The sequence below is a fragment of the Mauremys mutica genome, chromosome 11 (assembly GCF_020497125.1).
Source record: "Mauremys mutica isolate MM-2020 ecotype Southern chromosome 11, ASM2049712v1, whole genome shotgun sequence".
NCBI lineage: Eukaryota > Metazoa > Chordata > Testudines > Geoemydidae > Mauremys > Mauremys mutica.
The window spans coordinates 22,647,523-22,718,552 of record NC_059082.1 but is presented as its reverse complement, the minus strand read 5'-3'; the positions used below and the strand labels follow the sequence as shown (position 1 = coordinate 22,718,552).

Here is a 71,030-nt window from a genome sequence, read left to right as displayed (position 1 = left end):
GCTCTTAGGGACTGCCCCATCTCTGTGGGCATGAATGGCCACACTCCCAGTGGCTTCAGTGGATACAATTTCAAGCACTTACATGCTTACTGTATGTGGTGACACAGTTACATTGTCTCCTGGAATTCTTTTTGCAGCCTGGCTCCTTTTAATTTCCAGGCTCCTGTCTACATCAATGAGTTGGTCTCTTCTCCCATTTCTCCTCCACCATTCCTTGCCTTAATTATCATTAAAAGTTTGAAGGAAAATATATGGAGAATTTACATTGGCAACCTGGCATCTGCAGTGGTTGGTAAGATACTATGCAGCCTTTCACACAGTCAGTTCTTTTGAACTTTAACATTTGGAAACTAAAATACTGGCAACTACAAGGAGCAGAGAGAGCAAAACCTGGTCTGTTTAAAAGGCACGGTCCTACTCTTACTTTGTTCATTAGTCTGAATCCCCATAGATGTCAGTGGGAGGTTTGTCCAGAGATTTGTGGGTAAAACCTCTAGCCCTTGGAATGTAAACCAGCATTAGCTGAACTAAGATCGTACAATAGGAAACTAGAAGCTGAGCTTTAATACCCCTCTAAGTAGATTATTTGTATTAAAGTTGCCCTTCTACACTTCCAGTTACACACAGCTTATTTACTCCTCTTCTGAAGTGTCCAGTGTTTGTCCTGTGAAGAGGTAGGTAATTTTCTATCTTCATTTGCAACATTTAGCATACAATATCTGCTCTGCAAGTACCACACTGGTAATGTGTATTTCACCAGGTCACCCTTTTTAAAGGGCTACCACAAATGTTTGATGACATCTGAAGAATCTCAGGCCATGGTGCAGCAGAATGTTTGAAGTTGGGATCTTTGCAGCCAGCTCTGTTTAAACGGTAGGGAAATAACTATTGCAAAGGGCACTGTATTTGCAAATTAGTTTATCAGAATGTCAACTATCAGATGAGGTCCTGATACCAATATCTGATACTAATTCTTAATTAACTGGGAATTTTATTAGCTTTTCTCATCCATGTGTACTGTATATTGTATAGTAATTATTGAAGTGACATTGACATTGGGCCTGATTCATCCTTGATGCATAACCCCCTTGAATTCATGAGTTTCACTAAGGATGAATGCTGCCCATTTTATGTTTAAAAGCTTTTGCTTCATTAAATTTTGTGTGTGTGTGTGTAATAAATATGTCTCTTTAACACCAGTGGTTTTATTTTGTTCAGCATTTTTTACTGTAGAGTGTTAAAATACTTTCATATTACACTACTCCTGAAGGGAAAGCTTTTCAATCAAAACCTGACATAACTAGTGCTTTCAAACCTGGGTGCCTACATTTAGGCAGCTAAATCCATGTTAGGGCAGCTACCCAAAGTGGCCCAGTTGTCATAGATACTTAGCAACAGCAGCTCCCATTGCCCTCATCGGGGACTGCTAATGCTCAGCACCCTTGAATAACAGGGCACCTTGATTTAAATGTCTAGCTTTAGGCACCCATGTTTGAATATTTTGGCCAGAGTCCTTTGGTCTCCAGTATAATGAGTAGTATAATCACCATGGGGTTGAGTCTGCCAGCCATTACTCACATGAGTAGTCCCACTAATGGCAATGGATACTTGCATGAGAGAAACTACTTGTGTGAGTGGCAGGCTGCAGCATCAACCCCACTGTTCATAAAATATTAAATTAAGAACCTCCCTTAATGCTACTTACGATGTTCATTTTCATTAAATGGGGGAAATAAGCCCATTTGAATTCATGTGTTTGGTTCAAAGTTTACCAAACTGCAAAATCATCATGTCATGCATTTTAGATAATGTATGGGCTGGTTTCTGCCCTTTTTACATGCTTTGGGTGAAATCCCATTGACTGCAGTGGGGCCAGGATTTCGCCCATTGGGTGTTAATATCTTACTCCTCTGGTAGATCCATTGAAATGAATGGAACTGCTTCAGGAGAAAAGTGCAACTCAATCTGAGCATGAGTGGCAGGATCAGGCCCTAAATACAAGAGAGGGGGAGTTTTAATGCAAAATGAAACAACTAGCAAAATGTGAGTTCGCTTTCTTAGTCATATTTCGCTTTGCCCTTGTCAAATATTGTAATCAACACTAATCTCGTGTCACGTCTGTGTAACATTTTTTTTATTATTTTTTCACAGAATATTGAATCAGGTCTTTTTTTACTTGCCTACAATTTTCAATGTCCCTTATTTTGCATGACAATCTTCTATGCATTTGTCTCATTTTTCCGCCTTTAAAGCAGTAATTTTTTACTCCCTGTTGAAGATGGGGAAAGTTCTTTAAACGTCTTCAGTCACAGCAATGACTCTGGCTCCATGAACAAAACATGGGTTCCAAACATTCCAGCATCCTGAAATGCCAATTTCTGTTCAAACCATCTCATTGTTATTCATATTTTGTACAGCTACTGAGATCATTCGGGACCTTTTCACTTTTGAAAATGGTCATGAATAGAACAGACTGTTTTTTCCACCATATATTTTAAGCAATCAGTTTTGGTAAACGCCAGGCCCTTCTGAAGTTTAATCCATTGTTACATGTAATTTGATTAACGTTCTGTTGCCATTACGTAAGCCAAAACCCAGAATAAGACCTTACAAATAGAAAAAATATTCCATGCACTGTAACAGGGGTCAGCAACCTTTCAGAAGTGATGTGCCAAGTCTTCATTTATTCACTCTAATTTAAGGTTTTGCATGCCAGTAATACATTTTAACCTCTTGAAAAGGTCTCTTTCTATAAGTCTATAATATATAACTAAACTATTGTTGTATGTAAAGTAAATAAGGTTTTTTTTTAAATGTTTACGAAGCTTCATTTAAAATAAAACACAGAGCCCCCCAGACCGGTGGCCAGGACCCAGGCAGTGTGAGTGCCACTGAAAATCGGCTCACGTGCTGCCTTTGGCATGCGTGCCATAGGTTGCCTACCCCTGCACTATAACAAAAGGGTGCTGCTGTTTGTTTCCTCATAAAAATACCATCCACAGGGCATGCGCTAGTGACAGTTTATCAAGCTTTAGAGATAAGCCGCTGAGAGATTATCCAGCCTACAGCTGTCTATATATTGTCTAAGATCCATTAGCTACTGGGAGAATACGGGGAAAGGTTTGTCATGTGACTGCAATGCACTCCTCCTTTCTCCTCTGTTTCTTTCAGGTCCGTCCCACAGCAAAGATGTGTGACCAGACCTTTTTGGCAATTGTGTTTGGTCCTTGTGACAAGTGCTCCAAAGAGAAACCCCTCAGGGCAATTTACATCAAATCAGAACAACTCAACTACTGTTCGCTATGTGTGGAAATGGTATGTTACAGCCTTTGCCAGAGAGAACACAAGAGTAAATAATGTGCAAATTTGGGGTCCGAGGTATTCTCAGATGTGTTCAGTTAGACATTAGTGGGCTATGACACCATGAGACCCAGTCCCCAGCTACAGTTGGGGAGCACCTGATGGAATTCTGAGGGGGTGGGGCAAAGACAACTTTTTGCTCCCTGTTGGAAAGCGGCTATCTGCTTTTTCACATATATGGTAAAAGATCACACACGCTAACTCTGCAAGTAAAACGTGCCAGACCAAATTCAGCCCTGGTGTAGCCATGCACAACTCCACCGAGGTCAGTGGAATTACATCAGACCTCAGTTTTGCCCATTAGCCTTAAAAAAATAACCACTGGATGAAACCCCATGAGGTTTTTGTAAGTAGCTGTTTCATAAGAGACCAGTAGATATGACTTTCTTAAACTACCACAGTGAACCTGAATGTGATCCACAACCTGCCTGAACTTCTACATGGTCTATTGCCATACTACCTTGTACAAGGATCATTTCATTTCTCACAGGCTAGAAAGGTGTGGGTGACTTCAGTACTTGGATGGAGGCCTGACAAGGAACACCGATGTCTTGGTGTTGGAGAATTTTTATAGGTGGCTTTTCCTTCCCTCTGAGTTAATTGTGAGTCAATGTCCCGGTATTGTAGCAAAGAGCCCTGTGCAGTCAGAAGGTCCTGTCTTCTGGATAAAGCACAAAAATGAGGCTATGAACACAACTGGCCAGTAAGGAGCCAGGTTACATCCCTATTCTTACCAAAAGGGTACTGTCACACTGGTGTGTCCTGGCCAAGTTCCATATTAGGTAATGATGTTCTGCCTGTCTGAATTCCCCATGTAGTATTCATTGGGGAAAGTATTCTTCTTTGCTTCCTACCCTGAACTTGTGTTGTGTTATTGAGCAATGTCACGTTGCTGCAGTTCAGCGGTGGGTACAAAGATCCTCATGAGAATGTTGTGAGGCTTAGTTCGCTGTGTTTATAAAGCACTGTCAGAGCTTTGGAGGAGAGTGAGAATGCTGAAATAGCAGCTGTGTATGATGCAGTGAACAAAGATTATCTACTGAAACCTTCCACATTCTAATACATTCAAACTGATGGGGAATATGTTTAGATATAATGGCTATAAAACAAAAGACCTCTGCTTCCTCTATCCATTTGCTTCTCTTGACTTTGAATATGCCACTTTATCTGGGTCCTACTTGGCCAACAGTGGGTAAATACCAGATTACTGGAATTGTTTTTCTAAGGAGTTGATAAACCCCTGCTGAAATTGCAGTAAGCGACTGTTTTCCATAGTAAGACTCTTGCAGCTTTCTCTCTGCTGCTCATACTGTAGAAGGCAGAATCTTACTGATTGGAATTAGGCCATAACAGAGTTTATTAAGTGGAAGCAAACTAATGCTTAAGGAAGAATTGCCTCAGTACACTCATTCCTCATAACACAGGGTACATTAGGCTCCCTATTAAAATTGGAGAATGATCACTGGCAACAGTACCACGGCTTGCTGCATCTTGCTTGTGCATATTTGTTTTGCAATAAAGGCTTTCATATCAATAACTGGCATTTATATAGCTCTTTGCATCTTCTAACTTCTGTACAAGCATTAACTAATGAGCTAGGGGGAAAATGTAGGTTCACGGACAGGGAAGCTTAGCTGCAAACTGATGATGGATCTAATTTTTAAAATTGCCTGCATGCTTTTGTACATGAAAATATGCACAAGAATTTAATTGTGCAATGCTACTTAGCAATGCATTTTTCATGACTGTACAGAAATCAGGAATTTGTGGGCATAACTGGCTAGTTAATTTTGTGTCTTTGGTCAATTCCATATGCAATTACCAGATTTCCAGATACAAACAGTTAATTACAGATATAAATATAGGACTCAATTGCTCACATGGAATTTTAAAAATCAAGTCCTATGTGATTCTTCCAAAGCTATGCCAGTCAGTGGCAGATGCGGGACTACAGAATTTCAGAATTCCTGGTTCCCAGTCATGTGTTCAGTCCATTAGGCGAACTGGCTTTTATGCTAGGTCACCCTTTATCTGTGAGGTCTTTCTTTACCAATCTAGTTTTGGGATTTATGGTGAACACAAGATGTCCAAAAGGGACCGTGCATCATGTTTTTGTTTTTTCACTCTTGTAGGATAATTTTATATCCAATCATTCTTATTGTTCATCATGACAACTATTCAGAGTGAAAAGCTGGCCAAACTGTTCCGTGATAGACGTACAAGTTACGGTTCCACTGTTGAGTGTTCCATGTAAAGCAGGGATTCCCCCATGCCTACATATGAAGAATATAGTGTATCCTTCCCCAAATTACAGCACTTGCCCCTTGAATATAGAATGAGTTTTCTGAGAATTTACAAGTAAATCAGTTAATTAGTTTGATTTAAAATGTGCCCTTCAAGATTTTTAGCATCTTGTCGGACCGTTTTCTCCTACTGTCCACCAAATGATTTTAATGCAGACTCATCAGCTTCCCATATAGTCCACACACATTGAGCATTTGCCACATTTGAAGACACATTTTTTTAGGCTTAATGATTTCCCCCCCATTATTCTTCGCAACAGAATGTTCTTTTTTCAGTAGAGTTGGATTAGCAGGGTTTTGCAGGGAATTCCACACAAAATACTGCCTCCTTTCACACCACCTGCCATCTCCCATTGTTCTCAGTAGGAATGGGGCCTAGCTTCCATTGCAGCAACTTGGCTTCACCCTCACTGGGAACAGCGGGTGGGGGTGGCCATTTTGTAGGTGGTATCTTTGTAGCCTCATTTCCACTGAGAACAATAGGAGATGGCAGCAGGATAATGAACTCAGAGATATGGAACTCTCTGTAAAGAACCTTATTTGTCAGTCCTGCTGAGGAAGTAGTTTTCTGGTTACGAAGTATAGCAGCAGCAAATACTATTAATCCAAAAATTATTTAAAAAAAACTCTCCATTTCACAAGATCTACCAACAGGGAAGGCAAGAGGAGAAACATGGTTGGTGCCTTGCCTGCAAAATTGGGGGAGAGGGAAACGGGTGTGTGTCTGAGCAGGGGCATGTGGGAGGCAGAAGTGGGGGGAATTGGGATGTGTCTGAGCAGTGACACGTAGAGGCCAGGAGCTGTGGAGAAATGGCCATTATGCTCCGCCTGGTCTGCATTGTTCCAATGAGGGGTAAAGCAGCCAAAGTGGCCTGGTGAATCTGACCCTAAAACTTAACATTAAAAATAGAAAAGATTTAAGGGTGTTGACACTATGTTCAAATCGTTAAAAATATTCTATGGCAATATTCTGTTTGCATGTCTTGTTTAGTGTTTATGTAGGGCAAGTTTAATAATAAAAAAAAAAAAGTATTGAGGAAATTCCCAGGTAAAAAATCTGCTCAAGTGGCATTAAGGTTGAGAGTAGCTATAATTAAAGGGTAAAAACATTGCAAAGATGTTACAATTATCCCCAAACTAAGCACTACAAACCCAGATAGATCAGAGTTAAGGTTAAAGAAAGCAAAAAATGGTTAAGTATGGAAGTGAGTAGTTAAGGCACCCAAACAACCTTAGTAGTGGCCCCATGAAGGGGAAAATAAATGAAAAAAATCTAATGTCTTTAAAATCAGCTTAATCTGATCTGTGGCTATAAACACTACTTAGCACTAACCATAACTGTATAATTATTGCATGGCATTACTACTGAGTGAAGCTGAGTTTGTTTGGATGCTTTTACTGTGCACTTCCAGACCTTAAGATGTTTGGGTTTTTTTTGCGTTTAACCTTAACTCTGAATTGCCTGGACTTGTAATGCTTGTTTGGGGAATACTTACCACATCCCTGTAATGTTTATACCCTGAAGTTACTGATATGTACGCAGCCTTAACTCCAGTGGTTTTCTTCTGACAATATAAAAACAATAGTACTTTGCACTTATATAGTCACTTAGATCCATACAGTACTTTGAGAACTTTGGATCAACCAGTCTCTGCATTTTACAGCTAAGTAACGCAGGCAGATAGAGGCTAAATGAGTTACCCAAAATCCCATGGAAAATCAGTGGAACAATCAGGAATACAACCCTAACTCCCAGTCTCCTTCTCTAACTACTAGGCCAGAATACTTTCTACACCAAATTTACCATACTGAATCAGGCAGTTGGCCCTTCAAGTCCAATATCCTTCCTTAATGCTTCTGAGGAAGGCAAATCAACCCCCTCCCCCTATAATGGACTTGGTCAACTGTGTAATATTGAACATAAGCTTAAAGACTGGCTTTGGTATTGTTGTCTATAAAACTGTCCAGGTCCCTTTTAACCTCCATTTGACTTTAGGAGCCCTTGTGGCAGATCCTCAGGTGCTTTGACTCAATCTGAAAGCATTTGGAATTTAGGGGCTGTGGCATTTTAATTGCTGCTTTCCCCATTTCGGATTAAAGACTCCTATAGCAAAATGAACTCTGCAAACATAGGCTAATGACTTGCTTAATATTCATTATTTTATTGAATAATTAATTACTAATGTATTATTTGTTAATGTTAGAAACACATTGCCTCTAGCAGACATGGGTTTTATGGGAAGGAAGAGACAAGCTGCCTTGAGTTAGACATTTACTAAATGAGAACATTCTTATGTGGCATTTTTTTGAAAACTGCGACTCAACTGTATGTTCTTCTCTATATTTGTCATCCAAATCTGGAGCTTTTATACCATGTCCAGACTAGATCTGCTCTAACCTGTTATTTTTGCAGGGTTAGTTAATGATAGCACAAGTATTAATAGGCCAGGGTTTGGCTAGGTGAGTTAATTTTTTCTTCTAGTTCCGATTCATGAAAGAAGTGTACCAGTGTACTTAGTAGCTTGAGCTGCAGTTGATGCATGTCCACTTCCCACCCCTGTGAAGCATAACTCTGAAACTCGCTTTTCCCACTGTATGGGGGTGTGCTGCATCAATTCTTTACAAGCTGCAGCATGTTCTCTCTACAGCTTGGGTCTAGAGAATTCTGCCCATCCCCATCCACTTGCTCATTTAGGGGAGCACCATGCATATACCCCCCTTTCTGCTATCCACATCAGGACCCAATATCCTCTGGGCCAAATCCTGCAACTTTTACTTACAGGAGTAGTCCAAGTGTAATCAATCTGATATCTGCTATATGCACTTTCGGACTGACCTTTAGCAGTGCTGAGCACCCCCGCTTCCAATGACTGATGCCTTCAGTGCTGACTTTTGGCTCCTACTAGGAGAGGCTCAGCTGCACAAAGAGATCTACTTATTCAGTGAGTAAGGCAGGCAGGATGGGGCACTGATTTGGCATTACTATCCCAAAATGCAAGCAATATCTCAGCAGCACTCAGTTGCAGTGCCGGCTTTAGGAAGTGCGGGGCCCAATTCGAACTGTTTCGACGGGGCCCCGGCAGGGATGACTAAAACAAAAACACACACACACGTAAAAAAACACGTGGGGCTTGTACTCACCGGGCGGTGCTCCGAGTCTTCGGGGGCACTTCGGCGGTGGGTCCTTCACTCGCTCCAGGTCTTCGGCAGCACTGAAGGACCCACCGCCGAAGTGCCGCCAAAGACCCAGAGCAAGCGAAGGACCCGCCGCCGAAGTGCCACCGAAGACCCAGAGCACTGCCAGGTGAGTAAAAATTAGAAAGGCGCCTCTAGCCAGGGAAGGGATTCTCACTGGGCGCGGGGCCCTCTTAGGCGTGGGGCCCGATTTGGGGGAATTGGTGGAATAGGCCTAAAGCCGGCCCTGCTCAGTTGCACTCCAGATTTAGCTCTGTTCCTGTAAAACTCAGTACCACAACTTCCATGGACTTCAGTGGGCCCACGATTTGATATTTACATACCTTAGCAATTCAAAACCTGGGCATCTGTCATAGAGCAAATTCCTTTGTTAAATGGAATTGATTCTCCCAACTCTCCCCCTATTGCCTCATCAGGTCAAAACAAATATTCAAATTCTTGAATTTCATATAAACAGCTTTAATTGTTCAGATACCAAATTAGCACAGGCTAGAACCTTCCTGTCACTGTCTTGCTTATTAGTAATGATGCTTTTGTTCTCTTTGTATCACTTTAAAAGTACTGGATTCTCCAATGAGTAGGTACAAGTTGGGAAGTGGGTGGGTGCTGGAAACTATTGCCAAAGTACCCTTTGCTCTGGGGAGAACTGAATGTTGCCTCTGCACTCAGCCTGTGTGCTAACTCTAGAGGGCATACACACCTATAAGAGAAACTGACTGAGACTGAACCCACTGGTGTACTGCTGTTAAACAGTGTGAAAAGGGCTTTATTTTCTCCGGGGCCTAATACTGCATCCAGGAGGTGCACACAGGCTACAAAGCAGCTGCACTTACTTTCTTATCTCACTTTTCAATCCTGGCCCTTGTCCAGGTTGAACAATAGTCACTTAGTTTGTCTATTTTCTGCCTGCTGGAGACAATGGGAGTCAATATTAACAAAGTTACTCCATGTAGATCAAGGACAATTAACAAAAGCAGAAGAGGCCATGGTCAGGAACCTCCCTTTGCAGAAAGACTGCAAAGCCCACCTGCAGCTCCTCTGTCTCCTGCAAATGTCAGTCAGTTACAGCCTCAATACATCAGAAGAACTAAATTATCTCGGGCACAGAACCCCCAAGTAAAGATGGAGCTGTGCAAAATGGTGTGTGTGTGTGTGTGGGGGGAAATAAATACATTTACTTTGTGGTATGTAATAACGTTTAACTTTTTTCAATCAAAGATGCATCCAAACACTTCAGAGAGAAAGGGTAGGTATTATTATCCCCATTCCACTGAGACACGGAGATTGGGATGGAAATTTTCACTGCTGCCTACGAGCTCTGGCTTCCTAGGTGGTCAAATCCCCTGTTCAGCTTTGAAAATCTCAGCCCCGGTCTCCAAAGGGCATGGCGGTGCAGGAGGCCTAGAGGTCGGTGGGAGGGACCCTCGACTGCCAGGCCTGGTAACTTGACTACGGGTCCTGGTTTTGAAGCAAAGCCTCTGCATTTTAAAATCTCGCTGCGATGAGGATCAACTTGTGCCTTGAATCGTGCAACTTTCACGAGTTTCTGCACAATCTGGGAAAGCCACTTTGCACAAGCAGCCGGTGCTGCGATGAAATCCGGGGGCTCAGATGCAGCCTGGAATGAAACGGCAACTATTTCCTGGTGCCCGTATCTGAGAGCCCGCAGTGCTGGTCTCACGCAGTTCTTGCCGAGGCGAGGAGCAGCCAGCCCGGAGCCCAGGTGTCAGCACCGGGCTGCTCGCGGCGCACGGTGCTGGGCCGGCAGGTGCTGGCTGCACACAGCGGCACGAGCCGCCCGCCTGGCCTTGAACGTCAGCGTGCGAGGGGGGCGGGGGGAGCCCAGTGCGGTTCCCAGGCTCAGTTGCTCAGGCGGCGGGAGCTGCGGCAGCATCCCTGGAAGCCGGGCCCTCAAACCCCTCCTCCCCGCCCCTCTCTCTCTCTCCCTGCTTCCTGCCGTGCAAAGATGGCAACCGAGGGGCTGCACGAGAACGAGACCCTGGCGTCCCTGAAGAGCGAGGCGGAGAGCCTGAAGGGCCGGCTGGAGGAGGAGCGGGCCAAGCTGCACGATGTGGAGCGTGAGTCTGGGGAGGGGCACGGCCCGGACTGCAGCGCAGCCCCCCTCTCCGGGGGGCACGGGCTGCAGGGGGGCGGCGCGGGCATCCCGGGGCGCGGTCGGGCCGAGCGGCGCCCCCAGCGCGGGGCAGGTGCTGGATCCCGGGTTCCAGCCGTCCGGGCCCGCGCGCGCACAATGGGCAAGCGGCGCGAGCGCCCTTTGCACCCCGTTACCCTGCTGAGCGCTGGGCCTGAGCCATTCCCCGAGCGCCTCTCGTGCGCTGTGCCGGGGGAGGGGAGCGGCGGCTGCTGCGGCGGCGGCTGCTGCTGCTCAGTGCGTGCTGTGATTCAGTAGCATCCCTGGGTCTGACGCTCACGTTGGTCACGGTTGGTGGCGGCAGCAGCCGGAGTGAAATCCTGGCCTTGGAGTCGTGGGGAGGTTTCCACTGAGCCGGCATTTCATCCCTGCGGCGTGGCTCCAAAGGGGGCCATTGCCGCGTTCAAAAACCCCAAACCTGCCCTAGCTCTGATCTAAAACTTCCCAGCAATTCAGGTGTCAAGTCATCGACATTAATCCGGTGCGTAAGCAAGCTCCCTAGTCACTGCAATACAAATACATGATCATGCATAATTTTACACCACCCTCGCCTTTTACTCTGGTTAATACAAAATAATTTAACCTTGTTAACCTGAAATCCCTGAGATGCAAGACACTATTATTAGTTATTATTAATAGTAATATTATTTATTATGTACTTTTCTTATTATAGGTATAAATTGCAACATTTTTCTTGTACTATAGGGGTGATTTTGCCAGTAACTTTTGTGGGCTTATTACAACTTTGTTCCTCCTGTCTTTGTTTTTGAAGTCTGTGTTGAAAGGGGATACAAACCAATATCTAGTGATTTATGCAATCACTGTTTGTTACTCCAGGGGAATGGCAGGAGTGAGTATATGTAAAATTCAGATTTAAAAAAAAATACACCTGCTACTTTTCTGTGGTAAATGAGTCATTTTCTTGCCTAAATTTGATTATCATAGGTTTTGTCAATGTCCTTTTAACAGGAATCCTTGAATGGAGATGGCCTCCTTACAGAAACATTACCATAAATCAATAGTCTTGCAGTATAATTTCTACAGTATGAGCAATGAGGCCTCAATTCAGCAAAACATGCTTATAATCATCTCTATTTAACAAAGCATATGCTTAACTTTAACTGTACATACTCTAATTGTAGGTCTCATGATGTTTGTGGAATACTCTCCACATGTTTTCATTTACTTCATAGATCTGTAAATAAATGTTTTCCCAAATTTTGTTTTATTAAGGCTGCATATTTGCCCAGGGTTTGACTTCCATGACAAAATGTGTGACTTTTAACATTTTTCCCCTTTAAAAGTAATTTTTTTTCACTCTAGTGTGCCCACTACTGAGCAAAACTCCTCCATTATTTTTATAGATTTAGTTCTGTGTTGAGGCTTTTGGTCTCTCTGTGCTTTAAAACTATTTCCAACAGCTATTTCTATTGGGGAAATAAATTAAATAACTTCCTTTTTTGAAATGTAAGATAATGACTGTCACTTCTTGCCATGACAAAATCATAATTTTTTCCCATTTTCCCCCAAGACAAACTGCCTGCCTTAATAGCGTTTCCCTTCTTTGTTCAATTATATTTTGAACTGTAGCTCTGTGGAAAAAATGTGACTAGACATCTGAAGTCCTACCCTTTGATTTGATTTGCTGTCTGGAGAACTCTCAGGGTTAATTACACCAATTAAAAGTTCAGATTGAAAATATAAACAATTATTTTGTCTATTTGATTCATAGATTTCAAGGCCAGCAGGGACTGTTATAATCATCTAATCTGACATGTCCCCTTTCCTCCCCCTACCCCTTCTCCCCTGCATAACAGGTCAAAGAACTTTACTCAATAATTTCTGCATCAAGTCCCAAAACTTCTGTTTAACTATAGCATACCTTATAGAAAGATATCCAGTCATATTTGGAATTTTATGGGCCCAATCCTTTACCTTTACTCACACAAGCTACCTCTTGGGAATAGTCCTGGTCAGTGCAGTGGAGCTCCTCGCTTGAGTAAGGGTTGCAAGGTCAGGTCCATAGTTTGCAATAGTGTTTTTACAAATATTATAAATATTTCAGAATTGTTATATTCCTATGAAGTCTGTAGGGATCAGAGTGCTAAGAGAGTTATTTATACTAAAATAGCCAGTGTTGCCGAATTTATGTTGCATTAACAGAAAGGAAACATGTAGGCTATTGGCAGTAAAAAGATTTGTTTTATTTGATAAGTTCTGGACACAAGAATTTCAGCCTAGTCTTCCAGTTGCCGTAACAATCTCCAGTATTTGTATTTTGATTGTATTATTTCAGGATCTCAGTAGATCATTTGATTGGCTTCTCTTGATGGGGGTAGAGGGGGAGGGGATGTAGTTTTTCAATGGGTTTAGCTGATACTTTTTGGAAAGGCTACATTGCTTCTAGCCCCTCCTGAAGATCGTTTTGTAATGGACGAATTGTCAGGAATAATGGGCAGCGATTTCGTTCCCTTGCTGTGTGAGGGTTAGTGTCTTATAGGGCAGTGTTTGTAGCTAAGAGCATTATTTCAGTTTCTGGCACAGTCTGCAAGGCTGATGTGTTTTGAAAGATGATTACTGAACAGCCAATCCATTAGAAATCAATTTCAGACTTAGAGAGGCAGAAATTGCTCAGCTGATTGTAAGCTAAAGAGCCATCTTTGTAGGGTACCGATGCCCATCCTTTCCTAGCTCGCATGCCTTCCCATCACTGCTTAACACAGGACAAAGATTTTAGCTGTGAGTTTTGTGATGTAGGGATCTGTTGACATTAATATAATTGCAATTTAGGGTCTGTTACCCACAACTTTCATCGATGGCGATTACAGCTACCCAGGGCAATCACTTATCACGATAGGGATTCAACTCAGAGCTCCAGCTCCAAATCACTTGAGCTAAAAGAGGAAAGGCCAGATACAAAATTGCACTGAAGTCAATGGGAGTCTTTCCACTGATTCCAGTGTGTTTGGATCAGGCGCTGTCTCTTCTAGCTGATCACAGTGGCTGATATGGGCAACCCACTGGCAACTGACACACACTGAGCACTGGATCACTTCAGCGTGTCTCTGGGTCAGGCCCTTTTTGGTCTCCAGGCCTCGGGCACAAGGCCGTTTTACAGCACACCACCTCCTAGGACTCCTACTCCAGCCTCTGGCTCAAGTAGCAGCCCCATTCCTCCATGCTCCTCCTTGTCAGGTGTTTTAAAGGTGGTAGAGCCACTAGATCAGGGGTGGGCAAACTACGGGCCACATCCTGCCCGCCCGCCGTTTTAATCCGGCCCTCAAGCTCCCACTGGGGGAGCAGGGTCTGGAGCTTGTCCCGTTCTGGCGCTCCAGTTGGGGGCCACTCCGCGTGGCTCCTGGAAGCAGCAGCATGTCCCGTCTCTGGGTCCTATGCATAGGGGCAGCCAGGGGGTTCTGCGCCGCACACTGCCCCACCCCAAATGTGGCCCCCGCGGCTCCCATTGGCCAATGGGAGCTTCACGGGCAGCGCCTGCGAATGGGGCAGTGCGCAGCAGAGCTGCCTAGCTGCGACTCAGCGTAGGAGCCATAGCAGAGACATGCTGCTGCTTCTGGGAGCCACTTCAGGTAAGCGTCATCCAGAGCCTGCACCTCTGAGCCCCAGCCCCCTGCACCCCAACCCCTTCCCCCAGTCCTGATCCTCTTCCTGCCCGCTGAACCCCTTGGTCCCAGCCCAGAGCACCCTCCAGCACCCCAACCCCTTCATCCTCAACACCACCCTAGATCCCGCACCCCCCAGCTGGAGCCCTCACCCCCTTCCGCACTCCAACCCCAATTTGGTGAGCATTCATGGCCAGCCAGACAATTTCCATACCCAGATGTGGCCCTCAGGTTGGGCCAAAAAGTTTGCCCACCCCTGCACTAGATCCACATAAATACAGATACAATGTCTCCTCCTGTTACTCTGGTTACGTGGGGCCAGCACAGAGTCCTGTTGCTCCTGTGTGAAAAGAGACAGCATGTTCCTGCTGAGCCCTTAGTAGAATGAACATCACTGGTCAGAAACAAATTAGTGTTCTCAGCTGATGCCTCTCCCCCTCCTCCCCCCCCCCCACAGCCTCAGCATGAGGCTTCAGGGGTGCAAGATAGCTTTGAACTGTGCCAGTTGCCGTGGGGTGGGTTTCACACTGAGGTACCTTTGCACGTTCATTTTTACAGCCATGTCTTGTTGGATATCTAAGATTATTTATAGAAACAGCAGATGGAAACTCTGCTGAGAAATAACTTAAAACATTGTGAGAACTCCAGCTGGAGGATTTTACTTAGGATTCTCCACAATGAATGGAAACTGTTTCACAGAATCATATGTTTTTAGAAATAAACACTTGCTATTATTCAAACACCAATCAAGTGAAGTGCAAAGGCTTTGTTATGCTGATGCGGGTTAATGTCGTAAGATACGATGCTGTCACAAAAACTGCTCAGCCACTCAGCATAATGCCTGCGGTTGGCACATAGACTTCCCAAGGCTTCCAGTGGAGATCAAACCTCTGAACTGACTGAAGTGCAGTACCTATAGCACCTTGAGGTCAGAGCTGCCACGTTAAAGTGCCCTCACGTTGCTGGTACTGAAATTATTTAAAAAACAAACAAACAAACAAAAATTTTTTATAACACTAAAAGCACTTTCTGAGCATTTTAGAACCACAACAATAATTTGAGACAAAATATTGCCCTAAAAAGTGAGATCTCCAAAATCTTATGACGTGTATAATTTTTCAAACTTTTTTAAAAATTCTGAACAAATGTAAAAAAGTCCTAAATAATGCAGATGAATTTTTGTAAAATAAACACCCACATACAACCCTCTCCCCCCAAACAAACAAAACCTGGTATGGCAGATGTTTTGATTCGATGGCATCCTCTAAGGTCTCGTCTATTTCTAATTGCTGTGCTTCAGTGAAGAATACTATACATGTGGTGGTTAGATGTGCTTCAAGTGAACTTCGAGCCTGATCTTGCACTCACTCAGCTGACTAACTACTCACCTGAATAGACTCATTGTGCTACCTGGAATTACTCATGTGGGTAAAGTCACTCATGGGTATTAAATGTTTGCAGGCCTAGGGCTTTAATATGGAGCAAACATTTGGTGATTCTCTTTATGGTTAATTCTCCACAGTTCATCAGGTGGCGGAACGTGTGGAAGCCCTAGGTCAGTTTGTGATGAAGACCAGGAGAACTCTGAAAGGCCATGGTAATAAAGTCCTCTGCATGGACTGGTGCAAAGATAAAAGACGAATTGTGAGCTCTTCCCAGGTGAGGAAATGTGTAGGTGCTATTCAAAGTCAGTAATAGCCAGGCACAATTCAGAGAGCTACACTAGGTAATGTTAACTGGAAATGAAATCTGAGTTTAGTCTAAATGCTTTCATGATGCCTAAAGGATTCTTTTAGCAACATATTTGTTCAGAGAACACAAACCAGACTACTGAATAAAGAATATAATTCTGGTAAGCATCACCACACCTATTGGAGGTGAGACCTTAAAGACCTCTCATCTATTTTTCATACAGAATTTTTTCAGAGTATGTTAGCACATTACATATGCAGTATTACAGCAAGCTGGTTTGGGATCAGATGCATCGTATTCTCTCTGGACAGTCAGTATGCAGCACTTCACCCCATCATTTGAATTAACATATGAAGAGAAAGAATTGGGATGGAGAGATCGGAAAACATTCTTATTCTACTCGAAAGGTCTCAGTGTGATCTGTGAACGTGAAATCCTTTGTGTGGTCTGGAAGATGGATGTGGCCTTAAAAATAAACAACCTCACTCAGCCAGCTAGAACTATTACAAATATTTGGACATTTTGATAAACAGTCATTAAGTCTGTTTGAGATCAGTCTTATGTCACAAAGTTGTACAGGGGAATGGGGGAGGTATTGAGATAAAAACCTTTCACTTCTAGGTCACTGGTTCACATTCAGAATGGTAATGGCTGGAACTTGTTACATCGTACGACTGTTCATTGGCCTCTATGAAATGAGTTGCTGGTCTCAATCTACCGCCAACAGCAGGGGTCGGCAACCTTTCAGCAGTGGTGTGCTGAGTCTTCATGTATATACTAATTTAAGGCTTCGCGTGCCGGTAATACATTTTAATGTTTTTTAGAAGGTCTCTGTATAAGTCTATAATATATAACCAAACTACTGTTATATCCTGAGGTCCCTTTCAACCCTGATATTCTATGATTCTATGTAAAGTAAACAAGGTTTTCAAAATCGTTCAGAAGCTTTATTTAAAATTAAATTAAAATGCAGATCTTATTAATTTAGTGTGAGCCTTGCCCTTGATTTTCCTTGCTGAGTTTTCCAATGACTGGTGGCACCTATTTGGATACTTTAAGCTGCACACCAGCTTCTGAGTGATCAGTTGTTAACCGGCTGGAATCCCAGATCGGCAGCTGAGGTGAGTGGCGCTGGGGGCTGGTAGGGCTGAGCAGGGCTGGAAGCCTGGACCCTGTCTGTCAGGGGGGCTGTACTGGAACTCCAACCGGAAGCAAGGTGAGTGGGGCTGCAGCGGGGACCCCGGCTGGCAAGGGGCCAGCAGCCGGAACCCCAGAGCGGGGGCTGAGCAGGTCAGCCCGTCCCTGCTTTGGGGTTTCAGCTGCTGGCTCCTGCCAGCCGGGGTCTCAGCCCACTGCCAGCCTGGGATTCCTTCCCCCAGGCCAGCAGCGGGTGCTGAGAGGAACCGGCAGTGGGACCCCGCCTGGCAAGGGACCAGCAGTGGGAACCCCAGAATGGCAGCGGGCTGAGCCGCTCTAGGTTTCTGCCGCTGGCTCCTGCCAGCCTGTGGTTCCTTCCCCCAGGCCAGCAGCGGGCGCTGAGTGGGACCTCAGCTGGCAAGGGGCCAGCAGCAGGAACCCCAGAATGGCGGAAGCAATCTGAGCGGCTCAGCCCGCCCGCGCTCTGGGGTTTCGGCCGCCAGCTCCTGCCAGCCGGGGTCACAGCCCGCTGCCAGCCTGAGGTTCCTTCCCCCAGGCCAGCAGCGGGCGCTGAGAGGGACCGGCGGTGGGACCCCGGCTGGCAAGGGTCTAGCAGAGGGAACACCAGAGCAGTGGTGGGCTGAGCGGCTCAGCCTGCCCCGTGTGCCAACAAAAATCAGCTTGTGTGCCACAGGTTGCCGACCCCTGGCCTACAGGCTAGAATAGGATATCTGCATCACAAACCACCATGGGTTACTGCTGTCTGGCACCATTCTTGGAGGTCTCAGCCAGGAGACCAAAGATTGAACATTTAGTAAGCTATTTTTTGAAGTGAAAGTATGAGTGTATAGGTATGAAAGCAAAAAAGAGAGGCTTTATTCCACCTTAAAATATGTGTCCTGAAAAAAAACACACCCGGTGATTCTGTGAACCAGTCTGGGGGTTCAGGTATTAGCACTGCAGACACGTTGAGGTCTGTTTTCTCTTTGATGGCACTTAGATCATTTCATTTTGCATTTTTTTTTAAACTTCTATTTTAAGAAATTAATGAGCCCAGGGACAATAACAATAGCTAGTTGCAAACAAACAATTCATTCTTCCCAGACTGCAATGTTAAAGGATATTATGCCAGCCAAAGGTAATTGGCATCAACACACAAACAAGGTGATTATGCAGCACACTATTGGTTGCATGTTCGTTCTTGTCAGGTTGCTTAAGTGGGCAACTAAAGGTTAAATAAGAGTAGTAGAAAAAAGGGGAGCAGAGAAAGGGTGGAATGGGAAAGGAAGATAAATAGAGTGATCTGAAGAGGAGGTGTAACTGAGAAGATAATTATGAGCTAGGATAAGTTCATTTATAGGAGAAAAGAAGGAGAATAAAAATTCATCCTGGTGGTTGTTTCTTGAGAAGATGATCTCCATGATAAGTGTTGAAGACAGCTCCTTCCTTTCTTTTAAAGGCTACATCTACCCTGTGAGCTAGTGCCTGATTCCCGTACTCGCATACTCATGCTAGTGCTCAGCGAGCTAGCGTGATTATAAGTAGCCGTGTAGCCATGGCAGCATGGGTTGGGGCAGTGGAGACATGGCTGAGCTGTGTCAAGTACATACTCACCAGTTTCAGGCAGGTGTGTACTGGGAATGGGTAAGCCATGCCACTGCTACCACTGCCTGTGCTACTGCGTTTACACTGCTATTTATCCTCACGCGAGCACTCACTGAGCTAGTGCAAGTTGGTGTCTAACCCCTAGCTCATAGTGTAGACATAGCCAGAGATGGAGGGTCTTGCTCTCTCTGAGGGCTAAGGAAAGGTCTTTTAAAGAGAGTCGTAAGTGCTAAGACTGATTTTCCAGCGGCACACTGGAGCAAAGGGTATCTGTCTCCACATAGGCCTTTTAGATTCCATTTGGCCATCAGTGTGAGGTGGATTGTGCAGTGTCATTTTGCATTTACAGAAATAACTAGCCTAATTATGCGGTGTCTCTGATTCATAGCACACTTCACTGTTGCTAATAGCAGTGTTGGAAAGGTGGTGTGTGTTTCCTGGGGAAATGGCATGTGGGACAGAAGTTAACAGCAGTGCTTTGCCCAGATCTCTGAAATACGGGAGTGAACGTACACTTTGAAGCCCCTAATTCCTCTCTCCATTGTGTGTTGAATTTAGGATGGAAAGGTGATAGTGTGGGATTCCTTCACTACCAACAAGGTAAGTGGACTTCTGCAGTTTCTGTATATAAAGCCAAATATGGCTGCCCTGCACGGATGTGCTAGAGATAGAAGTGGAAGCCCTTCTCTCTCTCTAGCTTCTTCAGGTGCACCAGAGCTCCCGGCACCACTGCCTGGGCACTAAGTGCATGGCAGTGTAAGCTTCCCACATGCTGCTCTCCAGCTGGAGTGTGAGCATGTCATCATTCTGGGCACTGGCCTGTGCAGAGCAGGGCTGGCGACGTGCAGACTACACCTATAGAATATCTGTAGTGAGTGCCATGAATAAGCACGTGCCCTGGCATAGTTTGACCCCTTGTGTTTTCTCCTGGCTTCTTTAGCCATAATGTCCCCAGATGTTCCTGCATGAGCGATGCTGCTCCCTCCCAGTGTGGCTCAGGTCTGCATAGCCTTAGCAGAAGCTATAGCTAATAAAGAGTGTCATTGGCATTCGAAAAACAGGCCGGTGCAACATACCTTTGAACAAATGCTGCACTGACCATACAAAATGTGGAGAGTTCTAAAGTGGCCCTTGCAGGTGCCCAGCATCTTACACAATTGTCCTGGAGTAATTCACAGCCAGTCACTTTGTGCTGGGAAATAAGGCTAGAGGTACCAAGAAATGCATGACTTGGCAACTGTGGCTTGATTCTCATCCTCATACATTCTCTTGCTTTCACAATTAAGGTTGATCATGAATTACAGCTTGATTCTCCACTGTTCAGGTATAGGAGCAAAAATCTGTTAAAAAATGGGTATGGTTTCTGATCTGTCGTCTATTTTCATGAAATACAGTGAGGGGTCATGACAGCATTTGAGCCATTTCGGCCTCTGTAAGGTTATGTTAACACCAATTAGTGACATGATAATATACTCAGAAGTTGATTCTTGAGATGTAAGGAGAATATTATGTTTCAGGAACATGCAGTGACTATGCCATGTACCTGGGTGATGGCATGTGCATATGCCCCATCTGGATGTGCCATTGCTTGTGGGTAAGTAAAAGCTCTTGCAACTTCTTAAACTAGAGGAGCTATGACCTTGTGTCCCAAGTAAATGTAAGTTATGGAGCTGGGGGAATATTTTAAAATGTTGGCTCTTCCCTTCCCCTCTCCTCCCACCCTTTCTTCAAGAATGCTTTAGAATTTGGAATCCTAGGGAAAAGACTTGATATTTAGTAGTTTTAGCAGGAAAAAGCAACTATCCAACTTAATCAGATGAGTATTATTTAAAAAAAAATCTTTATATGTGGCCATCTTTACCCATCACTGGAATTGATTGACAGCTTAACAAATACTGACCGTGATATCATTTGGATGCTATAAGCCAGTGGTTCCCAAACTTGTTCCGCCGCTTGTGCAGGGAAAGTGCCTGGTGGGCCGAGCCGGTTTGCGTACCTGCCACGTCCGCAGGTTTGGACGATCACGGCTCCCAGTGGCCGCGGTTTGCTGCTCCAGGCCAGTGGGAGCTGATCCAATATGCAGTATGGTGTCAAAGGGAGTTTCACAGTATGTGCAGATAAAGGGCATGTAGGGCCTTAAGACTGTATTAAGTTATGTGCAAATTTAGTACACACAGAAATTGAACTGCTGCTTTTTGTCATCTCATCATTAGATCATGGAACCTCAAATGTTAAATACTTTGTTCCAAAGAACCCTTTTTCAGCAACGCAGTCATTATTTCTGCTGCCTATTTTCAAGTTATTTTGAAAGTATTATCTTTAAGCCATCAGTTGCTATATGTCTTTTTCCATAGAAGATGTGCCAAATTCAGTACGTTGGATAAATGGTAACATCATGAGAGTAATACTAAAAATGTAATTCAATAGAAAAATGGCAATTTGACTTTATTCAAAAGATTAGCTGCAAGGTTACTACTGGATCACTTGTCAATAAATGTTGGATGGACTGTGGTTCAGTAAAAAGCAGTTTATTAATTAAATGCATGTAATAAATACTAGGGACTAGGTCCTCAGTCCCACTTCCAGCTGTTCAAGCAGTACAAAATAGCCATACATTTGCCATAAAGAAGCAGCTGGGGATTCCCTTAGCATATGGGAATCCCAGGTGGTGTAATGGAATGGAAATCTACATTTGTAAGGATTTGGTGTTGCAGAATTTTTAGTATATTTCACCCTTACCTTTGTTTCTCATCCCACTTTTTCTTGTCATTAATGTTTTCTCTCTCTTTTTTTTTTAATTCTTAACTCTAGTGGCCTGGATAATAAGTGTTCTGTGTATCCACTGACATTTGATAAAAATGAAAATATGGCTGCAAAGAAGAAATCTGTTGCAATGCACACAAACTACCTGTCTGCCTGCAGCTTCACTAACTCAGACATGCAGGTAAACACATTCAGGTTCCGCATATAATACAAAACCATGAGCTGGATTTATACTTGCTGATGCAGGGAGATGCAAAGTACTCTTCCTTGCACCAGAATACCAGTGGGATATTCACATTCTGTGCAAGGCAGTGGTTCCTGCTAAAAAGGACAGCGTCCGTCTCTGCTGGAAGCTCCATAAAAGCTCTTGCTCACAGAGGCTGTAAGTAAGGATGTGCTAATTCAGATTTTATATATTTATCAGATTATATGTATCTGGTGAGCTGAAACACAGAGACACCAAGTAACTTGCCAAAGATCTCACAGGTATCCTATGGCAGAGTGGGGAATAAAACACGTCTTCTGAATGCCAATCTGGCGCCTTAGTCAAAAGACCATCCTTCCTATTTAATAAATAAATAAACCCCAGCTCCTGCAAGATCATGAGAGTATGTGGGCTGAAAGAATCCAAGATAATCGTCTATCCCATTCTGGTTTTAGAGTTTAATTGATGTTATGCTTCTTATATACTGTTGTAGCAAAATAAATGGGAAGAGAGGGTATTTTCATTGTTATGTAGGCTATGAAGTCTGGATAGAAAAGATACGCTTGTTTCCTTGGCTATTTACAGATATTTACAGCTCTTCCTAAGGAAATATCAGCTAGGATTGCTTCCATTTCAGGACATGAGCTATCCAAGAGTGAGCGGTTATTTGCCATTATGTGGTTTCAGTAATGAATCTGAGATGCTGATTCAAGTCTATTGCCATGGAAACAGAGGAAAGTCAAGGATCTACCCAGAGTGCTCTAGTGTACTTAATTGTGGCCTTACAATGCAGGAGTCCAGTATAATTCGGGCAGAGTAAACATGAAGTCTAAATTAGGTGGAATGTTGTTTGTGAAATACAAAAATAGTGTTTTGCTTTCCTGGTTATACCTGTGTGAACCAGGACTTCTTATTTTTGTAGGTTTTTAGTAGTCTCTTCATAATCAAGGAGTGAAAACAGCTGAGTTTTTCTTTTATGTTCATGTAGAGTACAATAGATATTATAGATAGATATAGATACAATAGATATTATTGTATTACTATTTATCATTTGTGTAGCACCAACCATGTCCGTAGGTGCTTTAGACAGACAGCTCTGGAGGAGCCCTGACCCGAAGAGCTTAGTCTAGCTATACAAAGATATTGAGTTGGGGATCAATAGGTGTTTGTTTTTGAGTGATATTTTGTAGTGCCGTTTAAAATATAGTGGTGAAAAGAAGAGAGAGACCAGTAAATTCAACCCAAGCTGGCCATATAGCTCTCCTTCGGGATGCTGGTTGTTGGGAAATAGTCTCCATTTCTGGTATAATGACCCTGGGATAAAATTACTTTTAAAACAATTAGGCTATGGTGTAAAATGTGCATAAACAGTGCCAGGCTTTTCTCAGTACTACTTTTTGGTTAAACATTAGTCATTTGGATGCACTGAGCAGCTCCTTTCCTCTTGGGACACATCTACAATGGACTTATTCCCACCCATGGAATAACCCCAAACATGACTGGAAGGCCTCATCCTGCCAGGAGCTGAGTACCTTATGTTAATAACAAGGAAAGCTGCTTATCACTTTGTGGGAGACACAGGAGCAGGCCCTCTCATGCAGCAATGTGAAAACCATGTTGTCCTGCTCCAAGCTAATGCACATACATTAGTAATTTCAGTACTTGGGGATCTCCAAGTATTTTACATGCAGAGGACAGACAGATGGTAGAAGAGTTGGGAATTGAACTCAAGTACTCCTGAATCACTGTCTATTCTTCAAACCACTAGAGATGCTCTCACCTGTTAATGACTATGAAGCATTTCTAGTCCATTCCAGAGAAAGCAAAAGTTTGGAGTCTTCTGTGAGCCCCAAAATATCCTAGCATTTCAGCCTTGGTTTCTGTATCGTTGTAGCTAACACATTTTTATTACTCAAAGGACAGGAATGAATGTGTTTTACCCAAAAGCCTGGTAAAATGCTGCATATTACCACAAGGTGGCAGATGAAGACACTTGATCCAGTGTTTCCAGATTTGCTGAAAGTCTGGAAGACTAAAACATGATAAGCAAAGTAGATCTTGCACTCCATGTTTTTGTATAAGAATAGTTTCAACTTGAGTTCATAACATTTCCAATCTAACCATGCTGCTTATAAAATACAATGAAGAGCTCTGTGTTTAAAAATGGATCACACCCTTAAAACTTCTGTCTGCCCCTCTCCCTACATATCCTTCTATGCTGCTCATTTGGCTATCAAAATGGGAAATGCTGATAATCTAGCAGCTGACAATCTCAACGTCTCATCCTGAAAGTGTAACTATTCCTCATAATACAAAAATGTATCATCCTAGATGCAAAAAATAATGAGATGATTTAGGATTCTATTCCAACCCTCAATCCCAAAATTTTAGCACATCTCCGCATGCAATGGGGAAAGCAGGACCCAAAACAGACTGTCCTGCAATTTTTACAAACCTCTAAGTGCCCCTGTATCTATTGAAGGGTAACCAAATCTGAGCTTTTGCCAGAAATAATTTATTTTTAACCCACGTGTAGCCCTGTAAGTGACTCTCTCTCTACTTGCATGATTCTTTTTCCCCTTGCAGTGTGATTCATTTTGGCTTCCAACCACAGCTGATTTCCCTAGCAATTGCTTTACTAAGCATTAAAAAAAATTGGGTATGATCTATGTTTCTTCCACTACTTGTCTAGGGAGAGCCACCTTAGCACTTAAGTTGTGAGCCTTGTGATTCCTTGTTTAGTATACAGGACTGAACCATCAGACAACATTTCAGCATACAAAATTTGTGATTGTGTAAGAGCTGCTGATGGCCACAGGGAAGTTTTGTACAACTGGGGGTCTTCATCAGAATGAGAGTAGCTGTTGGCAACATTTAGTCATTACATGTCCCAATCCAGTCACACATTAATGATTTAGGACGTGATGGACTTGCCAAACAATTGTTGGTCTAAGCTCATGTACACAAAAGATGCCTCATTCAAATTATCTGTAATTTACACGGATTTTGTTGACTCCAGACCTGGCTGTTTCAGGCAGTAGAATAAGAGGAGCTTAAAAAGTTTATTTAAATCCACCAACTCTTCAAATAACCCTTTTTGGATTCCAGTTTCATTAATGTGGACAGGGCAGACATACCGATCTGGGGCTAAGAACTTACGGGCTGAAATGGGAATACGAGCAGATCACAAGCTTGGATGCACTAGCTGGTGTCCCCGCAAACAACTGAGAACAGAATTAAGTTAATATTTACTGTGTCTATCACAATATTCTGTTCCCCACCCCACCACGTTCCTTTTGAGAAAACCATGCTGAGCTCCACATTGGTTTACTGACTCCAATCTATTGCACATTAAGTTCAGTAGAATCTCAGAGTTACAAACACCTTGGGAATGGAGGTTGTTCCTAACTCTGCACATAATATTATGGTTGTTCTTTCAAAAGTTCACAACTGAACATTGATTTAATACAGCTTTGAAACTTTACTATGCAGAAAAAAATTCTGCTTTTAACCATCTTAATTTACCTTGTCAAATCTTTTTCTAAACTTTCCCTTTATTTTTTTAGTTTGTTTAACACAGCACTGTACTGTATTTTGATCTCTGCTGCTGTGGTGTGTGGTTGACTGATCAGTTTGTAATTCTGAGGTTCTACTGTAAAATCCAGTTCATTGTGCGTGGGAGGCACAATGGTTTCTGAGTGAACCTGAGGCTTTTATGTCATGTTGTACTGTTGCCCTTTTCTCACCTACTGTAGATCCTGACCGCTAGTGGAGATGGAACGTGTGCCCTCTGGGATGTTGAGAGTGGGCAGCTTCTGCAGAGTTTTCATGGGCATGGGGCTGATGTTCTGTGCCTGGATCTGGCCCCTTCTGAAACAGGAAATACATTTGTGTCTGGGGTAAGTGGGATTTTTATTTTATAATATAAAACAAGGAATAAAGGAAGGGGAAAGGAAGGGTATGTAGGAAAAGGGGAGGTTTGGGATGTTGTGTAAAGGTGAGGGTGGGATATATGGGGAGAGACCATACAGAGCAACTAGTCCTGTCACTGCAAGCACACTTCTCAAGCTGGAGCAAATTAACACTTCTCCTGAAAGGTCAAACCCAAACCCCATCAGATTGACTGTAGCTCTGTAGCTAACGTACTTAGCAAATGCCACCCTACATTAAAATAATCCATCACATGATCAAAAGCTTCCCATGGGAAGGGGAAAGACCAAGAGTTAAAGCAGTAAAAGTTCATAGAGCGGAAGCTGGTATAGGCCTTCCAGAGATAGGATTCTCTTATGCTGCACATGGCTTTTCACACTTGCCTCCTTTTCTTCACCCTACTCGTTCCCTACTTGGATTCCTGTAGAGAGCTTGATCATCGGGGGTGCCAGAGCGCTGCTCAATTCACCTGGGTGAGGGGGTCGATGCAGATGCCATCTTTCTGATAACCCCCTCCCAGAAGCCTGGAGGTAGCTCGGGGACTGGTTTAGCATCAACACAAGTTAGATCATCCATAGGTATTACAGAGATGTGGGCCAGATCTTCACCCATCACTAAGTGCCCTTTGCCCTTCAGCAGCACTAACGGCACATTCAGCTACTTTAATTAGGCCATCAAGGATTTATACCACTTGCTCTCCCATCTCCTCAGCCTAGGGGAATATCAGAGAGGGGATGGCAGAAATGGGACAGAAGCACACAGAACTTCACCTGATCCTTGACTGGTTGCTAGGGGACTGCTCTGTCCAGTTGCACAACTGAGTTATGGTGGAGGCTGTTTTGACATCATGTCGGGCAGTATCAGGGAGGCATAAAGGTGTCTTAGGGATTGTCTTTACCCATTGCTTTAACTATGGACTTGTCTTCACTGCAAAGTTAACTTGAGTTATAACTTGAATGTTGTTCCTAACTCGAGTCCTGTTCTCACTCACAAACCCTTAACTCTAGTGTGATGGTGATTTCAACACAAGTTGGCTGGTCCTTCAGGGGGTACAGGCTACAGGTCAAATTAGTACAATTCATCAGCTGCTAACATGATCAGTCTGTAGTGTAGATGCAGGCTGGCTCCGTTTGAGTGCTGCTAGTCTTCCAGTGCCCATAAAGGACAGACAGGTTCTCTCTCACAATTCACTGAGAAAGAGCCATTAAGCTCACTGCAGTGCAGAGAACAACAATATATGACTCCAGAAATCTTCATGCCACACAAGTGTGTGTGCAGCCCCAGTGTGGACACAGCAGCTCAAATGCTATTTCACAGTGTGGCTGCTCTCATTTGAGCTAGCCTAACTCAAGTGGAGTAATTCAAGTGCTGGTAAATCAAGTTAACTCTGCAGTGAAGATGTTCCCTATATTAGTTTGACACTGGTATAGTTAAAGTGGTACAGCCCCCTAGTGTGGGTGCAATTATTTTGGTGTAAAGGTGCATATACCAGGATTGCTTTTTCCATAAATGTAAGGGATTAAGCTATGCCCATATCATCATGTTTACATGGGGGCAACTGCATGCGCAGGAAGGGTTGACCAGTTTTAACGATTGAGCTAAAAATAGTGTGTAGACCAGGCCTTAGAGTAACCTCTGTGTTTTCCTGTTGAACTGTGCCAAGTGTGCCCTCAGAGTTGAACCCTTGGTTTCAATACTCAACACCCTTTTAATTCCACTAAAAATGAATATCCTGCTCCGCATGGGGTAAATTTTACCCCTTTAAAGAACCTGTCTCCACACAGAGGAATCAGCGCAAGAACTGTGTATGTGAAGAGCCAGGTTGCACATTGTTCTTGCATCCCAAACTCCTGTAGATGTCAGTGAGAGTAGTGGACAGGCAAGGAACGCAGGGTTGGGCCCTGAATGTGAGTGGGTTTTGAAATCCAAAATGTTCCCTTTCCAATGTATTTCCTTCTCTGGGCAGAGCATTAATTATCTGGTGCTTTGGTACCAGAAGGAAAGTTCTTCCATTTAAATAATGACATCATAAGTGAAGAATTGTGATTTAATTTCACAAGGGATTTAAAAGAGAGAGGAATGGATCACGAGGAGACTGTTTATTTTAACCACCAATTATGTCTTCTTAAAAATAAATAATGCATATACACAGTCTGCTGAGGAGGAAGACACTGACTAAGCAGTAACCCATAGCAGGATGGGCCTATAATATGTTCACCACATGGTGACTATGGAAACCTGAACAGAAAGGAAGGCAGAGTGCTTCCTATGCCAAGTCTAGTTATTACCCTCTCTTCTCATGTTACTGTTTTCATAGTTCTTTAAATATGATTTCCCCCACCCCAAAAATCTGATTTTTTTTCTTATCACTGATTTGCAGATGTTTGTTTCTATTCTTATTTGTATCACAGTAGTGCCTAGAGACCCCACCTGAGATCAAGGCCTGATTATGCTAAGTTTGTACGCACCCGTAGTAAGAAATGGTCCCTGCCCTGACGAGCTTAGGCTATGCCTATACTACAAGCTAGGGGTGTGATTTCCAGCTGGCGTACGCAGTACTTCAAGTACAAACAATAGGACAGCCGCAGTAGCCTGGGTAGTGGCGGCACAGCTTAGCCATGCTGAGTATGTGCGTGGGTTTGTTCACTGCCTGGCTAAACAGGCACCACTGCCAGTGCTATCGTGGCTACATCACTATTTATACTCACACTAGCTGACATCGAGCTAGTGCTCACCAATAGCTTGTAGTGTAGATGTAGCCTAAGCAGGCAAGACTGACAAAAGCTGGGGGAGGAAACAGAGGCAAAGTGAAGTGACTTGCCCAAGGTCGTTACGCAGCAGGTCAGTGGCAAAGACAAGACTCCCAGGCCAGCGTCTTCTCCATGAGACCATTGTGGGCCTGACCCTGTGAGGTGTTGAATACCTCTTAGGAGTGGCTGGGTGATCTCAGTGGGAGTTGTGAGTATAGTTAACCCTTCCCAAGTCGTGCTCTGCACCTTGCAATAGCAGGCCCAGTTGGAAAATTCTTTACACTCTTTTTCTTGCGGATATGTTTAATACCAAACTAGCTATTAATCAAATGGCTTCAGAGCCATGGATGGAGCTATCCCTGGCTGAGATTATTGCAATTGTTTCATTTTCTAGTTAAGGTAATTTGAAGAATGCACCATAAAATATTAACTAAGTAGTAATTTTTTATATCAGACATGTTAAATGATGAAAGAGTCAGTGCAGGAGTTTAGTGGCATGGTGGGAATTGCACAATACAACTACGGAAACAACATTAGGGCAGCAGTGCAGGGCACCAGAAAGTGATTTTTAGTGTTTGAGGAGAAGGTGGCACTTGGCATGAACAGCCCTGGGCTATGGCTACTCAAGAGTTGATTTCCACCCTGCTGCTGCTGCACTGCATCTCCACCACTGGTAGCAACTGTAGGAGAGCTGGTAAGAAACAGCCACTAGAGATTCAAACATCATGTTGTGTATTCCTCTAATTTTGGCTGCCTCTATTTTTGGGCCTCTGCTATATAAACTGCTAGGGCTTGACTGTTTTGAGATACTGACCTTTTGCAGCTCCCATTGACTTCAGCTGGAGGTGTGGGGTGCTCAGCAGCTCAGAAAATTAGGCCCTAGTGCAGGGATGGGCAAACTTTTTGGCCCGGGGGTCACATCAGGGAATAGAAATTGTATGGCGAGCCATGAATGCTCATGAAATTAGGGTTCAGGTGCAGAAGGGGGTGTGGGCTCTGGGATGGGGCTGGGGATGAGGAGCTTGGGGTATAGGAAGGTGCTTTGGGCTGGGACTAAGGGGTTTGGAGGGCAGGAGGTGGATCAGGGCTGGGGCAGGGGGTTGGGGCATGGGGAGAGGCTCAGAGGTGCAGGCTCTGGGCAGCGCTTACCTCAAGTGGCTCCCGGAAGCAGTGTCATGTCCCTTCTCCCACTCCTACGCGAGGCACGGCCTGGAGGCTCTGCACGCTGCCCTGTCTGCAGGCACCGCCCCTGCAGCGCTTATTGGCTGTGGTTCCTGGCCAATGGGAGCTGCAGGAGCGGTGGCAGCGTGCAGAGTGGAGGCCCCTGGCTGCCCCTACATATAGAAGCCGGAGGGGGGCCATGCTGCTGCTTCCGGGAGCTGCGTGGCATGGCCCCCGACCCTGCTCCCTGGCTGGAGAGCCAAGCAAGCCCCAGACCCTAATCCCCAGTGGGAGCTCGAGGGCCGGATTAGAAGGGCTGGCGGGCCGGATCCGATCTGTGGGCTGTAGTTTGCCCACCCCTGCCTTAGTGCTTTCTAAAACTGCGTGCCCAAACTTAGAAGCCACTTCTGAAAATCTGGACCCAAGTGACTTGCCAAAGGCCACACAAAGAGTCGGCATTAGAGCCAAGATTAGAACTCAGGAGGATCCTGACTTTCAGCACTATGTTCAACCACCAGTGCTGTCCGTATAAGAAACAGGAAACCCACTTTCTTACCTGTTGTAACGCAGTGTAATTAGACAGTAAGTCTTGTGCTTCTTGTGATTATTAAACTAGTGTTCACAACAAGAGAACATTTCCTGGGGAAGAAAGGAAGGAAATGAATGGGACAAAGGATGAAAAAGATAAAGACAGAGTGGCTGAGTAGTTTAACTGAACGATTGTTTTGCCGCCTGTAATTCTCCAACAGCTCATTTTACATACTGCAGGGGAGTATTCTACCTATCTATCTAATCGTTATGTATTTATTACAGAAAGTTTCAGAAACAACTGCAAGGTTTTCTGTACAATCTCACTGCATGTATTTCTGCCAGACCCCTAGGGGTAAAGTTTCAGGGGGTCTCTGGCCCATCTTCTGTACTGCAACATTTACATGCATAACTGAATTGCAGGTGCAAATCTGAGTGCTGGTGCCTCCTTCTAATCAATTGCAGGTGCCAAACAGGCAGTAAGTGGTGCAGGTGCTCGGATTTGTTCCTGCAAATCTTTGTGTGCTCATAAAAAGGGGGAGCAAGTTTCAGGCTTTCTGAAAATATAGCCGCAGTGTCTGGAAGCAGCTTTGCTAAAGTGTTTCCTTTTAGGAAATGTGAGGTGCAGAGCTTAGTTGGGATTGAAAGGGGGTGTTTAAATCTTATGTGGGGTTGATTTCACCTGTGTGAATTGGTGTGTGTATAACGGGGGTAATTATTTCTCTCTTTAGGGGTGTGACAAGAAAGCAATGGTTTGGGACATGAGGTCTGGACAGTGTATCCAGTCATTTGAGACTCACGAATCCGATATCAATAGCGTCAGGTCAGTGCATTTCTGGCAGAATACTTTTACAACAGCGTAATATTAAGCTACGTGTTGATGTTATTTCTGAAAGCCTACTTCATTTGCCTAACACATTATTGTACTCTCTTTTCCCCCTGCACAGATACTACCCAAGTGGGGATGCTTTTGCCTCTGGCTCTGATGATGCCACAGTAAGTTCATTCAAGAACTTCATTTGGAAAAGATTTGTTAAGTCTCATATCATAAATCCCTACAAAGAATGGGCCAAATTCACAGCTGACATGAAGTGATTTTATTAGACCCAAGTTATTAATATGTAGATATAGGGAAGTGCTTGCAGAATTCCTAGCTGGCCTTTGGAAGGTTTTGGTTGGGACGATTTCTGTGTGAGATCTTCCAGCAGGGTCACTATGGGAGGCATACAAGGAGTTTCAAAAAGATTTTTAGGCAAATACTCAAACTCCCTCCATTAATCTGCCTGTAAAATTTGCAGTCACATCTGTTTACACAGCAAACTAAATTTGCATGTGCTGCTGTATGCTCCCCCGAGTTTTGTAGGCACATAAATAGTGTCCAGCTGAAAGTTTTCCCTTAAAACCTTCGACTGACTCTCTGCCATTTTAAATTGTGCTCCATTCTTGGGAACTGCTAGGAGGTCTAAACTCCTTCCCCTCTGTGGCTGCTCTAGGATCTGGCCCAGATCCTCTGGTGAGGCCAGATGATACAGAGCATAAGTCACAAGTGATTGTGCCAAAGGTAGCTTTAAGCTGCTGCTCTGTGTGGGCCAGTCTGTCAGCACTGTGTCGGTCTAATGTACTCTGGGCTGCAACAATCATGAAGGCACAAAAACACAAGCAATATTTAGCACTGCACCAGCCTACTTCTGGAGTATAGACTGTCCAACTTCCAAGTGTTCAGGTGGAGAATGATTGATGCTGTATCCATATGTGTGTTTGCACTTCACTCAAATGTATGTTCTCACTTCAGAGAGAAATTCTTAAAGAAACTAACTTCAGCTTTACCCTCTGAAAAGTGATGAACATACGACAGCCCCATCATGAGGTATCAGCAAAGACAGGATATGGGTTGGATATGAGTTTTTAAGCACCAACTCACAGTTCTCTATCCCTTGATGTAAAGGAGTAACTCCAGCAGCTAGTAGCATTAGTAGGCCGTCATCCTCTATTTAGTGGTTGATTCTGACTCTGAAAGTCTTCAGGTTAAGACTGGATGCTTTTGTGAAAGGTATGTTTTAGCCACACTCAAGTTAATAGGCTCAATACAGGAGAAACTGGATGAAATTCTATGGCCTCCATTATGCAGAAGGTCAGACTAGATGATTTAATGGTTCCTTCTGACCTTCATATCTATGAATAAGACCCTAGAAAAGGACATGGCACATTAAGTCAGCATGTTACATACAATATACTATTATCCCGTAAGGATCCAACATGATCCTCATCTGCAGTCAATGGGTCTCCATATGGGTACAAAAGAATCCGAATCTGGGCTGAAATTTGTCAGACTTCAAAGGGGGATCTTCAGAAGGAATTTGGAGATATTTTCTGTTTGCTCAAGCATTGCCTTTAAACTTGGGTGGGCCGCAAAGTCCTACTGAAGTACTCGGACAATGTAACAAATTTTGGGCCTAATCCAAAGCTGATTTAATTCAATGGAAACATTCCTATTTACTTCAATGGGTTTGGGATCAGACATTTTGTGTGCTTTCTGGAGAAAGTGCATGCTGTTTTTAGAAGCCAAAAGCCTCTGTTATAAATGAATACATCTAGCTGAGAGTACAGTGTATGTTAGCAAAGAGGGGTATCATACAGTAAGCATCTACGTTGTGGAGGCAAGGAAATGGAGAATTCTCCATCACTAAAACTCATATGAGAACACACTAATTTTTCAAAAGTGCCACAAACTATGGCAACTGTGCTATTAGTTAAAAAGCAAAACCGATCTAATCAATTGTGTGTGAATTCCTCCAAACTAAATAGAAGAATGGAAAATTCCATCTTCATACTTTGGGGGATGGAGGTTGGTCAGTTCCTCTGACTACTGGGTGGTTGGTTTTTGTTTTTTTTTAATTACAAATAGCAAATTGCTGCTTTACATTGAGAATGTTGAGAGCAGCACTGTAAGACTTCTGTCACCCAAAAAGAATGCCTGGGGATGCTGTGGAACTGAGTAGCCTGACTGATTGATGGGCTGTCAAAAATGTATGTTGATATAAGCTTTTTCTCACCTGGAGTGAACTGACCCATTTGTCAGAATTTTCTGACAGAATTATTCATTAGCTCATAGCGCCAGGAAATGCTGACGTCAAATACCTGGCAGTTTATAACAGGTCTGTGAATAATATAGTCTCTGCTTTATGCACAGACTTGAATATCAGCCACTTTTCATTAGTAAGACTTAATATTAACAACCCCAGCTAGCCAGTGTTTGCTTAGACTTAACTTACTGAGGCAGGTTAGTTGAAATACAGTTTCAAAAGCACACATGATTTCAGGGCTGAGTAATTGCTGTTCTCCGGGCTGCTGAAACTTTTGGTCTGAATATAGAAGTTTCCATATTAAACAAGTTAAAACATATTGGCAAATAATAGAGTAATGGGCATGTGAAGCCAAAGGCTGTAGGGCTGAATGGAAATTTTTCAGCAAAAGGTGTGTGCTTTTTTGGTTGGAAAATGCTGATTCTTCTAAATCAAAACCAAAATGTTGTGTGGAAATGTATTGATTGTGGTTCAACTTTCGTTGGGAAGCTTTCTCGGGTCTAGGATGGAATTTTCTGGAATTGTGAACATTGTTTTTTGTCCTGATGCAGAATGAAAACAAATTCTGAAAGCCTCCATTTTTGTGTGAAATGGAATTCTTGTTTTCTGGCCAGCCCTAAAAAGCTGTACCCACCCTCCGATTGTAAACCCACAGTGCCCTCCTGCTTCATTGTGTAAGAGCTGTATGTGTATACTCTGAATTCAGGAACACACAGTTCCTCCCTATGTCAGCATAGAGAGATGATTTGAGGAATGGCCAGCTGATCACTCAGTTTAGGACAGTCAGCCTTAGGGCATTTAGATCACAATTAGGATCCAGATGTCTAAACAGCCTGTGTAGTGGCTGGTCCCAGGTACTCTTATAGTCCATGGGCAGAAGAGCAGAAGCTGCACAGCCATTCCACATCATGCCCACAGGGTTGGAATTCCTGTCCCCTTCCTCCTCATGCTTTGCACAGGGTGAGGGGGCAGCAATTGGGTCTAGTCCTTAGTGTTGAACAGATGTTGTTTTTGCTTTAATTCTAGTGTCGTTTATATGACCTTCGTGCAGATAGAGAAGTAGCAATTTATTCCAAAGAGAGCATCATTTTTGGAGCGTCTAGCGTGGATTTCTCTCTCAGTGGTGAGATTTGAATTTTGGGGGATATGTAGTTTTTTGCTGCGGGGAGGCATTTAGACTGGGATGCAGCTGAGGTTGTAATGTAATACTTTTTCAGTTTAAATTGAGAACATTTGTTATTACAAACAAGAGCTAAATTAAATATGGAAAGAAATTTTCCATCCATTAAAATATCTTCTTCCTTTGTAAAAGATTTTTTTATTAAGTAATGTAATTGGTTATTTTTTAATTTTATCAACAAATAATATGTGGCTATGGGGTAAAATCCTGGCCCTATTGAAGTCAATGGGAATTTTGCCATTATAACTTCAGTGGGGCCAGGATTTCACCCAGCATGTTTAAATCCACCTCACATGCAACTAGAAATAGAATATTGGTCAATTTTTGTATTTAGGGTACATCTATAAATAGTTCATGAAAGGTTAATAAATGATATAGATGTTATAAGCATGTTACAGACCTGAGTAGTAAATGATATAGGTGCTTATAAGCACATGAGTAGAAGTTGCTGTAGGTGATTATATAAGCCACAATTGTGAGCAAGATAAGGAACTGTTGGACTCTATAACAAGCTATAATAATCACTTGGTAACCTTTTATAAACAATTTTATAAACATACCCAGAATATCATCAGAATATTTTTGTCAGATATTAATTATTAAAGTGTTCTATTTGCCTTCAGTCTATATCCCTCTTTTGAATTAATCTCTCATCTGTAACCGTTGAAAGATATTGCATGTTTTTAATAAGTGCAATCATGGAATTTTTAATACTCTTTTAAAAAAAGAGGTTTCAAATACCATTACTTTTCAGTTGCAGAAGATGGCCTCCACTGGTGAGCTATTACTGGCAATTAATATCCATGCAGAGCCACGATATTGACATGTTAAGTGTCATTCTCTGTAGCAAAGTGGGCACCCAAAATCTGAGGCTGGACTTGCATGATATTAGTTTGGAGTGCATAAAGAGTAATTTAGTCCAATTTAGAATGAACATATACACCTTTGTGTTGGAGCAACATCCTATAGTGCCCATGAAAGTAGAGTGAGGATGGCCTTGTATTTAAGGCATAGGTTTGAGTATCAGGAGATCTGACTTCTACTCCTGACTCTGCCTCAAACTTCTTACAAACAGGTTTTGCTTCAGCCAGAAAACCCTCCTTCCTCTCCTTTCATTAACTGTTATTACTTAATTTTAACCATTTAAGTCATTATTCTGTATAAATGTGATTCTGTTTGCAGGTCGCCTACTATTTGGTGGTTACAATGATTACACCATAAATGTATGGGATGTTCTGAAAGGGTCTCGTGTATCCATTCTGTTTGGTCATGAAAACCGAGTTAGCACCTTACGAGTTTCACCTGATGGAACTGCATTCTGCTCAGGATCATGGGATCACACTCTACGAGTAAGGGATTTTTCTTTCCAAAAATACAGGGATTTCCATTGGTAAATTCATTATAGAAAATGTCCAGGGGATGGAATATGAAACCAGTTGTTTCAAAGACATTAAAGCCCAGTAATATCATGGCTACTGCTGCAAACAGTAGATAAGGCCTAAATATTTCCCCAGGTCAAGAATATATTCACCATTAAAAGAAAGTGTTAGCAGAACATTATCATTAAACACTGGAAAATTGTGAAATTATCAGTTAAAGTAACTGCTCCACCCTCAATTCTTTTACCATTAACATAATTTACAAGTTCCAAGAAAAGAATTTGGCTCTCTTGCAAATTAACCAGGCTTTTGTGTAAAACCTATGTGTTTGTATGGAATATAAACTATAATTCTCTAAAGAATTGTTCGACTTTTATCTCAACAGATCTGGGCGTAAGCTGCAATGCTGTTTTCAAATACAAATGAAGATTGAAACCTTGGGCTACAAAAAAAAAAAAAAGGAAATTTCAATCTGCAAATGTGAAATGTCCTTTAGAAAGATGTAGCATTTCTATTGTAGTTTTCATGACTTATTGATGAGTGGCAAATCAAAATAAAACAAACACAAAAAAACAAGCTAGGACAACTTGTTAGCCAGGAATAAATTCAGTATATTAGCTACACTATCAAATGTTGTTACTGAAAACACAAATAAACACAACTAGATAGTAAAGGTAATCTGCTTTTAATACATAGCAAACATCAACTTATAGTAAAATGTTTTTAATTCTGCTTTTGAGACTACCTTCTTTCATTAGAGATAGTTTAGATCATTCTAAAACCAGACTTTTCTCTGAAATCATCTGTATCATAGAATTTTGTAGTCCAGTGCACATTATGTATTTATTATTTGCAAGAATTGATTTTTTTAAAGTAAATTTGGGAAAAAAAACCTAGACACCTGATTTTATCTGGGTATCGTCTATGACTTTTGAAACATTCCGTAGTAGTGCATTGAATTTTGATGTGAAAAGTTAGAAAGCAAATCCACTTTCTGATACTTCACTTTATGATGGAGTTACAGATGATTCCACAATGGTAATAATTAGGGAGCAAATAATCTAATGTTGAAGATACTAGCTGTCATAACAAGTATATTTTCTTGTTTAAAAAAAGTCGTTTCAATCTCTGTTTTTCTTATATCCTTTTAGATGAAATTAACTATTTCACCTCTGTGACCTGAATTTAAAGAATTCAATTAAACTCGTAAAGATAAGCTACAAAAACGAGTAGTATAATTCATGGTTTACATAGTCACGAGGTAATATTTTAACCAGTAGTTTCATTGAAATTTTTAATTGTATCACTTGGTGAGTGAATTTTCTTTGAATTAAAGAGATACTACTTCTAAGCACTAATAATGATAGTGATAATAAAATCTTTTCAAGTCAGCCATACTCATTCTCTGATCCTGGCTCTCATTTACTCTAAGGCCACTTTATACCATTCTAGCTGTAGAAAGCAGCCTTAACATGCTATAAATGTAATCTATTTCAGTGTTAAGGCCCCTTTACAATATCAAAGCAGCATAAAATGTCCTTAGTGTAACTGAGAATCAGACTCTCTGAGCTGAATTCCACAGTCCTTCCATTGACAAAGCTCCCATTGAAGGTAGGAATGTTTTATCCTAATAGGACTGTAGGATCAGAGCCTATATGGAGAATGCACAAAAGTGAAAATTGGGAACATTTTTTAAGAGCCCAATTGTGCCAACAGTTGTTACAGCCATACTGCTTACTACAGTGAGTCAAGTCAATGGGACTCCTCATCCAACAATGTCTAGCAACAGATGTTTGCAGGATATGGCCCTATGGATGAAAGTTGTCATGTAATATACAATGGCTGTGCCCATACAGATCCAATTATATATATATAAAGCTATAGCTGTATTCATATATTGAAAACTATTAAGGGCCAGACTGGGCCTTCTTTGCTCATAATGAATGGTACCTTACTGCTAAAATAGTCCCATTGCATTGAATGGATGTATTTGAGGAGTAAGGCACTACTCATTGTGAGTGAGAGTAGTACAGTCAGGCTCTCAAAATGTAATGAATAAGGTACATCTCTGAAAAGATGAAAGATAAATTTTATACTTAGATTCAGTGAAGAGTAAACAATTGGTTCTTGGGGTTGGTAGTTCACACTAAAATACCAATAACTTCAACTTAAAAAGTGATTTTTTTTTAAATTGAGTGTATAATGTTTGTATTTGAAACTAAGTCTCCTCATTCATGAAAACATCTAGTTCCATAAATCCAGAACTAATTAATTTAGGACATTGACACAATCATTCACTTTACTTGGAGAAGATCAGCCTTCGGTCGTTGTTGAAATAGTTCATTTGTTCCTGCTTGGAAACGTCCGCTCCAATGCTTTGCAATATTTGTGGCAAATTATCTCTGTAACAAATTGAATGCACTATGGAAATTGTACTATGTCATCTGGAGCTCATTGTGCAATATTGAGTTACTACACTGTATGCATTTGTTCAAAAGATTAATATTAATGTTTAGATAATATTTATTGGTAAGATATTGTTCTTGAACATACTACATTGTGTTGATACTTATGAATGGCCTAAATATAATAAATCATATTTTACATATTGAGAAAATGTGTATTTATAGTCATCTTGCACATAAATTAGATGCTTTTGATTACACTATTGTTTCCACTCCTTGGCATATGCTCATGGCACCAAGGACTTTGCTCTGTAACCAACTGCTCATTTGTCTTACGAAGGACCTGATACAGTCAATCTGAATATGCTAGAGAGTATTTGTGTTCCTTGCCATGTGGAAAGAGCCATAGTGAGCAAAGGCAATGCTGCGGAGACAAATCTCACATAATATCTGCTAATTCCTCCATCCCTTTGGCAAGGAAAAAGGAGAGCACTGCTGGAGGATGTTAGGTCCCAACATAGTACCTATCTTTAAGAAGGGAAACAGGACATGGGGTATTATAGACCAATACCTGGAAGGACACTGGAACAAATTATTCAACAATGAATTTCTGAGCACCTAGAGGATAATAGGAATTATAAGGAATAGCCAGCATGGATTTGTTAAGAAGAAATCATGGAAAACCAATCTAACTTCCTTCTTTGACAGGATTACTGGCCTAACCAGTGGATGGGGAGGGGAGCAGTAGATGTGAGAGATCTTGATTTTAGTAAGGTTTTTGACACACTCCTGCATGATATTCTCATAAGCAAACTAGGGAAATGTGATCTAGATGAGATTACTATAAGAGGAGTGCCCAACTGGTTGAAAGACTGTACTCAAAGAGTAGTTAGCAATGGTTTGCTGTCAAACCAGGAGAGTGTATCTAGTGGGGTCCTGCAAGGGTCAGTCCTGGGTCCAGTACTATTCAATATTTTCATTAATAATTTAGATAATGGAGTACGCTTATAAAATTTGCAGATGGCACCAAGCTGGAAGGGTTTACAAGCACTTTGGAGGACAGTATTAGAATTCAAAATTACCTTGACCCATTGGAGAATTTATCTGTGTTCAACAAGTTGAAATTCAATAGCGGAAGTGCAAACTATTTCACTTAGGAAGGAATAACCAAATGCACAACTACAAAATGGGGAAACTGGCTAAGAGGAAGTACTGCTGAAAAGACTCTGGGGGTTACAGTGGATCACAAATTGAATACAAGTCAACAATGTGATGCAGTTGCGAAAAAGTATAATATCCTCCTAGGGTGTATTAACAGGAGTGTTGTATGTAAGACACAGATGGTAATTGTCTCTCTACTCTGCACTGGAGAGGCATGAAATGGAGTACTGTGTCCAGTTCTGGGTACAACACTTTAGGAAAGATGTGGGCAAATGGGAGAGAGTCCAAAGGAAAGCAAACATGATAAAGAGGTTTAGAAAAACTGACCTATGAGGAAAGGTTTTAAAAAAACCTAGGTATGTTTAGTCTTGAGACAAGAAGACTAAGGGAGGGGACCTGACGATAGTCTTGAAATATTTTGAAGGCTGTTCTAAAGAGGACGGTGATCAATTGTTTTGTACATCCACTGAAGGTGGGACAAGCAGTAATGAGCTTCATCTGCAGCAAGAGATTTAGGTTAAATATTAGGAAAAACTTTGTAACTATACATATCTAATACCGCTTAGATCTGTAATAAGCAGAAGTATCCACCGTTGGGGTAAATGAGATACAATGCAGAGGGACTGAGCAGGCTGACCATAAACAAGTTCAAAGTACTGAGTATAAAAGGGAAGCTACATCAAGGGCCAATTCACTGTCAAACATCCATTGCTTCGTTCTGTTAAACAAAATTAATGTATAAACAGGAAGGGAGGAACAGGAATATGCTAGAGAAGTAGTTACTGGCTATCTCTCTGCCATGGGAAATGCCATAGCAAATTCCTGCTGGAAGATTTACAATCACAGGGGAAAGCTCTGATTTAAACAATTTTATGCGGTTGTCCTAGTGAAAAGAAAATGGTAACATCCCAGGTTTCTTATCCAAAACTTAACTCATAAGCCCAAGTTAAATTTCCCTGGTAAAAAATCAATTACCTTATATGGGGTTGTTACACTGAGTTTGCCCTGACAATGAACCCAGGAGAACAGGCCAGTTCTTGATAGTGATCTAACCACAACAAGCTGCAGTGGGATTGATTCCAAATATCTATATCTTTAGACTATTTCTGAGTAGATTTGCAGTTCATAAAAAGTAATGTCATTTTCAAGATGGAAGACTTCCCTTTTGCACAGGACAGGGACAGCAACATTAGCTGCCCTATAATGGGTCTTGATCCTATTCTAAAGGGTTCATCTGTAGGAGTGAGAGGGCACTTCAATGTACATCCCAGTCAGTTACTCTTATTGGCCTTTTTGCTGAGATTGCCACTTATCAACAATAGTGATGTTGGACACCTCGACTGCCACCAACTCTATTCTCAGGAGCCATTCTCAGCTATTTTGATCATTACCAGCTGGAGTTGAACTCATGACCTCACAGTGAAAGGTACTGAATCCTCCTTCCAATCCTCCAGGAATCCAGTTCTGATTTGAAGACTGCCTAATGAGCATACTTTTGTATATATTGAGTCTTCTCTGCCTCCCTCTCCCCCCCCCCCCCGGCCATATGCTGCACTGTATAGCCACTAACCTATTTTATTTTAAACTTGCCTAAAAATAGATACTTGAAAAGCACCTCTGAATTTGGTCCAGCGGCTCTCATAAAATAAATGACTCTGAGCTCTAAATTTTGTATGAGCTTTAGCCACAAGCTCACGTAAGAGAAAATGTCATTGTGTTGTTTTGGTAAATGCAAAACCCAGACAGCCAATATTCCTTTGTGCACCTGCAATTCCCATTGATTTAAATGGCAGTTTTGGCTATGCAGGATTGGACCAGTAATGTTTTAATACATGCCAGAATCTTATAGGCATATCTACAGATCCGAGCTTGGGCTTAATGGTACCACCCCAGATTGTTTGTGTGTGACAATGGACCTATACAGTAAATACGTCTGGATTGTCTGTGGATCTGGAAATAAATAACAGCCACGTGGAGATTTTCAACCATCAATATGTTCATAATTCTGGAAACTGTTTTCATCTCTCACTTTTTTTAATGTAATAGTTTTTAATCCTACGACCCACAGCTTTTTGACAACACCTGACTAAGATAATGCTTTGACATTTTATATCATAAGTAGCTCCTCTTGCCTCCCATTTTTATAAATAAATGCAATTAGTTTACATTTCACATGATTAATTTCACTTTGATATTTGTCTAAAAAGAATCCAGTATGTTTCCTGGCATTTACAAGAGTCCAGGTGGGTGCTGTGTATTTGGTGTGTTATTTTCCAAAGATGTCAGGCAGGTCAAGAATGTGTAAGTGCAATCACATCCGTTTGGCTTCTAATGAAGGAGAAATATGGAAGTGGGTGTGTAAAAACATGCAGCGGAAACCCTGTTGTCACTACAAAATTCATCCACATTTCTGTAGTGCATATGTATGTTATTTTTACGGGTCAAATCCTGCTCCCTTCACTTTTCCTGGGAACAGGATCTGGCATATAAATAAATCTGAAGGTTCAGGAGCTGTGAATTAAACCACCAAGAAACAATGAGCATGGCTCCCCTCTTACTCTTGATTTACATGGGGATAAAGTGAGGACTTGTCTATGCACAAAAACTGAACTGCTTTAACTATACTGGTTTCAAGAATTAAGTATGGATGTAATACCTATATAGCTTATTCCTGTGCAGGAAAGGGAATGTCAGTACAACTGCAGCCACCCTAGGGGTTATAATCATGTTGGTTAAAAAAAAAATCACATCCCTTACCAACAAAGTTATACCAGTACAAAACCTGTGTATAAGCCAGTCGCGAGGGAAGACTCGGACTAGACTGTTTTTATTAATATGGCAGGAAAGTTACCATGTTTTCTGCCTGATAGTTTAGTTTAGAAATAATAGTAATAGGCTAGAGTATTGTAATAAGCACTGGAAAGGTCCCTTACTATTAGGTGCATAGTGAACATTTATCAGATACAAAGTCATCTCCCTGGCCCTTCTAGCGCCCGGGTACCCTCCTGCCCCGTTCCCAGGGCAGGACATAGCCCCCTAGTGCCTGGGTACCTGCCTCCGGGGCAGGATGCAGACCCCCAGTGCCCGGATACCCCCCCCCGGGGCAGGACACAGCCCCCTAGTGCCCGGGGACCCACCCCCCGGGTGGAAGGCGGCTCCTTAGTGCCCCGGTACCCATCCGCCCCACTCCCAGGGGCAGGACACGGGGCTCTAGTGCCCAGATATGCTCCGGCCCCAGCCCCGGGACACGACGCGGCCCCCTAGTGCCTGAGGACCCGCACCCGGGGCAGGACACGGACCCCTCGTGCCCAGGCACCCACCGCCGGCCCGGGGCAGGAGCCGCAGGACGCGCCCCCTAGCGGCCGGCGGGGAGCCGCTGCCCGCCGAGGCGGGGCGGGGCGGACAATGCCGGGGACACGTGGGCGCTGCGGGGGCGGGGGGTGGCTGCTTAGTCCGCGGCGGGCGGCGGGGCTGGGGGCTCAGCCATGCCGGGCTCGCTGAAGGAGCAGACGGCGCTGCTGCTGGGCGATTACTTCCAGCACCGCCTGGGGGACCCGGCGCTGCCGCCGCCCAGCCCCGCGGCCGAGACGCTGCGGCGGGCGGCCAGCGAGCTGGAGAGCCGGGAGCGGCCCTTCTTCCGCGCCTGCCGCCCGCTGGCCCTGGACGAGCGCCGGGAGCCGGCGGCGCTGCTGAGCCGGGTGGCGGAGCAGCTGGAGGCGGAGGGCGGCCTGAACTGGGGCCGGGTGCTGGCGCTGGTGGTGTTCGCGGGGAGCCTGGCGGCGGCGCTGGCCGAGCAGGGCAGCCGGGAGGAGGCGGGCCGCTTGGCCGAGGTGCTGGCCTCCTACCTGGCCGAGGAGAAGCGCGAGTGGCTGGAGGCGCACGGCGGCTGGGTAAGGCGGCCGGGCTGGGGACCGGGGGGCTGGCGCGGCGGGGCTCCCGGGGCCGCGTGGTCCCGCCTTGGCGAGGGGGCTGCCGCCTGCTGGGGGAGGCTCCGACCTGAGCCGCGGACTAAGCATAGAAACCCTCCCGTTCGGCTGCTGGCGGGCTCCGCCTGGCCGGGGCTGACTGCCCGCTGGAGAGAGCCCCTGCGGGGACCGGGCCCCTGCCCCAGCGCAGCGCGCTCCGCTCCCAGGGCCTTCCCGGCGGCAGCAGCCGCCCCCCGCGCCCTGGGGTGCAGCGCGAGCGTGGCTCAGTCTGCACGCAGCGCTGGGGATCTTCCCATATATGGGAGCTCTGCAGTCCCAGTCCCAGGCCCTGGGGAGGATGCTGTGGCCTGGAGCTTCCCTGACCCCCGGTGTGATTCGTCCTCCCTTCTCTCCGGAATCATAGACCCACACGGTTAGACGGGACTGCGAGCGTCCTGTTGGGTAACCCGCTGCCAAGATGTAGGATTTGTTGTGTCTAAACCATCCGCTAGTGAAAGAGCTTCCCTGATCTCCCTAGGCAGTCCATTTGCCAAACCACCTCTCTCCCCACTTGGGGGGCGGGAGGGAACCTTTGTTACTGATAGTCCGACATATTGTAGTCTAGGGGTCTGCTGGCTTCACATGCCAGGCTATGCTTAGTTTCAAACAGTTTTATCCAAACTAGATCTTGTCCACACTGGGGGTGGGGGACACTTCCTAGCACAGCTCTATTTAATGCAGATGGGATCTGGGATTTTCAGTCATGTGGGACAATTGATGTCATGCAGTGCTCTGACAAACCAGTGTTTGTGTCACTAGCATAGATGGGGTCACTCAGATAAATTAAACACCCATTGCAAGAAAGGACACTAGACACAGCACTGCACTACCTTGTACACACTAATAACATAATTGTTATTTATCCATAGTGGATGCTCTAATGTAGATGAGATAGTAGTAACACTAAAGTTCTTCCTGTGTCACAGTGCTACTGCTGCTTGCACCAATGGTGAATTACAGCTTCCAAGCTTGTTAATATAGATGCCATGTTTCCTAGAATGAGTGTTGAATGCTGCTGACCTATTTCTATCCAGCAGAACCAAATTTCTGACACTAATTTTAAAATGCTGGTGTGTCTTGCCAATGTGGCTATGCATTATAGTGTAGAGACTGCCATAGTGACTTATAAACTGTGGGATATTTAGATAACTTGTCTCTGTCTAGTCTCATAACTTAATTCGCTTATGCAAACTGGGAGAGTGGAGTGTAACACTTCACTAACTAAATTCTTAATCTCCTATTTCTTTGTATGGTATTCTCGGTAGTGTACGCTCTGTGGGTAAGGGGGTTGGGGGGGGGAACTGAAGTTGTATCTTGGCTAGCTGTGATGAAGCATTAAACAGATTAGTGTTGCCCAGTGGACTTGTTACCACTGGGAGTTAAACTGACGGAAGTTATCATGTAGAAAAGATTTTGATATCTTTCCTACCCTGTTGTTTTAACAGTGAAGTTGAAGCTGGTCGCTGGAATCGGTTTGCACTCTATAAACAATGGGATGCATGACATGAAGCCTTTGGTGAAAAAAGTATTGGGGCTTTTTATCTCCATATGAGATGGCTTGTAGAAATGAGACTTTATAACTATAGCAGGACTTCATGGAGACCCTGGATCATAGTCACTGCTCAGGCTCTGCCTGTTTCCACTAGTAGAGATTAGATGATGGAACCCTAATAGGATTGCAGCTGCACAAACTGCCTGCTCTAATCCAGTTGGAGAGGAGTCAGGGCATATTTAGTATACTCAAGGTGTCTTATTTCAGGCAATTCAGTGGAGGAAGTGTTACCAAAAGGTGGTCACACACAGTAGCAACATTTCATAATTATTGCTAAATGTGGAAAGGTACATCTAAATTTGTACAAACATTGTGGTCTGAAACCCAGTCAGACTGCAGAACTAGGTTGGAATGGGGATTAATTCATATATAAGTGGCTTGTTTGTTTTTTTAACCTAGGTTAGTTCCTTGCTGCAAAACATTTTGCAACAAAATATAAATCTGCTACTTGTTACTTTTTTAAATACAAATCTGACACACGGAGACAAAATCCTAGTAGAGGGGATATAACTGGTGTTCTATTTCTTACATAAATTAAACTGGGTGTGTTTCAAAATAGAACACCCAATGAAATTAAAAGGGAAGAGGAAGCAATCTTGTGGAAGTCCATTGTCATGGAGTTGAATCTAAAACTTAGTAGGATTAAAAAATTGCTTCATTTGATGAGAACATCCACTCCTACATTAGAGAAGATCCGTATTAAAAAGGCTGCGCACCCTCATGCTTCAAGGCATAATTCAGCCACTAAATGATAGGGAAAATTTACTTCCTCTCCTCATTGGGCTTTAATATTAATGTGACCACCATATATGGGTATATCTTCACAGCAGAGTTTGCCTGAGCTCTGGAGAGGGTTGAGGCCAACACTCAAGAAAATGCACGCAAACCTTTCACCTGAATTTAGTTGTGCTTTCAATCTGGGCTAGCTGATATAGTTGGGGGGTGTGGGTTAGAGACAAGATCTGCTTTTTGGGCTGGTAACCAACCCACTTTGCAGTTACAACACAGCCCAAGTGCTGATAGTTTCAGTTCCTTCCCACAATTCCTCCATGTGCCCAGAACAGACAAGTTCTCTCACAGTTCATTGGGAAAGAATCAGAGGAGCTCTGCCTACTGCAGTACAAAGAACCATGGGATATGTCCCCAGAATTCCTAGCAACAGACCTAGGCGCGTGCCGCTAGGGTGACCAGATAGCAAAGGTAAAAAATCGGGATGGGGGGTGGGTAATAGGAGTCTATATAAGAGAGACCCAAAAATCAGGACTGTCGCTTTAAAATTGGGACATTTGGTCACCCTAAATGCAGCACTGGTGTCAACCCAGGAACTTGATACCACTTTGTAGTGCAGTTACTCACACCCAAGTGAACTCTGCAGTGAAGACATAGGCTGAAAATCCTTCAAGCATCTGATACTGGCTATTGTCAGACTGGATATGGGACTAGATTTTCTGCTGATACAATGCATAATCAACTTCAAAAGACTGCCATAATACTAGAGGTGGAATAATTCATAGAAATATGCATTCAGATCTCCATTTTCAAATAAAGCCTAAGAGGGGAACATCTGTTTTTTCTAGGCAGAGTCTGCTGAAGTCTGATATAGTGAATGAAAGAATTTGGGCAAGGGTTCCAAGAATGTCATTTATTAGTCTCTGTGAATGTTAAGCAATCAACAAGTAACATTTCAAAGCCACAATGTAGCTTTAAGTTATGTTTCTGTTAATATGCAAATAAGCTTGTGTGCACTCTGAAGTACTCAAATGCTATGCCTTTCTTTCAATTAAGAGAAGACCCTATGTTTGCCTGAACTTGTGTTTTAGCATATCTTAACCAACAAGTAACATGCTGAGGATATGAGGGGTGTGAAATATGCTAGATGTACTTTCTAGAAGTGTCCTGACATGCTGTTGGGCTAGCCTTGTTTAAAGCTCTCAAATCAGTCTAAGCAAACACATTTACACGTCCAAGACCTTTGTATCAAATCCTGCCCTTATTAAGTCAATGAAAAGCTTACCATTGACTTTGCTGGGACAAGGCTTTGGCCCTAAGCTTAACTGAAAATTTAAAGTACAGATGTAGACCAGATTATTGTATTAAGTTCAGCAACACACTTCAAAGTAGGAACACCAAATATTTATAGTCCAGAACTGACATGTGAGTCTTGAATTTCATTTGTATATCAAGTCACCACTAAGCTATATCTTGATTCCTTTGATGTACCCAGTGTTCCCCACTTGCTTCCAAAACTGTCATTGCATTAATGAGGCTCTCTGAATAAATTATAATGATAAAAAAAATCTGACCAATTATATACCCAAAGTAATTGTAAATGACTCAAAGCAGAGTTTTCTATTGTACTTGGAATACACATCTGGAGAACAGTCAGAATGATTGTTTAAAATGTCTGAAATCGAATATCTCTGCATTTCAGAACTAAATGCTAGGTATTCCACAATCTTTTAAACATCATTTTAAATAGTACTGATCATTTGATGCTGGTACAAATAAGAATACAACTTTTTTCTAAGAGCCTTTGGCTTCATTACTTTGTGGGGGCGGGGTTTGGGAAAAGTTGTGTGGCAATTTGTGTGTGTGTGTGTGTTCACTTGCTCACCTGAATGCTAATTGAAATATGGCTGTTGGCTAAAACGTAAACTATCATTTACCAAAAAATGCATTAACTGTTTGCACAAATTAAAGTGTAAAGAACAAAGTTCCGGAAGAAATTAAGAGCATAACTTGTTTACGTAGATATCTGCCAAGCAGAGTTCAAACATGACCATCTGGTGTTGTATTACTGCCACTCTTGATTATCGTGAATAAAGATCTGGAAGAGCAGCTGCCAGCTTCATTCTGTCATAGGTCAACTCTGAATTGAGTTACTTGCGGACTTTCCAAGTAGCATGTGTAATCAGAATCATGCATGGAACTGGGAGAAGGGGCCGCCTTAAGACTTCTATCTCAAGTGGAAATTTCCATGCACTGTTTCAAATATTCTCCCAGACTTGAATTAAGGAAAAAATACAACCACCTCTGTTCAGAGACTGGCATTTTAAAAAAAGAGGCAAAAATAGGCTCATGGTATACATGGTTTGTGGTGCAACCACTATCTTCCTAAATGGAGACATTTAGTATATCGATATCTGTCGTCTAAATATCTGTATGGTATTCAAAGTAGTGAACAACTGAAATAACAAAGCATGGTTGTCTTTGCTTTACCCCAAATAGACTCAAATTCTCACTTTCTTTTGCTTTTCTAGGATGGCTTCTGTCATTTCTTCAATGGACATGGCTCTCAACCAACTGACCAGAGCAGTACCATAAGCAGTGCTATCATGGCAGCAGCAGGGTTTGGACTAGCAGGATTAGCTGTTCTCTTGGCTGTACGATAGGCTGATCCAGTGGATCTTGCAATGGAAAGTACTCTATAAACTGCCAACTTGCCAATTAGATTTCAGTCTATTTTCTATAGGATTGTCTCTTTAAGAAGATAGAAGTTTATATTTTTAAACTGGCTTGGAGAATTGTCGTCTTACCACATCCTTGGCTATAAACTGCTTTACTTGCTACTCAGTAACAGCACAAATGAAAATATGTACCGAAACCACCATTTGTGCATGCACACATTGCTTATCAGCTCTGACCATCCTCTGGACCTCTTTCTTTGAAAGATGTAATCTAAATATTGCCATAGTTCATTCATGTACTGTAACTTCAGAGTATTTAATGTTATGCTAGAATAAGCAGTGGCAGTCTTGCAACCAAACCCTTTGTTCAAGGTATTTTGTTTAATTGGGAGTAACTTTAGAACACAACTTCAGCTATGCTGTAAGGTGAGCTAACACTAACTGTAACGTAACATGGTTTATAACTCCAAATGTGATGCACTGCACATAATACTGCGAGGCAATTCATTGGTTAGTCTAGAGCAATGAGTACCTATGTTGTAAAGAACATTATGGCTTAATATTAAGGAAATATGACTAAGAATAGTATGCAGCTACACTACAAATAGGTGAGGACTGATATAAAAGCAGAAATGGCTGCAAAATCTGTTCTTACTGAAAGGAATTTAACTATTGAAGACTTTAATTGGTATATTTGGAAATCCAGTGAAGGCTGGAATTTCTCTGGATTTCCCTGTCAAACCAGAATTTCCATATATCTTAATATATTTTTGAAGTATTTATCATTGTATAATACTTGTAGCCATGACATCTTTATTTTTGTTTGAAATTTCATTTTGAATACAGGTTCTCATGATCTCTCTAGTGTATATCAACCATTGTCTCCTTGATCTGACAGTGTTAGTCTGTTTTCAACAAGCTGTGTATGTCTTCCTACTGTTTCTAGTAGCTTTTAACTTTCCTGGGTTACTTGTAGCTTGTACAGTTTTACTGTGGTGACTTAATATGGTGAATAAATGCTATTAAGTATTTTTATTTTAAAGAGTTAAATCTTCCTGGATTTATTCAGATGACTTGGCATACCTGTTTGAAACATGAACATTAACCGTTTACCTGGATGCATAAACTTACCTCTATCTTTTGAGTGTTTTGACAGCAAACAAAAGGGAGCTTGTGGCTTTGCAGCAATGTGCATAATCTCCTAACAGTTCTATCTGTAACCACTTCCTGCAGCTCAGTTTAGTGAAGGGCCCTTAAGAACACTCCTCCCTGCCATGTCTACAGGCTAATATTTTTACAAATAGTGTTAGGAAATAATTCAGTGACTGACTACACAGGTGGAAGGATTCAGAAAAACAGTGAGTAAAAGTATTCTTCAGTACTGGCCTGCATTGCAACAAGCTATTTGTATTGTCCAGATTCCTGTGCTAGGAGGATAGAGCTCAATTAAGAACAGAAAATGAAAAGCATGAAGTAGTGCTGGTAAGTCTTGCATAGAGGTAGCAGTTGATCAGGGTTCTTAAGTAGTATTAATTGTGCTAGGCTCTATGTAGAGATAGACATGCATTAAAGACAGACCACTTAGGTTCTACCTCTTATCTCCCCTTCCTCCCTACTTGGTGGGGTTTAAAGCGTTTAAACCCATCTAAAACTTTATTGGCTTAAGTTCTTCAAGGCCTTAGGCTTAACATGTTTAAAATACCCTCCAGGCCCCATTCTGTAAGATGGTGGTGGAACTTTTCAGGGTTTCTTAAACTGCACACTTTTGCAGATGATAAATACACAAATGGTTACAAAGCACATACTACGAAGGGGTGGCTAATCTGAGGCTGGGATGTCTGTCTGAGACCAGAGTATTGTGTAGCTGAAGAGAAAATAAACAAACTGCTGTAATTTTCCGGTTATCCTCCCAGATGAATATACTCTTACCAGCATTTCGCACACTGGGTAGTTATTCCTCTGCCACCCTTGTTCCAAATATTGCCTAACCTCCTCTCCAAAAAACAAAATCCTATTGCTCCCAGAGTATTGTTTTGCTGTGCAAAGGTGAACAAGTTTCAAGGTGAAGTTTTGGTGGCCATTAGTTAAACAAAAACTAAGGAATTGCAGTGAACTATTGCAACTGCTCTACCCTTCACTTCTCTCTGTGGTTAATGCCAAGGTGCTTGTGTAGGGGGGGAAATGAGGTAATAATGGAGAGCTGTTTCCCTAGTGCTACTCTCTAGTATTGAGAACCCTGCATCGTAATTTATATCCTATGTAGAACTCTGTTGTGCTAGCCATGAATAAAAATGCAGGGAGACTGAATAAATACTATTGCCTTTTCGTTAGAGTTGGCAAGTTCCAGAGAGGATGGAGTGAATATCTTTCCCCCTCAATGCTGTTCATTCAGAATAAAAACATATACTCGTTTTCTAACATCTAACCCTGCCCATTCAGCCTCAATGGGAGATTGAGGCCTTATTGTTCAAGGCACCTAATTTGCTTATGACAAAGGTGTGGTCTCGTCCCTTGGTTCATAATTGAAATACTTGCTCCATGTGCAAATCTGCCCATTGATCACCTTAGACTTCCTCTGGAGGAGAGGAGTAGTTAGACTTATGCCAAACCACATTTATTGGTAACTGCAGTTGTAGTGCCCCAAACAGGTTACTTATCAGTAAGTGAGAATAACACAAGGAAATAATGGTGGTTTCCCAAAATAGGTCACCTGAGTACTTCCCTATGTTCTCTGTAACTGAAATATCGTGTGATCAGTGACAAAAACGAATTAACTTTAGCTTACGTAATAGCTCTATATGTACTTTTTTTGGTTGTTGCTTGCAAAATAAGGTTAAATACAGAATGGAAATATGCATATCCTGGGTCCTGTCCCTTCTGCTCATATTTTGAGTTGGGCAAAAATAAAATTGTCACATTCCAGTATGCAGCCCAGACCAGTGAAGGGTTGTCATTACCTGCCCTGCAACCTAGGCTGCCTTACCGTACTTTGCTGTTGTGTGGCCCAGGGTGGGAGTTACACAAACAGCATGCCAGTCCTAGCCTGAGTGTCTAGGTATAACTGCAGTCCTGATCCGGCAACTCTGACCTCCACAGCCATGGTTACTACCTGCAGGGTGACCTCAACGCACTCCCAATTACAAATTTTCCCCAATGCGTGTGTGCTGCACTGGCCGACTCTCTCCTTAGCCCCATACGAGGTCAATCTCCAGCAGCCTCCCAAACAGCTCCATTTAAATACAGCACTGGATTAATTTTAACTATGGGGGGGGGGGAATTAACTACAAAAAGGATTTTAAGCTCGTGCAAGGTTTTAAAGTCCAAAATGGTTACAAGAGAAAAAACACTTTCTAGGAGCTAAAATTTAACTAGATTTGGTTCAAGATAAAAATCATTTTCCCAGCAACATTACTAACCAAATTTTCGTGTCAGGATCTCTCCCAAAGTCAAAAGGCTGGATGCTTTGTCTTAAGTAAAAAAGGTAACCTAGGGCGTGTTTGCCCCTCACTTTTATAGGTTTCCGGCCAATGGGAGTGTAGAGGCAGTGCTTGGGGCGGGGGCAGTGAGCGGAGCCCCTTGGTCTCTTTCCTCTTCTCTTCTCCCCCCCCCCCCAAACCCTAGGAGCCAGACCTGCTGCTGGCCGCTTCCGGGGTGCAGCATGGTGTCAGAACAGGTAGGGACTAGCCTGCCTTAGGCGGGCAGCACCACTGATAGGACTTTTAACGGCCCTCTTGGCAGTGCTGACCCAGTGCCTTACATTCCGCGACCCAGTACTGGGTAGCGACCCCCAGTTTGAAAACCACTGGGCTGGAGGCATCAGCTTGTCCTTGGTTCTGGAGAAGCTAGTTTACCCCTGTTGCTGTCCCCATCTCTTGTTTACTGCTTATATGTAAACTGAGATAAACACGTTTCTTTGTTTAGGCTAGACCTGTTTAACAACTTCTGCCTAGTCAGGCTTCCTGGGTTTGAACATGTGCTAACATCATACAGGGGTAATTCCTAACTTTACATATAATGTTGCTATGTACATTTCAGTATGATAGTATTGACCAGTGAGTTGTTTGGTTTCAAATGATACCTCACAAGGCATATTTTGTAAAAAGATTATTACAATAGTGTGTAGGGTGTGAATACAGGGATGCATTTGGTCACAAAATCTTGCATGAAATTCTTAATTTTAGATGAGGCAAGCCACACAGACAAAACCAGAGAACTTATTTTGCTGATCGCTACAGTATGGCATTGGAGAAAAGTAGTAAATGTCCATTATGACCCAGAGTCTGGAAATGTCCTTGAATGAAGCCACAACTAGCCTTCACAATAAACATTTTTTTTTATTCCATTAGAAGTGAAGTGTGGCTCATGCTTTGATGTCAGTCTCGTGGAGTATTCTCCATGCGCTGTTTCAGCACAAAGGATGTTTGCGGATAATCCATAAGGGAGTCAAAGGCAAAAATGTGAGTTGAGAGCAAGGAAAGTGGATATAATTTTGTTTCTCGAATCCTACTAGAATGGCAGAGCTTTGGTGAAGAGGTAGTCAAAGATCAAAAGATGTAATGTGAATATCATTTGGAGGACTGTCGTCTTATTACCAAGGTGCTGAGAAAGAGAGTACATAGCTATTCCCTTTGCACTACACGGTGCTGTTTTCTCTTTACTACAGCAGCATTGTATAATGTAACAAAAGAATTAAGGACAAAACTCAGGTGGTATAAATCAATGTAGTTCCATCAGCAAAATCTTATTTAAAAAAGCCCAATTTCTTTAAGAAAGGAATAGTAAGTTGCTGCTTTCAATGGTAAGCACTCAGATATATAGCATTCAGGTTTTAGTTTGTGATAAGTGCTTCAGAAATAAGACCCTCATCCCATAAACACTTAACACATCTGTAACTTTGTTCTTATAAATTGACCCAACTGACTTCAGTGGAACTATTCATGAGTATAGTTACACGCCTGCTTAAGTGTTTGTAGGATCAGGGCTGTAAATAATACCTGAAATATTTCTATTTTTGCTATTAGGATTAACATATGGTAACTGTCATGTAATCCATCTGGAGCAGAAACCTGCAGATGCTATGAACGGTAACGGTCATGTAATCCAACTGGAGCACAAACTTGCGAAAAACTGATTGTTCACAGTATCTGCAGTATCCATGGCCTTGTGCAAGATTTTGTCATGGGAAAATTTCCTCTCTTATCCCTATTCTGCTAAACCAAATATACCTCCTTAAACTTCACGCTTTGGTGAGCAGACACACTGACGTAACTATAACTACCTCAATATGTAAAATTAAGCACTTTTAGGAACACAGCACATACCCTACTGAACTGAACCCAAGGTCCATCTAGTCTAAAATCCTGTCTCAGACATTAACCAACACCAGACGCTCCAAGGAAGATGTTAGAACTCCTCACTAGGCAGATATGGGATAATCTGCCCCCAACATTAAATATCTTGATCTCTAAGAATTAGATTGGTTTTAGCTCTGATTCATGATATTTAATATCCCTTCCAAAAATCTTTAGCATTTATTATTAGAATACTGGATATCTGTATAAATGTCCAATTCCTTTTTTTTTTTCTTGCTAAATTCTTGGCTTCAATATGATGTGGCAATGAGTTCCATAGTCTAATTGTTTGTTGGGTATTTTTGTTTTGTTTTGTTTTTTAAAAGAGCTTTCATTTTGCCACTTTTTAATAAGGCATGTAAGTCTTTGCAGGATGGGGACTGTGGATGGCTGACTTCTTGCTACACAAAGGAAGCCAATTGAATCATACAGCAACAAGAAATCTTACAGTGTTACAAAACCCTGGAACTATGCTAAATATTCTGGACTGCCATCTAACTATTTTTACATCTATACAGACATCTCCATTAAAAGTCTTTTATTTTAATGTATGCCCACCATAGATTGCTGTTATATGGCCCAATCCTGTTACTCATTGAAGAATGAGTCATGCCATTGACTTCAGGGACAGGATAGGCATGTGGGTAAGAATAATTAAAAATAAATACTCAGGGCTTGTTTACACTTACCGGGGGGTCGATGCCTGAAGACCTGCTAAATCAACCACAGATTGCTCTCCACCTCTCCGATAGACTCCTGTACTCCACCTGAATGAGACGCGCAAGGGGAGTTGACAGGGAGAGCGTCTCCCATTGACAGAGTGTAGTGTGGACCCCACGGTAAGTAGATCCAAGTACGTCAACTTCAGCTACCTTATTCACGTAGTGGAAGTTGCACAACTTGGATTGATTCCCCCCCCCCCCCCTGCCTGTAGTGTAGAGCAGGCCTCAGAATGTATGGAGATCTTTCAACACTGTATATGTCTGAAAACAGGGTAATTTTTCAGATTACAAAACTTGTGAATGTAAACCCATTATCCATCCACGCTGAACAAAAGGAAAGGGGGAAAAACAAATGACTGAATGGAAAAGGAAAATAGACTGAAAAATCACATTTATTTTATGTTTGTTTTTTAAACTTTCTCTTCCTTTTTCTTACATTCCAGTAACCTTAGATGATGAAAATAAACTAGAATGGGTTTCACTTTTGTTTCCAGCATGTTTCTAGACAGTTTCACTTTGACAATCTCTCAGAACAAAAATGCTATTGTGCTGGGATAGCACACACTGATGGGAAAGGTCTAAATCCTATCACGAAATGTAATCACTGAATTACATTACAGTTATGCACATATTTCTATTAATATCAAATCTTATAAAACTTTCAATATAAAAGAGAACCTTCATTTTAGACTTTAACTAGCTGTGTCTGTCATCTAAATAAATCCCTTTCAAAGTGGTGGGGGTTTGGTTTTGTTTGCATTTAAATCATGATTATATTGAAGTCAAATCTGTTATTTACAAATTTCTTTTTAGAGTGAAACAGTTAGACTATCCCGCTTGTGAGAGAGTTCCCTGCGCGGGCCCAGTCTAGCTTGCTTTATTCAGATGTGTGAGAGGGACAGGGTTTGACCCTCTGTGGTGTTTGTATTTCTTTGTTTTCACTGAAATTCTTTCTGGTCTTCAAGTTGTCCATTTGTACCCATGTAATTTATGTTCTTCTTTCCTGCACTATATCATATAACTGCCATTAGTGGATTGGCTAGCTTGTGGTTTCTGGCTGTTCACCAATTTTAGGTCATTTTTGAAGTGCATGATCTGGTTGCATTGGTTAGGAAATAACCCATTTTAAAAGGTGATGGTTGGGGGGCGGGGGGCTCAGTGAGGGATTGTGCCAGGTATGAGAATCCATATAATTTCCTGTAGTAAGCGACTCAGCTTTGGAAATTGGAAAGGCCTGTTTTAAGAGAACCACTGTAAGAACTGTAGACAACTTTTGCTCTCCTCTGCATTTCAACATTTTAATGATTCTATGTTGACAACTCACTTTGGGGAATTCCTGTGTTTGATTGGACATGCTTCTGTTTTTTTTCTGGACAGCGGAGGTGTCTTCAATTGTAAGTCTAGATAGAGTGAGTATTGGACGAGCTCCATACCCCTTATACTGCTATTTTGATGCTGTCTCCTTTTTAAACGTAGTTTGATATCTGTTAGCCCGTGGGGTCTGCACGGGGTAGGGATGGACCAAATCCTCCACAGGTGTAAATCAGCATAGTTTTATTGAAATTCAACACCACCAATTTACACCAATGGAAGATTTGGTATGACGTGTGTGTATAGCTGTACACTATACTCCACATTCTGATTTTAAATGCTATGGTTCTTGCAAAGTACCTGTGTTAATTTTCTATTAAATAGTAGTACTTAGTGTGCTTTACTTCTTCAAAGTACTGTACAAACAAAAAAGTGTCGCCTGCAACGTTTTTGTTGGCTTTTTTGTAGTTGCCATTTTCAAGTTAAGAAATTAGTTGGCTGGATGATTTCTAAATTTTAGCTGGTCCTCTCCTAAAGATTATCACTACGTATTTTAATGACTAGTAATAATGAATTGACACTTACAAACATGTTCAGTTTCAAGAAGAAAAGTGCTGTAAAGGATCTTACCACATTTGTAAGTATCGTCATGTCCCTTTTCAGATGGGGAAACTGAAGCACCAATTGGTTAAGAGACCCTGCCCAAGATCAGATAGCTAGAGGTTGCAGAGCTGGGAATACAAGTCAACCACCATCTCATTGACTCCCAGAGCAGTGCCCCAGCCTCTGGACCATGCTAAAGTCCAGTGTCTCTATGTTCACAAAGAACAAGGAAGTTCTACTGTGGCATGTTTGCTCATTGCTCAGGATGAGATGCCTGAGCCCTACACAAGCCCTGAGAAACTGGGTTTTGCGTGGTGATTGGGGATGAAATACATCTCCCATCATGTGGTCAGTTTGTGGGCTGGAAGAATGGCTACTAGCACTCTGCATGTTTGTGCCGATTACTTGGCTTCTGGGTATGCCTTCCCTATAGCTCATCTTGGCAGCCACAAGCAGCTGGAATGCCCTTAGTGTCTCTCCCTAGAGCTGAAATGGCTGTAGGTCAGGATGTTGCTCAAGGGCTGGCCTTTGGGCCTGTTCCCACTTGTAGCTTGCCATAACCTGAGTTTGGTCCCTAAGATAATGTGCAAGAGATCCACATTCAGTCAGGCTCTCTAATCCAGCAGGGACTCCTGAGGGGGTGGCTGATGGTAGGGGAGGGAGATCTAGTTATATTTTCTGGCCAATAGGGGTTGGCCATTTTGGTATGTTCCTTTTGAATTCTTGCAGAGATTTGTGTGTGTTATGCATGTTCTGAACGAATATAGAATAAGGGTACCAGAAAGTGTAACCATCCAGAGACAAGTGAAACCGCCCAGTATGTGCATTGTCTGTGCCAAAGCGAAGTGCAAAAGGCAAACAGATAACAGTGAAGAGTTAATTACATGTTTGAAAAATAAGGTGTTCAGTGACACAGGTAAGAGTATTTGCCTTTTAAAATATAGTGACTGAACAACCAGCCTCTTAGTTCAGGAGAACCTCTAGCTAACAGTCAAGAAAAAAATTCCTGTAACCTTTAGGTTAAAGTGGTTACTTCAGGTGAGCATTTTCTACTGAAAGTGGACTATTGCAGGATCATGCAAGGCACTCTGTATGCTTCCTAGGAGATGCTCAGCACTTTCAATACAAACTGATCACCGCCCAAGAGATGCTCAGTAACTTGCAAGGTGGGTATTTTTACTGTATGGGTTCCAATCCTGCTCTCATTGAAGTTCCTGGCTAAACTCTTACTGACTTCAGTGGGAGGTAGCAGGATTGGGCCTCATGATTTTTAACCAGACTGTGTCCGTTTTAAATGCACAATGGGTAAGGAATTCATACACTGATTTCATCCTTAGTTCACCCCAATATCTGTAGGCATTGCATATCATGTACCACTCTGGGCATCTAACAACAGTATTGTGTGCGCCTACATAAGCTGCAACACTTAAGTGACTTATGAGGTGAGTCCAACTGCAGTTCTGCCTCCCTGGCCTTTTTGTGGGTCTAAGCCAGACCCTTAATGTTATTTTAACATATCGCAGCTTCTGGTGTAGAAGTATGATGCCCTCAGGCAACCATTTTGTCCATCGGGTGAAATCCTGACCCCACTGAAGTCAATGGCAAAACTCCCACTGATGTCAATGGGGTCCGGGTTTCACCCCAGAATTCCTCCTGAAGTCAGTGGAATTCTTGCATGTGGAAGAACTGCAAGATAAGTGCACTTATTCACTTATGCCCAGCCATTCACTTCTGCGGTCTCCTATCACAAATAGCAATTCTAACACAAGTAAGTGCTACTCAATGTAAACGGTAAATTATCCTGCTCTTGGCTAGGAAGCATAAGAGATTACATCAACAAATGTGCCCCTAAATCATTTTCTTTTATATTTCAATTGAATGTTGACCATTTTTCTGATGTTTTCATCCTGATTTAAAAAAAAAAAATCAAAAACGTTTCCTGCAAAATCCTTTTAAAATATCAGCATAAGACAGCCTAAAGTCAAACAAAGTATGGAAATTTCACAGGCTTCATATTTATAGTCTCCTAAATCTCACATACCTTGTGGTGCTCCCCATATTATACTATCTGCCTAGCTAATAATTTATGTATTTATCAGTTTCCAGTAGACTATTAATGTAAGATGTGTTTCATGGAAGGAAAAGGTTAACCATGTGAATAAATAGGTCAAAAGATTACGTGAAACAAGAAACTCAACACCAATTATTCTACCATCTGTGCTAAATTTGATCCGGTGTTATATATGGTTTCCAGTAATCATCCATCTCCCATTGTTGCCATGTGCATTGGTGGGACACTTTGAACTCCCAGAAGTTGGCACTGAAGAGCTGGACAGGCTTTGTCTCGGTAACAGGACCTGTCCTTTAGAAGTGCACGAAGTAGCTCTGACTTGGCAACTGGGAGGGAGTTACTCAGCTGTCAATCACTGCAATGGAATCGTAACTGAAAATCCACTCGAGCAACTTCTGAGAAAGTCACAAACTTCCAAATGATTGTAGCACAAATACAGCAACTGCCTCAGGGCTGCTGTAACGTGTGCCGGTTGGAACGGCACGCCAGTGTTCATTCAGCCGGCCCAGGATTGCTGGCACATCCTGCACTCCAGCCATGCCCTCCCCACTCCTGGCACACCCCCAGAATCCCCATAACATTGATGGTTGTGGGAGGCAGGAGCAAGTGGTGTACAGCTGGTATGTCAGTTTTGTGCAAGGGATTCCTCTATGCAAGGGGAATCCCCAGACAGCTGTTTAAGCCAGGTTTCCAGAGTTGGGGCCAGGATCTGGCCCTGTGCCTGCATATTGAGGATATTATCCTGAGATGGGAGGCTCTCTGTTTTCCTTGAGGAACCCTAAGTATTCCCTGGTCCCACTCACAAGGGTCCGTAGGTTGGTAACCATCCATGCAGCCGAGGAGGACTTTGGGCTCTCTGAGATGTTACTTTAGACTGCACGCTCAGCCCTGGTGTAAGTGGGCTTCATTGAGTTATGTCCATTAATGCCGACACTGAATGTGGCCGAGGGGGCAGAGGTTTCCTCTGCAGCATACATAGCTGCGGGGGAGAGCCCAGGAACAGAATGTGACTCAGTTACTGTTACTGGCCTGGCCTTTTGAAGTTTCTTTAGCAGATCTGTTTTGTTCAAGGCCCAGTTACTAAATCTAGAGACTCAGAACAATTTTTTGATTGTAACCTAGCCTCTCCTGAATGTCGGCTAGAGCTGATCAGAAAATGTTTTCTTTTCCTCCTATAAGACATTTTAACTTTTTGTTGAGAAATTAAAAATGTCTGAGGAGAGCAGACACTTTCCATCAAATGTTTTGTTTAGTCAAAAATCCAGTTTTCCATTTAAAGAAAGAAAAAGAGTTCGATGGAAAGTTTCTGTGTAGCCCTTGTCTTGACTTTCTAGACTCTCTGCTAGGTCTGCCTGTTTAGGGAGGGCTGATACCGTTGGGGCAGGGTGTTTTGAAGGGGAGCTTTCAGGATGGGAGATTTTGAATAGTAATACGCTTATTGTCCGTCTGGTGACGGGTGGATGGGTGGGAGAGAGAAATGTGCTGCTGTTCTGGTTTTGTGATATTCTCTCTTAAGTAAAGGCCAGAATGCTTAGAGCCTCTGATGGGAGATTCTTTTATGTTGCTTTAACATAGAAATAAATAGGATAATATTTTTGTGTATATTTTCCTCCTTATACTTTAAAACTTACAATTTCTTTTCAGAAAAGAGTTCGACAGTTAATTAACAATCCGGGGGTGTTAGGCAGGCTCGCTGATGTTACTCATTTATTAGTTGTTACTGCCATCAGGGCTATTCTAGATCAACCCATTGAGCACTCTGGGCCCTAACATTGTGTGCCTCCACACTCCTAAAAGCACTCAGTGGGCACAAAGTAAATTGATAGTGAGTGTGCTGAGATTTTTTTTTTCTTCCGATGTGTCTCTTAGATCAAGCAGCTTTTGTAATACACAACCAGGAAGGCTCATATTATAGCAGCACCTGGAGACTCCAACTGAGTTCAAGACCCAGTTGTGTGGGGCATTGTACATACTCATGGTGAGACACAGAGAATCTACAGTTGATGGCCTCAGTCCTGCTATAGACTGTGTGGGCGGATCCCTGGGCCCATGGAGAGTCTCACTGGAGCACACACTTGTGGAGATACCACACTGGGACTTATGGTCCTTGACCTTCCAGTAGATAATTTTAATTGACTTGACTTTCGCCTGCCACTGAGGTGTCAGTGGATCCCATGCTTTGACAGCTTTCCCAAGATGATTTTGGTATTGCAGACTTGGCCCTGGAATCATGGTCATTGCTAGCCTCATGCCAGAAATCCACCAGAGCTTTGGGATCAGCCCCTGGCCAGCTGGCAGCCTGCTAAGACAATGTCTTCCTGGCTGCCACTTTTAGACAGAAAGGGCTGTCCTGGTGCTTGAGAACTGCAAATATTGGTACTGGAAGCCAGATATGAATGTGGGGTTTGAAAGCTGAACTGGCCTGTATGAATTGGTAGGTTATCTCTGGCCCAGAAACAAGGAACAGGTGGACAGCAAGAAAAGACCATCCAGGGGAACTGTGGGAAGGCACCAGTGGACTAGCAGCACTCAAGGGTTGTGTTGCAATGCTAGCCAGCATCCACTGTGGTCATGGGAGTAGCTGATGATTGTGCTCATTCAGGCGTTAGCCTCTACCCCCAGTCGTGCTAACCGTCTCATGGTAGTAGCCTCACAGCACGAGTGAAGGGGTTTTGTGTGTGGATGGAGGTTGAGTTAATATGAACAACTCGATCTATTACATGAGTGAATTTGTCAGCGAAGCCAAGCCAAACGGGGCTCAGTGCAGGCAAGGGGGCTGTCCTTGCTGGGTGTATTGCAGGACCAGGGGCTAAGCACACAAGGAAGACTAAAGGTTGGAGAAAGACGTCTCTTTTATTCCCATTTGGCAGGTGCAGAGCTGAGGCCCAGAGAGAGGTTGCATGACTTGCCTAAGGTCACAAAGGAAGTCTCTGGCAGAGCCGGAGATTGAGCCCAGACCTCCTGAGTCTCATTCCAGTGCTTACCCACAAGACCATCCTCTCTTCAGTAATCAGCTACATGTTAACTATCATCAGAACTCCAGCAACTAGTTCTTAATCCCTTTTCATTCCATTTTTGCTAAAACACCCCTCTCCCCCCCCGGTGCCTCCAAAATCACGGTGCTCTAGGCCTGGGTCTCATGGGCCTACTGGTTAATACAGCGCTGGCTGCTATGGAGTAGTTCAAAAGCCCCAGTGTGCTGTACATTCCAGCAGTGAATTCCTTTCATGAGCAAAACAATGTCGACCCCGACTTGCCTGTATTTGATTTCTGACTTCATTTTTGTTCTCTCCGTCTGCTTTTGCTCAACGGTTGGAGTGTCACATTTTTGCTCAGGAATGTGCCCTTGGCCTCCAGATTATGCACAGACAAAACACTGCTGCCAGCCTCTTAGTTTTTCATGAATTTAATCACTAAAAAATGCATTCAAGGCAAATGTGGGGGCCTAGTGGGAGCGTTGTGCGTTGGCATATCAGAATAGCCTGATTGCCTGTACCAGTCTCTCTCTCCTTGGGCTGAGAGTTCTGCAGGCAGCCCACTCAGCACCTGGAGTGTGGGGAGACATCCACTCCCACCCCCATCAATAAGGAGCTATCTGTATGTCCTTCTCTCAAACAATTCCACAAAACATTCCAGGGAAATCATCACAATGGAGCAATTAGGATTAAACAGAGCTGTAATACATGTAACTAAAACACGCTGTCCCTCCCTGGATTTGCATAAGCCTGTCCATAGTGCATTGCTTAGCAAAATAAATAGCAAACAATGGGAATAATTGCATATTATGGATGGAGACTGGCCCAAACTCAACTCTCAGAAACAAACACCCGTAAACCTTGGGAAAGAGAACAACTGTAGCCAAACTTTCATAGCTTGATGCTATCAAGCCCAAAACAAACTCCTGAATCTGAACTCCCCCTAACTTTGAGAACATTTGGATCTAGCTCTGAACTTTGCAGCTTGGCAACTTATCTAATTATGGACTTGCTGGTTGTTGTTGTTGTTGTCGTTGTCGTCGTCGTCATGGGAAGGGGTCTTACTCTGATTTCCTCCTTTTCATATTCCACTGATTAAACTTTTTACTGGCAGGAGCAACAGCTGCCTTATTACCCTCTATTGATGTTTCTTCTTTCTGATTATGCTACTGAGAAGCACCTTGGGAGGAAGGGGGGGCATTCACCCCAGTGCAGAGGGCCACATCAGTTCCATTTAAGTTCTGTTTCAATGGTTTATGTGGGACGTAAGTGTCACATAGGCCTGGGGCTGGTCCTCTGCACAGGAGTGCAACTCTCCTGTCACAGCAAATCACTTCCAGTGAACAACTGTTGATTTGAATGTTTGCCTGCTGTTCTGCCTGAATAGTTTGTGATTTTCAATACTTGAAATTATTTGCTGAATAATTCTGGTGAGTAAATCTTGGTTTGTACATTTTACATGAGCAGTTTGTTGTGAGTGTTAATATTTGAAACAGGAAATTCAAGCTGTGCTGGTTACATGTGACTGGACACATGGGTCACATAATACTCTCTCTTTCCTAATTGGAGGAGTGTAAGCTTGCTGGCCTGCACTGCTTTAACTAAAACTGTTTCCTAACATCAGTTTAGTTATTCTGGTGCAATCGTATGTGTCAACAGTCTTATTTAGGCATAAACATGGCTAAAAGTCAATTTGGCTAAATGTAATAACAATCGGACGTTAGCCACTTGATTCCAAAATAAGAGCAAGTGTACACTACAAAATTAAGTCAACCTAACTTATGTCAACATACGGTCACCATAGTAATTGAATTGCTTTTACACATCCACACTATGCTCCTTGTGTCAGCGGTGCACATCCTCACCAGGATCACTTTGCACTGATTTAACTGCCAATGTGGAGCATTTTGGGATGGTTTCTGAAAGGCAGCAACAGTCCATATAAGCTATGCAGTGTCTGCACTGACACTGCATTGACCTAACTACAGCGACTTAAGCGCTACGCCTCTTGCTGAGGTGGAATTATTAAACCTGTGTAGTGAGCAAGAAACATTGGTGAAAGCTACATTTTAGTGTAGATGCTTACAGAGTTAGGGTGATGTAAGCTGCCTTACATCACCCTAACTCTGTAGTGTAGACCAGGCCCAAGTGTCTACACACAGATTTGCACCGAAATACCTAAACTGAATTTAATTCACACCTTTTGCTACTTGGGTGCATGTCCGTATGTAGACCAGCCCTTAGTTTCAGGTTTTTGTCATTAATGCCCACATTTATTAATTGAAAATATGCTTTCCATGACTAGCCTGCTGAATTTTACTTTTTTCCATGAAGATTCCTACCCGAAACGTTTGCTAGAATATTCACAGGAGGTGATCACAGAACATGCAGAAAGGTGGGTCAGATTCCCAGTTGGTGTAAATCAGTGTAGCTCTATTGAAGTGATTGGAATTATGCTGATTTACACTGTCTGAAGAGCTGACCCAGTATTTGCACTGTTCACTCCAATGTATTCTCTAGGTTGAACTGTAAATGTTAAGGAAAAGTGAAGGCAGCTTTTTGAGGACTTTGTCAACAAAACAGCTTCAAGAAAACAATAGTAATTCAGAAGGCCTTCTTGCCAGCAGATCCATCTATTTCATGGAGTGACAGGGAATTAAATACACTTCTACTGTAAATTAGTTTGTGCCAATATCCTACTAACATTATGGCGTATTTAGCATTTGTGAAAACCCTAATTAAACGTGTTATTGTAAACAGAATGAAAGAGGGCTAAGTCCAATGAATTTTGCCTACAGTGATTAACCAAAGTCAACAAATTTCATTTATTAAGAATCAGTAAAACAAGGGGGGTGGGGGGAGAATGGTTCAGATGGAAAAGGTCTTATTGTTTTAGTCAAATAGTTTGGTTGGCCTTGAACAGGGGATTCAACAGCTAGATGGAAATTTACCAGGTGTGAGAGAGACAAAAATAAAATGTGGTTATGAAAAAACAGCAGGTGTTCCACACAACCAGCAGGTAGAAGTTAAAAGAATGTATGAGAACGTGTCTCTACATGCCACTCCCCAGCCACAATCCTGGTGGGTTCTCTTAAAACAAAACCCCCAAAGAGGCTCTTTTGCTGTCTGTAAGCCTTCTCACACGTTTGGTACAAACCAGCACCTATTTTCAGTACCTAAGTAGGATCCAGTAGCGCACAACAAATATGAATGACCCGGGGGCAAAAACCGGTTTTGTATCTTTGCAATGTTTGCTGACCTTGGGGAAAGGCAGTGTGTGTAGTGGGGAGAGCAGGAGACTAGGAACTGTCTCTTGGATCCCATTCTCAGCCCTTTGGGTGACTTGTTGCATGACCTTGCAGTGTCACTTAATCTCTGCCTGGCTCAAGCCATCTACAGTAGGGGAAAAGGGGTTTCTTAAAACAGTTTAGAACACCTTGAGTCTGCAAAGCCTCGAGAACCTCCTATATCCACAGATGAGAGCGGTCCCATATGCAACAGCCTTAAGAAGTGACTAGAACCAGGTTGATTTATTAGTTCCAAATAAACTATCTGACCCGTTGAGCCCTTTTCCTGTGGGAGAGGTAATATGGTTTTATGACTTGGCCATTGGATTAGGAGGTAGAAGATTTGGGGTGAAATCTTGGTCACATTGAAGTCAATAGTAAAATTCCCATTGACTTCAATGGGGACAGGATTTTACCTCTAGGCTCTATTCCTGGCTCTGCCACTGAGCTGCTTGTGACCTTGGGCAAGTGACTTCACCTCTTGGTGCCTTTGTTTCCCCTCCCACCCATTGTCTGTCTTGTCTGTTTAGACTGCAAGATCTTTGGTGTTGGGACTGTCTCTTACTCTGTGTTCTGTGCTGCTCCTAAAGCCCCTGTCGTGGCTGGCGTCTCTGGACACTAGAGTCATACAAATAACAATAATGTTTGTAAATTGTTTGACCATCGATCCTGATTTCTCCGGTTTACTGAAGAGCGAATGCGAACAATTTTCAGCCTCTGAATTGTTCTTGGATTGCTCACTTCAACAATTCATGTTCCATGATGTAGGTTTGGTAACCTATTCAGTCCAGGAGCTCCTGGACTGGATGCCTAATAAATGATCAGTAGCGGCTAACACATGATACACTTCTACTATGAATTTTCCATTGTTGCTAAAACTGGGGAAATTTTCTTGCTGCAAGAGGAAGATTCTGCAGTGCTAAGCTAGTGTGGAGTGGGTGGAGAGGTAGCCTGCAGAATTGCAGGCTGAGGATGGAAACTGCTGGAGCAATGTCTAGAAACGAGTTGGATGGAGCTCCAGCTTACGGCTAACTCAGGAGAGAGAAGTCTCAGGTGATTGGCATGAAGTCCCATGACAAATCTGTGGATATAAAGGTATCTGTCAATTTCCATATTTTGTCATGATAATTATTTTTCCCTCCATACCATGGGCTTGATCCTGTGTGTTGTCAAACACCACCTGTGACATGATGAATGATGTGAATTGAGCCTGCTCAGCACCTTGCAGGGCCAGGCTCTCTTTGATTAATTGCTATCTACCCTCAGCTTTGCAAATCACCTGCAAAGACCCACAGAATCTCAAATGCAGAGGGACAGTAGCTTAGTTTTATTCAGCTTGTCATTCTGGCTGCACACTCTGATTGGGAGGAGGAATGTAGGTGATGCTGTTAGGAGTTAAAATAAGTTTGGGGGGCAGGGAGGAGTGTGGATCCCCTTCTTCTGCCTAAGAAGGCAAAGCTCCCTCTCTGTCCCCTTGCTGGGGTAAGCAGCTCTCTCCCACGGCCCTCCTTCTTCTTGGGGCTCCCCTCCTCTTTCAATCTACTTTAACCAGCTGTTATTACCAATAAGATGTTACTTATCCTTGTTTTCCATCTGGGGAAACTCAGGCACAGACTGACGTATATTGCTTCAGGTCACACTGGAAATTAATTGCAGAGTTGGGAAGAGAACCCAAGTCATCTGACATAGCCATTCTATGCATACGCTATGTGTAATACAATTTGCTAATAGTAATATTTTCCGTGTAATGTTCTAAATCAAGTATTCTTTACCCTAGCGACTGGAACAGCTGTTCAGTAGCAATGCCAACATACCACAGCTATGGTGGGCACAATTCTGCAACCCGTACTCATGTAAATAGTGCCACTGAAGGAATACTTGCATAGATAAGGATTTTCAGGATAAGGACCACAAGCAGGTCTGTACAAAAGTGGCATGACCCCACGCCCAACTGCAGGACCATAATACCTGTAATTGCCCCTAGTATACAGTTACTTGTAGTTAGGTACATTCAAGCGTGTAAGCAATTTTCCATCTTGGGGACCCTAAAGGGTGAAAGCATAAGTGGTGATCATTGTAGGAGGTGGATGTACAGGAAGTGACTTGAGTACCTTGTGCTAGGTAAACAAGACTTCAGCCTCCTCAAAAGAAGAAATTGCAGCACATGTTGAGCCAGGTAAACCATATGCTTTTTAAAATGTCTAGCTATGCATTTAGCTGCCCCTGTTTATCCAAGTGGTTGGAGCTATCCCAGTCTCTCTGGTAAGTGACCTTTCCCAGTTTTTTTCTTTATAAGTTGACATTTAAGAAGGGGAAAAAGTCACTGGCCCAAGTTACCTTTTTTACAGCAATAAAGCCGCACCAATCAACAACGCCAGGAAAGTCTAACTGGAGCCAACCCCCTTTCACAGTAGAATTTGTAAAGACAAAGTGTTAGCTTTAATTTCCTGGTTTGCTAGTTTTGCATCCCAACATGGGTTGGCCTACGGGAAGCTTCTATGGTTCCTGGTAGCTTGAATTCCTGATTGGTACATGGAAAGGTAGGGTTCAGGCGGTTGCTGCTGTGAATCTCTCTGGGAAAAGACTCCTGAAAGTAATTAAGTAAAGAAGGGCAGCTGCTGGCAGCTGGAGCCACTCAGGCTGTTAGCTTATTACTGAAAACCAAATGCTGAAGAACCTTAAATCTTCCTTGAAGGGACTCTAAAGTGGGGCAGAAAGCGGAGCTTCGTGCTTATTTTGAAAAGGCCTCAGACAGCTGTGGTAAATATTTTACAGTAAGTTCAGGAGGGGAGTAAGGTTAATTCTTATGCCTCCCAGCCTCAGAACTAGACACACAGAATTCCCCAGCTTCAGATACTTTTGCTACTCTTTTCCCAGACACATTTAAGAAAACCCCCCTGTCCAGGCCAGCCTTAGGCATGCGTGAAATGTGAGACCACACAGGGCCCAGTTGTCAATGTGCACCCAATAGCTCCCCTATTAACATGCCCACCACAGTCCTTCCCCCTTGAAAGTTAATCTGAGGAGCTCATCCTCTAAATTCTCAGGTGCCAAGTGTATCCTCACTTTCTGGTAGCTGGTCAGACCCTTTGGAGAGCAATGAGCACTGGGCAGAAATGAGAAGCGCTCTGAATCCCCCACCGTCTGCGTCCCTCCCTCCAATGACAAACCTCCATGCTTTAACCCAGCTGTCAAACCCTCCCATTCCCAGATGTGCTCTCTGGGATGTGGCCGTCTGCCTGAGGCCCTGCTGCACATCTCGCTGTGCAAAACACCCCCACAACCCACCCCTCAAGGGCTGGCCCCACATGTTTTGCTCATATTTGTGGTGTTTTGCTGCTGATGGTGAGTGGAATCACAAACAGCAGCTGGACTGATGTGTGGGACTCTCCCTCCCTCAATTCCCCCGCCCGCCCCCACAGTTCTTTGCTTCTTTCTCCCCTCCTCTCTCTTTTGTATTAAAACAAGAGATGGGAGCCCCGCAGAGGCCCTATATCTGAACTCCTGCATTTTGAACCCTGGGATCCAAATCTGAACTTTGCAACTTGGCCCCATCTGTGATTTTTATAACCAATGCTTAAAACTGAAGCCAAATACAAGCAAATGCAAAAGTTACAACCTGGAGCTGATTTGCCTGGGAGCTGAGGCTAATGGCCTGAGTGAAGAGCTGGGGTTAAATGTATGCAGGCCTATTTAAAAAGCGTAGATGTGTGAGCCAAGTTTTTATTGTGCTAGGCGCTCTGTATGCAGCTTGTGTCTTTTGATTTGAATTTTGCCACTTTGGATTGAACTCTTTGCACAAAATGTGCACAAGCGTGGGGTTTGGTTTTGTTTTGTTTTGTTCACTTGGTCTCGTGTGCAAAACTTGCCTGCTCCATTTGAAAGTGTCAATTGATCCGTGTCCTATCTTGCTTTCTCTGCTAAGCACAATAGGGGATTGTGTCAGAAAAGACATTCATTAGCCAGATACCAGAGCCTAAGGATCTGAAATTGTATTTAGCAGGCCAATGCTCAAACCACTGAGCTATCCCTCCCCCCACCCCACTCCCGATTACGTGTACTAAAGGGCCATGAGGCTATATAGAAGTGTATTGCAGTGTTTCAAACAATGCTTCGTTACCATGCATACCCATGCCACACAGTGGTATAGTTCCTGGTATAGCCAGATATGAAATTTGATTACTGTTAACAAATTTTCTTAAAGTGACCTGTGTATCAACTTTATCATGGTATGTGGCAACCAGTCATTGCTTCCTCAAGTGGTGCAGGTCACCCTCATTTTACCTGTACGGGGACACTCTCCTTATTCCAATTTCCCCCCAAGATGAATACTACTTAAGCCAGTCCAATTGTGGAACAGAACAGGACAATTTCTTTAGGACAACAATTACATTATACTTATGTAGCACCATTTCCCCTACAGGATACAGAAACTCTTCACAAACTAAATTCAATTTATAGCTCATAGATCATCTAGTATGATGTAAAATCTCTGTAACGAACCTGGAACCTGGAAATCCTCCCACCTCTGCAAAGGACTTGGCGGGAGTATGACTGAGCCCCTCATTGATCTTCATGGGGAAGCAGGTTTCTCCAGTTCTCCCAGCCCGTGCGGTCATTTCAGGATAAGCCCTCTACCTTCCCACACGAGCCACAGATATCTTCTGCCAGCTGGCGGTCTGCCTAGAGCCCACTGCTGTATGTGGCAGTGTGGCCAGGAATGCTCTTCCAGTCCTGCTGCTAGTGCAGGCTTTACTTTATTCTGGAACTGAGCACTTGGTGCACTCTGGGCATGTCAGACCCAGAGTAAGGGGAATTTCCACAGCTGATGAGTGGGATGATACTGATGGATTTTGGAGGAGACTGGGTTATGTTGCTGACCCTACCAATGACTCTGTAAGGAGCCCGTCTGTAAGGGTACGTCTCTATTGTAACAGGGTTTGATTGCCACTTGTGTAGACAAACCTGAGCTAGTTTTAATCTAGCTAGCTCAGGTAATGGAGTCGTATAGCTGTGGCAGTACAGGCTTCAGCATGGGCTAGTCACCTATGTAATTACTCAGGGCTCCAGCTGGGCTTGTGCAAACCGTGATGAAGCCTGGGCTGCCATGACGTCACTGCTACCAGCATCTGAACTAGCGTGGGTCTGTCTAAACAACCTGCAATTACACTTGTGATTGCAGTGCAGACCTTCCCTAATACTAAGAATACTAACAAGAAATGCCCAAGCTATTGTGCGCTGTGTGTGTGTGTGTGTGTGTGTGTGTGTGTGTGTGTGTGAGAGAGAGAGACTATTTGTGAATTATGGCAATTCCTGGGCCTTCTCTGCATGGAATCTTCACTTTATTTTTGATGTTCAGACTGTCATATTTAATATTTGGTTTAGATGAGCTCATGTTATTTAGATTCTTGGAAGTTGCAAGGCCAGTGCACTAATCCACTGCACAGGGCTGTACGTTTGTAGACTTCCTGTCCACCTTCCGAGAATGTCAGCATTGGAGAGTATGTTGCTATTTTAATCCCAGGAATTTCAGTATAGGATTTCACTTGTGTTGAGCATGATAACCTTTCTCATCACAATGAGCCTACTGGACAAGACGGACGGGTGTAGCACGCTTCCTGTGTACTCGCGTGAAACCCATTCAAACTGTTCTACATGGAAAAAATGAGAAGTGAGTTTAAAAATATCAACTCAATTGTTAATGGCTCCTGCAGAGAAGGGGTGGGGAGAGATCTGTAAGCTACAGAGAGTACTCAGATACAATAGGGGAACATGTTTTCACCAGGGAAATGTCCAGTGTAAATAATGTGGTGATGGGAAAAGCTTATTAACGTTCACTAGTCTTTTCTTCTGCCCCTCAGCACTATATGCCTCTGAGTGGAGGCTGGGGTGTGGAATTGGCTTCTTTTCAGCCCTGGGTTTCGGGACTTTCAGCCACAGTCTCCACTCCCTCCTGTACCAATATATGGGCTCAGGAGGGGGCCAAGTGAGAGAGTCCCAAAATTTACCATGAAAAGTCTGCATGTGGCAAACGGTGCTCTGCTAACCCTGAGATAACGTGCTCTTTGGTGGCCCAGACATGGAAACTACCACACGGCTTGCCAGCCCTTTGGGGGAAAGGGACTATCTGCCCCTACGGTTACAGAGGGTAATGAGGTGACAGGGAGAAGGGGTGAG

The 71,030-nt window shown here is 43.0% G+C and overlaps 2 protein-coding genes across 3 annotated transcripts; both read left to right on the top strand.

The window, feature by feature from the left end:
- The first annotated feature begins 10,598 nt into the window (after positions 1 to 10,598).
- On the top strand, positions 10,599 to 38,661 carry GNB5 (G protein subunit beta 5). Of its 2 annotated transcripts, none has more exons than XM_044980922.1 (11): positions 10,599 to 10,936; positions 16,153 to 16,289; positions 19,623 to 19,664; positions 20,582 to 20,658; positions 21,876 to 22,008; positions 25,788 to 25,931; positions 31,133 to 31,224; positions 31,349 to 31,397; positions 34,511 to 34,607; positions 35,847 to 36,013; positions 36,429 to 38,661. In XM_044980922.1, exons 1-11 carry the CDS (start codon positions 10,825 to 10,827, stop codon positions 36,438 to 36,440), a joined length of 1,062 nt encoding a protein of 353 aa, XP_044836857.1. In that variant the 5' UTR covers positions 10,599 to 10,824; the 3' UTR covers positions 36,441 to 38,661. The 2 variants fall into 2 exon arrangements, with proteins under 2 accessions (XP_044836857.1, XP_044836859.1); XM_044980924.1 differs by lacking the exon at positions 10,599 to 10,936 and adding an exon at positions 11,352 to 11,491.
- Positions 38,662 to 43,074: 4,413 nt separating this feature from the next.
- On the top strand, positions 43,075 to 49,577 carry BCL2L10 (BCL2 like 10). Its single transcript, XM_044981223.1, has 2 exons — positions 43,075 to 43,499; positions 48,387 to 49,577. The coding sequence occupies exons 1-2, from the start codon at positions 43,095 to 43,097 to the stop codon at positions 48,516 to 48,518; spliced, it is 537 nt and encodes a 178-aa protein (XP_044837158.1). The 5' UTR covers positions 43,075 to 43,094; the 3' UTR covers positions 48,519 to 49,577.
- Positions 49,578 to 71,030: the final 21,453 nt, after the last annotated feature.

What these genes read in the sequence shown, in the direction of transcription:
- BCL2L10 (XM_044981223.1), top strand. Translation starts at nt 43,095, where the DNA reads ATGCCGGGCTCGCTGAAGGAGCAGACGGCGCTGCTGCTGGGCGATTAC. An exon ending in TGGAGGCGCACGGCGGCTGG is followed by an intron (nt 43,500 to 48,386) that starts GTAAGGCGGCCG and finishes TTGCTTTTCTAG; the next exon opens with GATGGCTTCTGTCATTTCTT.
- GNB5 (XM_044980922.1), top strand. Translation starts at nt 10,825, where the DNA reads ATGGCAACCGAGGGGCTGCACGAGAACGAGACCCTGGCGTCCCTGAAG. An exon ending in GAAATACATTTGTGTCTGGG is followed by an intron (nt 25,932 to 31,132) that starts GTAAGTGGGATT and finishes TTCTCTCTTTAG; the next exon opens with GGGTGTGACAAGAAAGCAAT. An exon ending in TCCGATATCAATAGCGTCAG is followed by an intron (nt 31,225 to 31,348) that starts GTCAGTGCATTT and finishes CCCCCTGCACAG; the next exon opens with ATACTACCCAAGTGGGGATG.